We start from the raw sequence: 72,089 nt of genomic DNA, 5'->3' as shown, positions 1-72,089 counted from the left end.
ATTGCAAAAGATATACTTGCAGTTCCCGCTTCATCTGTTGCTTCCGAGTCTGCTTTTAGTGCAGGTAGAAGAGTGTTAGATGAAAAAAGATCTCGCTTAACTCCGGAAAGCATTCAAATTTGTGTTTGTAAGAAAGATTGGGATCAAGCTGAAAGAAGAACTCAAGGTTTAAAGGAAGACGAAGACGATGAAGATGATCCTGTGATGATATTGGAGTCGTCAACGGATGATGCAGCTTCCGGGGATGATGATGCAACAAACATGGGTGGCTAGAAAAGTCTAAATCAGGTACGCTAAGAACTACGTGGGCTTTGATTCTTTCGGGATACGTAGGCAACTTATTTTTCGAAAATTACAATTTAATTGCAAAATTAAATTTTAGTTTTCTAAAGATAGGTCCAAGCCCCCCCCCCCCCCAAATTTCAAAAGAAGTACAATATAAGAACTACGCTGGCTTTGATTCCTTATTTTATAATATAAGGATACGTAGGCATCTTAATTAAGAGCAAGCCATCAAATTGTTAATTTTGTAAAAATTAAAACACCACACAACCCACCCGACCCTAACCCACGAACCCACCCGACCCTAACCCACAAACCCACCCGACCCTAACCCACCTAACCCACAAACCCACCCGACCCTAACCCACTAACCCACCCGACCCTAACCCACCTAACCCACAAACCCACCCGACCCTAACCCACTAACCCACCCTTCGACCCACCCTAACTCACTAACCCACCTTGACCCGTCTAACCCACGAACCTAGCTCGACCCACCCATGACCCGTCTAACCCACAAACCCAGCTCGACCCACCCACGATCCGTCTAACCCACAAACCCAGCTCGACCCACCCACGACTCGTCTAACCCACGAACCTAACCCTGGTGTGTCCAACTTCTCCGACCCAACCCACGACCCGGCCCACCCTACCCTACGTGTGTCGTGTCGTGTGTCATGAAACCCCAACCCGCGACCCACCTAACCCTAACCCAGCTCGCACGACTCGCACGGTGGACACCTCTACCCATGACAACCTTAATTAATGACACAAAAAATAAAACAATAATGTGGTTTAATAATAAAACTACATTCATATATATTTGGTTCAACTTAATCATTTTTCGTTTGAAATCATGCATATTAACTCTTTTGTACAATTGAGCCACAATATCACTACAAATTGCTTTCTCTGTTTTTTATTAGTTGACATCTTTGATTTTGGGACACAAATTAAGGAGAGGTAAAAGGGAAGAACAAAATACAAAAATACACCTTATTTACCTACCCCACAATTCCACTAGCATGCCTATCCCTACCATTTCAACTGCCCTTTCCCCAAAGACTGTAAAACACCAGCCACCACCACCTTCACCACCTCCACTTTTATTTTACCCTTCCCTTTAATTCGCAACCACTAGACCCCATCATCGTTGACCCCTTTTTTCGCAAAGGAAAATTGAACCCAAGCCACAAATTAAAGTACTCAAACTACATCTTCCTTAAACTCGTGGTGTTGATGTTGGTGATGAGGGTTCCGATGTGTGGAATTGAAAGAGAATTTGATAACTGGGGGTTATAGTAGTGGTGGTGCGACGGAGGGAGGAGAGTGAAGGAGTTCACGGCTTCACGGTCGATTGGATTTTAATTAGAAGGCAAGGAGAAGAGGAGAGATAATGTCGGCGGCAAAGGTAGGATCCTTGCTGCCATTAATGTTACTTCGCCATTTTAGTTTTAAAAAGCTTCCATTTTTTCCTCGACCCCAAGCACCCAACTCCCTCACCAACCTAAACAATGTTTGAGAATGAGAAATTAGAGGAGCTTCATACTTGTTTGAGTTGGAGGTAGAAGAAGAGAGGCAACAATATGGGATGACGGTGGCTGTGAAGGAGGAGAGATAAAATGGAGTGGTATTGGCCTTGTGATTGAAAGGGAGGAGAGAGAATGCTAGCATCTGGTAAGGTGAAGGTGAAGGGAGGAGAGAGAATATAAGTGAGAGGGTATATTTGACATTTTACCACACAACACCTACCAAAAATAAAAACGTGTCAACTAATAATAAACTTCCCAAAGAAGAATACGTGTCAACTTAATAAAAACGGAGGTAGTACAAAATAGGGGTTAAGAGATTTAAACATATAATCTATCACACATATGCCCTTAGTCTTATTATTTAGCTAAGACCTCATAATAATATAAGTTAAAAGCATCATATTGACCGTGTTTGGTAAATAGCTAATTTGGACAAAGTTAGCTTATTTGACCAATATTAGATTTTTACTATCAAATTAAATAAGCTAATTTAAAGTGTTTGGTGGAAAGCTTATTTAAAGAGTTTATTCTACTAAATAAGATCTTTCATTAGCTTATTCAATATCTTAAGGTGAAATGACACTTATACCCCCATTTAATTTAAAATCTTATCTCATCTACCTGCCCCCATAATTAGCTTATTATTGGTCATTTCACATACTCAAACTTTAAACAATTAGCTAATTACCAAACATTTTTATACAATCAGCTAATAACAAAATAAAGTTAGTTAAATCAATTAATAAAATTAACTAGTCAAAATCAGTTAACACAATCAGTTTTAGCTTTTCACCAAGCACGACCATTATTTATACAATCTTATTATATTGGAACATAACTTATATAAACAATTCTCTAGTAAACTTAGTTTCACTTTAGTATAGTTAATTTGTCCAAACACATTCAAATTTATTAAAACCAATTTCAGATCACATGAAAATGTCAAAATAATTTGAACATAACAGTGTCACAAATAAAGTTTTTTAATATGCTTGAAAATTTTATACATAGCACTTGCTATATACTATAAGAAGTTAAAAATGAAAAACACAAATGAAATATAACATTGATTACATTGATTTGTATGTGATTTTGTCATGCATTTCTAAATTAATACTTTCTCTGTTCTTTTTTACTTGACTTGTTTCTTATATTATGTTTGTCAATACAAAACTTTAACATTTAATAACTTTAATTCTCCATAAGTAAAAATTATAAAAGCTATATATTATGATAGTACTTATTGAGACGAATTCAAAAAGATCCCATAAGAATATATTTTTCCTTACATATTATTCACAAAAGACGATCAAAGGATGGGTGGTGAATAGTGTAAAAGTCAAAGCGGATCAAGTAAAAAAGAACGCATAAAGTATCAAATTAGAAAATATATTAAACACCTCTTTCAAAAAAAAAAAAAATATATTAAACACCCATTATTAGCCCTGAGGGCTATATAAAGCTACCCTTCTCATATTGATTTATTTATATATTATACTCCATTCGTCCCTTATCTACTATCACGTGTCTCATTTTGGGGAAACCAAAATTACATGCCTATTTCTATTTAAAGAATGTACTTTTTGACAATATTTCCTCTTTTTGATGAGTTGTCATAATTTTATTTTATTTTTGGTACTAATTTTGACATCATTTTCCAACACTTTTGCTCTTCATCTCTTCAATAATTACCAACTATATTTTATTTCTCTCTATTTCTCCCTCTAACTTCACATGCATATTTGTATCTCCCAATTATGGGTTTTAAGGAATCTCTAAGTTCCTTAATTCCCTTGAAAAATGGAAAATAGGCTTGTAGATAAGAAAAGGAGGGAGTAAAATTTCTTTTTGGACCATGAGATCGTAGAACATTAAAATAATGGATAAAGACACATTGGAATCCATTAGCTAAACAACTTCTCAAACCAAAGAAGCCAAAAATAAAAGACCCACCACTATATTCTATTACAAACCTCTTCAATTCCCTCCCATTTCTCAATTTCTTATATCCCCCCCTCTTTCCCTTCTTTCTTCGATCCCATTTCACACGCACATAATTACACCAAATTACACTCTACTATGCACATGACATGACCTCCTCATTCTTCTAAAATCTCCCACCCTTCTTCTTCTCTTCTCATTCTCTTCTTTCCTCCTTCTCATGACACCTTTGTTAGGCCTCATCTTCATGGGTATTCTCACTTTTATCCCTCCCGACTCCGCCACCACCACCTCACGTACTAATAAGCCGAAGTCGAAGCCGAAACACGGCCGTAAATACAAACACCATAACAAAGAAGAAAAACAAGAGAATAAGAAGCAACAAACGCCAATAAAACAATCAACGAACCCGAAACCAAAGCAACCTTCATCATGGGACCAGATCAAGAACCTTCTTACTTGCAAGCAAGTAGAAGGTTCTAGAGTTCATGACCCTTCTAAAGGTAGTAGTGTATCCTCTTGTGGGTCTATGTGTAGTTTCCGTGACGTAGTTCATGGTAACACTAGGGTTGTTCATCGGCCCGATAACTCGTCCCCTGAAAGTAGCTCATTGGGTCAAGAGGCTCGGCTCCTGCACCGGGGTAAGACCGGTGCAGGGTCCATGTCGAGCCGGTCTTTATCGGGTTCGGTTAGATCGGGTTCGAGTGTGACAACTGCGCATTCCATATCGTCCAGAGGGATGCCATTGAGGAAGTTGTCCGGGTGTTATGAGTGCCATATGATTGTTGATCCTAGCAGGTTTGTTATTTATATAATCTATTATTAGTAATGAAGTCGGGTTTAATTAAGTTAGGACGAACAATAAAGAACCAAATTTAATTATGTTAGTCGTACTAGTAGAGTTGGTAAAATTATTAATGAAATTGAATTATCAGGTATCCAATAATTCCAAGGACAACTGTATGTGCATGCCCACACTGTGGAGAAGTTTTTCCAAAAATTGAAAGCTTGGAGCATCATCAAGCAGTTAGGCATGCAGGTAATTAATTTTCATGTTCTTTAATACAGAATATTCAGTAAAAATAAATTAAATTCGTAACAATAAATTTACTATACAGGCATTAAAAATTATCGGATTTTAGCTTAGTGTACAGAGTATTATAAATTTACTCATACTTTATAAATTACTTTTGAAGAAAGATAAATATTTAAGGTCGGTCGAAAAGTCAAGTATATATGCGAATTTTTTTGCCGGATATTTTGTAATCTGATACGAGTATAATAATAATAATTACCAATAAGGTTGTAGAATTAAATTGTAGAAATAAGTGTATATTAATGGAGCTTGGTCATTGGGCACTTAAGATTCAAATTTTAATTTTGGAAATGAATGAGATGTCAGAGCTTTAAAGAAGTAAGGTACTTTTATCAAAAACTAATTCAATGTCCTACCAAAAATAACACTGAAAGCAAAAACAATTTATTTTAGGACAAGAAAGCAGAAATGTAGTGTAAGTAGAAAAGGTGGTTGTTGAATAGTGATTTTTTAAAGGTCTTTTTAACTTTGATTGGCCAATTAGTAGTTCATCCATTTGTGCCATGCTAATACTACTAGTATCTGGTAACTGAATTTTTACAGTCAAATAAAACAGTCAAAAGTTTTGTGATAATTATGTCTCATAAAACTTGTACTTGTTTGTAGCTCTAGTTCATCATCTACACCACTAAAAAGACAAACTTTGTTTATTTGATGTGGCTTTTTAGGTTGTTCAGTATATTTAGCTGCCTAGTACTCCGTAATCGATTATACTAATCTAAATAAGATGTTACACTAGCTAGTAAACTCTGTTACATAATCGTTGATGATATAGAGTACGAGCTTAATAAAACTATGAAATCGTCGTTTTACCGTTCTAATAATAAAAATGTTACACTAAAACTAGAAGACTTTGTTACATAGTCGTTGTTGATGATATAGAGTACGAGCTTAAAAAGGATTCGTTGCAATTTAGTTTTTCTTTTTGGGTTCGAATTCTGAAAATGCAACAACAATATATAGATCTGGAGAGACTATACCCATTAGAAATGTCATTTGAATTGACTAGAATTCGAATTAATTGCAATCCTTGTAATTAAATAGGGTTTGAATATTTTATGTTGACCAAAGTCCAAAAGAGAAGTAGTGAGATTTGAGGATATATAAAATTGAGGGGGTGGTGGGGAGAAATAACGAGTTTAATAATTTTACCATGTCAAGATGCTAAATGTTTAATTATGCGAGTTTTTTGGACCACCTAGAAGCAATTTAATTCAAATAAGGAAGTAAATGATGAGAGTGAAAAGGCCCACCGACAACAAATAAAAACCAAAAAAATCGAATTCGATTCCAAGATGTGAAAAAATTAGATTACACAATTAAAGCACTAGTTCAATGTGGTACAAGCTCAATAAATGTCATATACTTTTGTTTTGAATAGAAATGTCATATACTTGATTGTTGTCAAACTAGCTAATTACTTTGTCACATTATTCTTTTAATTGGCTAATTATTTGTTAGAATTACTTATTTTAAACTGATATTCTGCTAGTAAATTTCAAATTATATAGAGGAAAAAAGCTAACAAACGTCTCGGAAGAGTTGAATAACGTAGCTAAAAGTAAAAATATTAAACTAAAATGGGCATTAATTAAAAGTAAAATAATGTAATGATATAAGCAATGTCTTTAAAAATTAAAGTGGGATGAACAAAAAAGATTAAACTAAAAATATACTATAAGCAAATTTCAAATTATGTAAAGGAAAAAGCTAACGAACGTGTCAGGAGAGTTGAATAAGGTAGCTAAAAGTAAAAATACTAGTATTAAACTAAAATGAGCATTAATCAAAAGTTGAATTATGTAATGATATAAGCAATGTCTTTAAAAATTAAAGTGGGATGAAAAAAAAATTGAAGAGATGAATATTATAATAATTACAAGTACTATTGTTATTATTGTTCAATTTTGTTTTTAAAATTTTATTATTATGGTGGATAGTGTCGGAGCTGGGTCCGGAGGATTCGGGTAGAAACATAGTGGAGATAATATTCAAGTCAAGCTGGCTAAAAAAGGATAACCCAATATGCAAGATCGAACGGATACTAAAGGTCCAAAACACACAAAGAACGATCCAACGGTTCGAAGATTGTAGAGATGCAGTGAAATTAAGAGCAAATAACAACACAAAGAAGAACCCAAGATGTGCCGCAGATGGGAATGAACTACTAAGATTTCATTGTACTGCTCTTACTTGTTCTCTTGGTGCACGTGGTTCTTCTAACCTTTGTGGCTCTGTCCCTGGTTGCGGCGTTTGTACCATCATTAGGTAATTTTCTTACTCTTTATTAAACGGAAATTTTGCAAAAAAACCACCTTTTATAAGTAATTTTTTGCAAGAAACCACCTTATAAATTTTTTATTACAATGACACACCTTAATCAAAATTTTTTTCCAATTACACACCTTAGGCTGGAAAAGAGGGTTTGACCCTATTTTCCGGCGTTGACCCGACCACGTGCCTCACACGTGACCTCTTAAAAACACCCAACTACACCACCCATCCAAACGCCACTGAAACCGCCTTACCCACCCCACCACCACCAGATCTACATTCACTTCTTACCCACCACCACCACCAGAGAGAGAGAGAGAGAGAGAGAGAGAGAGAGAGAGGTTTTGGTGGTGGTGGGGTGGGTAAGGTGGTTTTGGTGGTGTTCTGGTAGGTGGCGTAGTTGGAGAGTGATTTTAAGAGGTCACGTGCTTCGCACGTGGTCGGGTCAATATAGGGTCAAACCCTCTTTTCTGGCCAAATGTGTGTCATTGCAAAACAAAATTTGATTAAGGTGTGTCATTGCAAAAAAAATATTTGATTAAGGTATGTCATTGCAAAAAAAAAAAATTATAAGGTGATTTCTTGCAAAAATTTCTTTAAAAGATGGTTTTTCAAAATAATCTTAGTACAATTGATTTTTTCGCTACATTTTAATTACATGTGTCGACTTACAAAAGTGATTATTAATATTATTCATTGTTGATTTGTGTAAAAGTTGACATGTTGCAATTAATAAAAAAAATATATGGATTATGGAGTACTATAGGATTAAAATCAAATAATGTGTTTTAGTTTGTCTAATTGGATAAGCATTACATGGTTTCCAAAAAAAAAAAAAAAAAAAAAAAAAAAAAAAAAAATTGGATAAGCATTATTAGCAATAATCTCCTAGAAGACCATCCTATTACTTAAAGATCGATTTTAGCTATACATATTGCTTCTTCCATGCGAAACTTATCACATACCAATTGAGTGTTTAACTTATATAAGAAGTATTTAATTACTCAAGAAGTTAAGATAGTGTCAAAAGTAAAACCACCCCCCCCCCCCCTCCCCCTTTTTTTTGGCTATGTGATAACTAAGACAATTATATAGAAAACCTTCCTATTTTATTAAGTTAGTTGATATTGGAAATGTGTCAAAGTAACCCCTTTTTTAGGCCATGTGATAAGTAAGACAATTTTCTAGAAAACCTCCTTTTTTGTAAAGTTAGCTCGTTGATATTGGAATAAATAACCTCATTGGGTTTGACAATATTACTTGTAAGGAAATTTACTTGTTAATATAGCTTTATAGGACATGAATTCTACTTTGTAATAGATATTGAAAATTTATGAAAAATTAAAACCTATGTATCACTATATTATTTGGTGTAACAATTATACAAAATACTGGCAATAAAACATTAAGCGGTGGAAGTGTCACTACATTAGTTGTGATAAAGTTTTTATTTTAATTTGAATTATGTTTATAAATAAGAAGTGATTTTTCTAGACAATATTTATTGCTATCCGTCTGTCACGATAGTGTATCTTGAATGGTTGATGTTTATCTTTTAAAGAGTCTTACGGTGAACAATTCAGCACTACACTAATAAGATCCGAGTACTAGACGAGTACAAGAACAAAGGACAAACATTTAATTGTGCCAATTAATCTTGTTATCAACCCACTTCCCGTTTACATGAATAGTGCACATCTCAACTTAACTTTTCTTCATTTTTTTTGGCATTTTCTCCTCAACTTTTCGCAACTCACACCATCTAAAAACATGCAAATTATGGTCCAATCACAAAATCATTACCCCATTATTTTCTCTCTAATTAAATTAATATTTGTAGTATTAACTTGTTTTATTTGTGGGTGAACATTAGACATGGGTTCCAAGGAAACATGGGAGTGAGGACAACCGCAAGTAGTGGGAGGGCCCACGACTGCTTAGATTGTACGGATGGACGTAGGGCAATGCTTGTATGCCGAGTAATCGCTGGGAGGGTGAAGCGCAGCGCCAACGACGCGCCGGCGGAAGAGGAGATCATGTCCCTCGAGGGTCCATCGGGTAACGCCACCTCCTACGACTCGGTTGCCGGTTCCGCAGGAATCTACTCTAACCTCGAAGACTTGGTGGTGACTAACCCCAAGGCTATTCTTCCTTGCTTTGTAGTTATTTATAAAACCCTAACCACAGCCTAGCTAGTATTTGTAATTTTGGCTAACTTGCAAGAAGAAATTAACCGAGTGCCTTGTCACGTGCTGACTAGTTAAGTTGCAGACGTACTTGTAATGATCTTTTTGCATTTTCGTAATTAAATTAAAGTAATTCCCACCTTTAGTTTCAGTTAATCAAGTTACAGTTTTTCTTTGTTGTATATATTAATTGTACGTATAATGTATTTAAATTAAATTTTCATTTGTTTTGTTTATTTTGTTTTATCTACGTACCGTATGATTAGAGAATGGTTTAATTGAATTAGTTCAGCTGATCAACTAAATTAATGTGTGTAAGTTTGCCATATTCTTTGACAACAATCCAACAACTACAAAATAAGTAGATCTAAATTTGTTAGCTAGCTTCGGATAACTATATTATCAACCTTTAATATTTCAGTTATAATTGATATATAATAAACATCATCAAAGATCTACTTAAATGGATCAAATCTAAGTTAGCTAATTTAAGTACGTAATTAGCTACGCGAACTAATTTGTCCTTTTCTTAAAGTGACAAAAAGAACAGAACAATTAATTATTGATTAAGAAAGAGTAGCCATGTAATAGACAACTAAGCTACTCACTTTATTAAGACATGGAGCTTTGAGAATTCATTATGTGATGAGTTTTTGTTTTCTAACAAAACTTACAGTTTTTTAGGCAACTAGTTAAATTATCCAACTTTGTAATTATGTTTAAGCTTATTAATTTATAATAATCCAACCTAGCTAGTATGATTGTCGTTGTCTTAATACATCAGATGTAGTAGTACTACCACAATCATTATGTTAATTGTATGCATGACAAGCTGCTGTACATGACTTTTGGAATGAATCAAATTTCATAAAATCTATACTAATATATTAAAAAGTGTTTATAAAAACATCCATGTATCACATAGATTCTTTTAAATTACGCCACGTCACTTCACAAACACTTTATGATGCCACATCACCTACCCAACATCTCTTTATGCCACATCATCACTTCTTACAAAAATACAAGTTTAAGAGGATTTGAACACCCAACCAGTTATAACAAAGTTGGCTATTTTCCTATCTTAGCCCATTATCAAGCATGTTATAAATATGAAAAAGAAATATACATAAATGTAAAATACATGATTTAATTATTAAAAAAAATAATATCGATTTCAGATTTCAAAATCCTTAAAAAAATACCCCAATTACACGATTACAAAAGTAGCAACCCGGGGCAACGCCCGGGCTACTCACTAGTGAGAGATAAATGATAAATTAATTATATGTATTTAATACCTAAGATTGAAAATGAAACAAAGGTAGATAAAGCATGAAGCTATGTATTGCATAAATAGATAAACTCCTATGTACGTAGGTTCTTATGATATAGCAGATATATATACCGAAATGTGTCCACTAATTAATGTGCTTAAACAACATTCCTATGCTAGCTTGGTGGAGTTAGTGGAGAACTCACCTTGTGACTTTGAGGTCATAAGTTTGAGCCCCACCAACTACATTTGCTTGGGCGTAGGGGGCTTCCCTTACCTCCCCCCTCTATTCTCAAGCGTTGACCTGCGGAGCCAGTGGCGGACCCAATTAAGTGACATGGGGGGACAGCTGTCCCCCCATTTTTTAAAAAAAAAATTAAAAAAAAAGTGAAAAAAACAAAAAAAAAAAAAAAAAGCAAAACGCGACAGAACGAAGAACAGCACTCAGTCTACAGTCTTCACTCCTCCAATTCGCCATTGCCTCCACTAGTCCACTGAGATCGACCGTCGAGGCGTGCGTCGCTGCTCCACCAACCAGGCAACCACCGCCCTGCGTGCGTCGCTGCTCCTCAGTTCCTCACCAGTCTGCCAGTCACCACAGCACCACTTCGGCAAATCGGCAGTTCGGAAGCCACTTCACTAGCTGCGTGCGCCGCCTGCGCGCTGCCTATGCCGGTACGCCCTCATCGTCTGACCTTCGAGCCTCGGCCGTCTTCGCTTCATCAAATCCATCAATGGTATGTCTTGCTAACCCTAATTCGAAATTCCCAATTTGAAATCCCCAATTGTTAATCCTAATTTCCAGTTTTTTGTTGAATCATTGTTAATTTTAATTGCAATCTTTGTTGAATTTTTATTTTAATTGCAATTTTAATCTTAGGTTTTATTAGTATGCAATGATGTGAATTGTGGAAATTGATATATATTTTTCAATTTAATTAGGAAATGTCAAATGATTCACCTAATTCAAACAAATCCAAGCCTACTAGAAAACAACCCGATGTTCGACAATTCATGTTTAAAAGAAAGAAACTCCATGAAAATGAGTCCAATAACTCCCCTTCATTAAGCTCCCCTCAAAGTCAAGAAGATGATTTGAAATGGGTGGTTCAAGTACTTGTAATGTACCATTGGAGGAAAATTTGGTATACGATGTTGAACTTCTTCCTCATGATCCGGGAAAAAGTATAAACATAATGGATTACCCCCCAAATGAACGAAATGCAGTTAGGAGGGGTTATATTCTTAAAAAACCTTGCCAACCAAAAACACATGACTTTCCTCAAAGACAAGTGTCTGGTTTACGTCGCTTTAGTGTTCATTGGTTCAAGAAATGGGATTGGCTTGATTATAGTATTGAAAAAGATGCCGCATTTTGTTTTGTATGTTACTTGTTCAAGAATGAAGTTGATAGTTATTCGGGGGGTGATGCATTTGTTGATGGAGGGTTTAGGGCATGGAATAAACCGGAAAGATTTGAGAAGCATGTTGGTGGAATTAACAGTGCTCATAATCTTGCTTATGAGAAATATGTGAATTTAAGAGATGGAAAAAAAAAATCAATCTTGAATGTGTTTGACAATGCAAGTGAGGTGATTAAAAGTGAATATTTTATCCGCTTGAATGCATCTTTAACTTGTTTAAGATTTCTTTTGGGGCAAGGTTTGGCATTTCGTGGACATGATGAAAGCGGGGAGTCATATAATAGGGGTAATTTCCTTGAGCTTTTGAAATGGTTAGGAGAATAGGTTGAGGAAGTAAGACAACATACTCTTGAAAATGCACCTAAAAATTGTCAAATGATTTCTCCTTCTATTCAAAAGGACATTATTAATTGTTGTGCCAAAGAAACAACTAGGTGCATAATAGAAGAAGTTGGTGATGATTACTTTGCGATATTAGCCAATGAGTCAAGTGATGTGTCCCAAAAAGAACAACTAGCTCTTGTTTTACGATTTGTTAATAGAGATAGTGGAAAGGTAATGGAGCGATTTTTAGGCATTGTTCATGTTTGTAATACTACCGCTTTAACTCTTAAAGATGCAATCATGTCTTTACTTGTTGAACATTCATTGAGTCCATCTATGATAAGAGGGCAAGGGTACGATGGAGCTAGCAACATGAAAGGTGAAATAAATGGTCTTAGGACTTTGATTATGAATGATACTCCAAGTGCCTACTACATACATTGTTTTGCTCATCAACTTCAACTAACACTAGTTGTCGTTGCTAAAAAGAATGATAGTTGTGGTTGGCTTTTTGAGATACTTGCAAATTTATTGAATGTGGTTGGAGTTTCTTGCAAGAGAAGAGAAATGATTCGACAAGATCAAGCTCAAGAAGTTGCTCGAGCATTGGATGTAGCGGATATTGTGAGTGGATCGGGTTTAAATCAAGAACTTGGTTTGAAAAGGCCCGGGGATACTCGTTGGAGTTCTCATTACAAGTCTCTTTCAAACATCATTATCTTATTTCCTACAATTGTTAAGGTACTTGTACACATTGGGAAGCATGGTGTATCGGAAGATAAGTTCAAAGCTCAAATTTTTTTAGGACAATTAGAGTCATTTGACTTTGTTTTTATTGCTTACTTGATGTTGACTATTTTTGAATACACTAATGATTTGTGTGTTTCTTTGCAAAGAAAGGAGCAAGATATTGTAAATGCCATGGAACTTGTCACTTACACAAAAATGGTGTTGCAAAAAATGAGGGAGCAAGGATGGGATACTCTCTTAAACAAGGTAACTTCATTTTGTGCTAAACATGGTATTGTTGTTCCCACTATGTATTCTCCTTATGTTCCTCAAGGAAGATCAAGACGTTTTGTTGAAGAAGCAACAAATCAACATCATTTTCGGGTTTGAATTTTTTTAAGAGTGATTGATTTGCTTCTTCAAGAACTTGATGATCGATTTAATGAGAGGAATATGGAGATACTAATATGTATGGCTTGTTTAAGTCCTAAAGATAACTTCTCATCCTTTGATAAAGATAAGGTACTTAAACTTGCCTCTTTTTATCCCGAAGAATTTTCAAGCTTTGATTTGATGACTCTTGAATGTCAACTTGATATATTCATGGAGAATATGCTAAATGATGAAAGATTTCAAGGTTTAAATGACCTTAATTCTCTTTCTATGATGCTTGTTAAAACTAATAAGCATAAGACTTTTCCTCTTATTTATTTGCTTATCAAGTTGATGTTGATTCTTCTGGTTGCCACGGCAAGTGTTGAAAGAGTCTTTTCCGCAATAAGTTGCGAAATAGCATGGGTGATCAACTTATGAATGATTGTTTGGTCACTTTTATTGAGAAGGATGTCTTCTTAAGAGTTTCCGATGAAAAAATTGTTGATCGCTTCCAAAATATGAAGACTCGAAGGATGAAAGTGTAATTTTAATGTAATGTTTATGTAAATTTTTTTCATCATTTTGAATTGTATGACTAAGTATGTTTTTTATTTTCGAAATTTTAATACTAAGTATTAACCAATTTGTGTGTTTGAGTTTTTTTTTTTGTTTTTATTTTTTGTTAAGATTTTTGTAAGTTAAGCATTTTGTCCCCCCGAATTGAAAATCCTGGATCCGCCACTGTGCGGAGCTGGACTGTCTTAACCTGTGAGAGGTGCCGGTTCAATAGGGCCAGTGCTTAAACAACACTCCTATGCTTGTTTAGAGGCTTGGACACAACGCAACGTTGCGCTAGGGGTAACCTTACTACCTTAGTCCTTAGGCGCTTCAATCATTCCTAGCTAGGCATGATCCACAGCTTAGTTTGCGAGCTATGTCATGCCATATCAAAGGGCCTTTGAGTTAGGCATAGGATGGTAAAAAACCATCATGGATAGATCAAGAATGCCAAGCTTGGGAAAACCATTAGCCATACAAGATACAATTGTCGTTACATTAATTTTTTCTAAACCATCATCATTATTTACCTTCGCAATTATTTCATTAGAATAATCTAGGTATATATAAAACCTATGACAATTTAAAATTTGATGTAGATTTGAATGCAATTTAATTTGCTATTCATTGTTGATGGTTTTATATTAATTGGTTCGAGTCAAAACCAATTTTCATTATATTATCTTTTTTTTTTTTGAGGAATATATTATCTAATTTTGAGTAAAGGAATAATTCATTAATCGATCAGACGATCAAGTAGTTTCATTTGTGTAATCACGTACAACTCAAATTTTGTGAGTCTACTATAGGTCTCCAATATGCTATGTCTATCTTTATACATATAGCAATCTTCAATAGTATGGTATATCTTATTAGCTAGTAAGAACAGATGCTCTTATTTTTGCAACGGAAATAAGATTACTTGCTCTAATTTGAGTTATTTCTCTAATAGAATTAACACTTCCTAACAATTGCCAATTTGAGTTATTTCTCTAATAAATGACACGTTAGTTTTATAAGTTAAGGAAAAATAAATAATACATCAGCAGGTTCTGTGTGACTTTGTGTGGCTAGTCACATGGTGTTGAATAATAAGAGTTCTTATTACTGCATATGATGAGTAACCCCAGGTCATATGTACTGTTCATGATGGTAACCTTATTTTGTACATAAGATTAACTCTAATTTATTATACGAGTAACAATATCAATTCAATTAAAGAAGTAACCTCATTTAATTTGTTTATTGGAGTAATCAATCTTTTTTCGCTTTGAAAAGAAAAATTCTATTTGATGTTTGTGAGGGTAGTTTATTTTTTCATTGGAGTAACTTTCATTTATAAAGGTTACCTCATTATCAACCTCGTGACTTAATTTCATTAAATGTGAAGTAGTCACACTAATTAACCATATATAAGAGTTTGTCATATAGTTAAGTTGGAAAAATCTCCAAAACAAAAATTCGAAAATATAAAACATACCGAAGAATCAAAGATTTGTTTGACTTTGACAAGACAAACCTCCAATAGACAAGGCAGGTCTGTGATTCAGAAGATTATATTGTTAAATACAACATATACAAATCTATAATTGGGTTTAATAATGTTTGAATGCTGATAATTGGGGTTCACATGCCACAGTGCCTTCTAAAATAGATAGGCACATGAAGTATAATGTTAGCTTCTATTTGTTTGAATTTGACGAAAACTTCACTTCAATATTCAACTAATCCATGACTAAAGTTATTGATATATTCTCAATTTTTTTTTTTTTAAATAAAGATTGATTCATAAATAAAAAGTCATACAACATATATAAAGATATTTAAATCTATTAAATACATGACAATAGAATCAAATAAAAATATCCTTTCAACAGAGCTACGATTATTGTTGCAGATCGTACATTCTTCATACCCTCTTTCATATCGCTTTGATTTACATCCTTTTTCGGCGAGGGGGTTTATCAATCTGTTGTAGTCGTGAAGAAAGTTTTCGTTTGATTCATCTGATTGTAATCGAAGGATTAACCTTCTTTTCGATCACGCACAAATCTTTACCCATGAAACAACTTGTACCATACTAAACTCAGATTACAAAAACAAAACTAAAACAAAGCCCACCATAGGGGCACTTATCACTACAAGAAAATTACCTTTTCGTAGCGAATTTTCTAACCTTTGATATCGATTGTATTTGCTACAAAAAGTTTTCCCAACGAATGGTTATTTGATACAATATCCGCCGTTACCATAGCCGCCTTTAGTAGTGTTTTTCGATACTGCTAGGGTTGTTCTCAATAATCGATACTAAAATCTACATCCAATCATGGTGATTATTGTAGCGATTATAATCACTATAAATGTTGAACTCATTTTCTTAAAAAAAAATAATAAAAAAAAAAAATCAAACAAATGATCTACAAAAGATTTGAACATGCAACCTCAAGCACTAATAATTTTACCAATAAGTTATGACATATTTTATATATTATTTGTCAAACAATATTTGTATATCTAGCGTAGAAAGGCTTTTCGTATCAATTTTTGGGTTTTAGTGCCGATTGTAAATGATACGATCTTCAATAATTTTATAAATGTGCAAATAAGAGGGTGGATATGTATTATTATGTTTTTCGTATCGATTTTATATGGGATTACCATGGCGGTTGTAAAATGATATGATTTTCTCCACAATTTCACGAACATACATGCATATTGCAGCAAATGTACAATCATTGCAATATAATCCCTACAAAAAGACAATTTTCTTGTACATTAGTACATTCACACCCACTATAGGGGTACTTAGAATCTTCAAAGAGTGTACTTTTATTGAATTCAATAACAAAAACATAAAGAAACTAAAGGAAAAGGGTCAGAAATAGCTAAATTTCCGGAGAAATTTGGCTATTTCCGGCCTATGAAACACTTTTTTTTGAAGAACCATAGAGAAAGAAAAGAGAGGAAACTAATAAGGTTTTTTAGTTGGTATAGGCCATTATTGTCTACGAATTTAGTACTTCCTCTATTACCATAATATTATTGAATGATATGAAAACTGCAAATACTTAAAGAATGTGTAAAATCTATAGAAGATAACAAAAGCCATGTGCAGTGATTTTCCCGTGAAATTAAAATTGATAAGAGCGTAATACTATAAAGAAAAGTCCGTAAGTGTATATATTAGATATATATACAATGTCAAAGGAAAAATTAAAGAACTTGTAGAGAAACATTGCAATACTAGTATTACGACATGAAGCACGCACATAAAATAATTAAAGCGATTTAATAGTAGATGTAGTCGTCATATTTTAGATATTTATTTCATATGATAATACTTAGAAGTCTAAAACAAAAAAATACCATTGGTTAATCTTTCCAGTTAATATTTACTATAAATAATATGCTCGTATATAGTAAAATCCATGAATGTAATCGAGTTGGATCGTACTAATGATTAGAATCACATACAAGTAGATATTAGCCATATCCATGAAGAAGTTGGTTTAAGTTTCTCCAACAATTGTTAAGATAAGAAAAACAAAATAATAAGACCAGGTGAGATCTAGGGGACCATATTAGTTATGTCAACATTTGGAATTGAATTGAAAAGAAACTTCCTTAAACTTAAACTCTTGATTACAGTAACTAATTAACAGTAGTACTCGTAGTTAATTATCACGCGTTGACAGACTTGTCAGATTCATTAAATAAACAATTTACAATAAACATATTTGTATATGTTTAACACTGCAATAATAATTAATTCTGCGGTTTACTATCTAAAATTCCTCTGCTTCCGTGCTTCTCCTTGTATTGCTCATATTTTTTGAATTTCAAGTTTTTAAAAACAAAATTTTAAAATACTTTACCATCTTCATGCATGCGTAGATAAATTTGAAGGGTGTTAGCACTGAATTCAATGGTAGTATCATCATCTTATTTTGGAAAATTCTTTGCTTTTTTGTTTTAGGTTTCTAGGCCGAAGGTTCCAAATACAGATAATTACATTGAGAAGTTGATAAGATTAAGATAAAGATATCTTGATATGTACTCCATAATTGCACGAATTAAACTTGTTTGAAATAGTTGATCATGGTATTGTCCATTTCAAGAAAGTTTTAAATTAAAGTTACTTGTAGTACGGCTTGTATACTATGCCTTGGTGCAATTTCACTTTGAAGGTCCAAATTTCATTTTATCATAAATAATAAACCCTTGATCAAATTAGTGTTTATTGATTGAATATTTGAATTGTGTGATTGCTTATTGATTGTTCTGATTATGTGAAAGAGATTAAGAAATGCAAAATTCCTAGCTTGGTTGACCCATGCATTTTCCTTGCATTGGTCAGAAAATTGTAGCCAATCTTGTTTTAGTTGCCCTAGCTCCCTTACGTACATCTTAGTCCGGAATGAATTCATGTCACATGATTTAATTCAAAAACCTCTGTTATTTATGTGAACCTTACGGGGTTAGATAGTTAGTTTTGAACATATCAAAAGCCTATTTCCAATTAAATGAAGGAGATATAAACGATATACTAATACTTGGCTAAAAACAGAAAACTCTGATAAATAAATTCTAAGGTTTGTATCCCAAATGAGTTAAGTTTTGGGCTAAGCAAGTTTTGTTTGGGTTAAAAGGTTTGAGGTTGGGTTATTTTGAGTTTCTAAATGGATTTTCAACAATTTGGCTATATATACATTCCAATCATTGAGAGTTAATTGGGGAGACACGATTTGGTGTCTGTAGATATCGATAGCAAAGGCTAATTGGTTTAGAAAGGACACTTTAAGAGTATTCCAAATACATTTTGCATATATATCTCTCCAACAAAACGTTTGATCAAAAGTTATGGTTGTTTTAATATAAGCTGTCCATATCAATACGTCGTCATAGAATTGCCTACTATTGTTTTTATTTTATAATATTGAATTGTTAATAATTTGTTCTTCTTAAGTTGCAACGTGATGACTTTCACGTTTGTCAATGGATTATTCTAACTACCCTTTATAATTACAAATAAGTAAAAGGTATAAAAATTTGATATTTTGAAAATGTAAATTGAGACGAATGTAACATGCATCCCACGTGACTTTATTTTACCCAAGATATAAATCAATAAGGAAATTTGCAACCATTAATCCCAACTTTGCTCCGTCCGTCAATATTAATCCCAACTTCCATTTATTAATTATTAATCCCAACTTTGTACCTCTTTTAATTTTATCACCCCCAGATGACTTGAAACCGGATTAGAAGGTTAACAAATGTGAGTTGGGATATTTCCCCCCCTAATGATGCCACGTCAACTCTCCCTCCCAACTTCCCTCTTTACTATCTCTGCTACTCCCTCCTTCAATACTCTCTACAACAGAGTACACTCAAAAGAAAAAAAAAAGAAGGAAAAATCACGCCATAATTGTAGCTTCAACCAGAATTGTCCTTTGCCCTAACGTCACGATCATCCATTTTTGTCAAGGAGAAGCAACAGGCGGTATTTGGATAGCAAAGAACCTCCATTTTAGGTAAGTTTTCGAACCCTAAATTCCGCCTAAAATTTGCCTAATTTTGCAAGTTAATCTTGAACCCTAACCAATTAAACTCGAAATTGATGAATTTGTGTATGGGATTTCAATTTTTTTTGTTAATTATGGGTGTGTATTGTCGAATTTTTATATTATGTTGTGTGTGTTTTTTTTTTTTTTTTTTTTTTTTGTGTGGGTATTTGTTAATTGAGTTCGAACCCTAAATGCTTGGTTTATATTCACTGTTGATTGTAATATAGTTCCTGTGAAATTAGGTATAGGTGATGGTAAAATAAGCTTGAAAATGTGGCACAGAGGGGTGTTTAAATAGCTTGACAATTGGTGGGTTGTGTTATATGAATGGGCAAGGTAAAACCTTTTGTGTAGACTTTGATGAACTGTGCTCTTTTCATCTTGTGGAGTTGGTTTTAGTGCTAGATATGATGATCGAATTCAAGGCTTTTTTTTACTTAGTTCCCGAACATACTATGGTAGATGGTTTGAGGAAGGTTACTAATGATGATAGTATGAGGGAGATGATAGAGGTGATAGTGAAGTATAGGGATGTGGAGGTATATGCTTTACATGGTGATAATGACCCAATACCCTTCCTCTCTGAACTACAACCAGCTTCCTCAAATCAGACCCAACCCAAAACTATGAGACAAAAAAAAACTTCCAAATATAAAGAGGGGACCATTAGTTAGATCTAGTCCAAGAAAGAAAAGTCAGCCATTGACTATTGTTGAACCTTCCCAAAAAGCCTTTGAGAGCTCATCATTAAAGGCAAAAAAAGATGCTCCCACTGAAGTTGTTCCCACTCCACCAACCATTACCTTATCCAGCCAAAGTGTAAATAAAGTTAAATATGTAATAAACCCTAAAACCACATCTGAAACAACACAGCCCACACCCTCTTCCATTCGTACAGCTTCAAACACAAACAATGAGCCTACCAACAATTATGAGTGGGAAGATTCAAGACCTGATAGCCCTATTCCTATAAATGATCTGATACCAGATTACAGTTCTGAGAGTGACAAAGATGACCCTAGTTACAAACTAGAAGTTCACAAAGGGAAAGCAGTGAACACTTTTTTATAGGGAGGTGTATACAGATGATGAAAGTGTTGAGGCCAATGGTTTGGGTGGAGATGATGTAGATGCTAAAGAATTAGAAGGTTTGGAGGATTTAGAAGTAGAGTTGGATAAAGAGAGGGAGGAGATTTTTGATGATGAGCTTCAATACCAGTCTGAAAGTGAGGATGAGATTCTATCTAGGCAAAGTGTTAGAGATACAACAACTAAGCTTGTTGACATTGCAAAACAAATTCAAAGAGAAGCAGCAAAGTGCCTGAGCAAAGAGGAGGCGGATGAAACAGGAGAGGGTACAAATGCAAAAGTTGGTGAGGGTACATATGCTTTAGTTGGTGAGAAATCTTGTCCTCAAAGTGATTATGAACAAAGTGATGAAGACATCCATACACCACCTGACAGTGGTGAAGAGGATTTAAATCCTCGAAGGAAAAGGAGGCTAAGGCTTTTAGTTTCTACACACACAGACTTTGGTACATTCAAGTGGAAAGTAGGCCAGAGATTTGCAAATAGGAATGATTTTAGGAATGCAGTGACTAGATATGGGATTTTACAAGGTAGGAATGTGTATTTCAGAGTGAGTGACAATCACAGGCAACAAAGATTAGGGGTTAAATTCCTTGAGAGTTATCCTTTGTATGTTTATGGTTCATGGGACAGTAGGAGAGCATGTATTGTTGTTAAGACTATGACGGGTGTACACACTTTCCAGAGGGAATATGAAGAGGAACATACAACTTAAAACAACTTGGGTAGCAGCATAGTTCCTTGAGGTATTCAAGCCTCATTGGCTTGTAAAGGAAATTCAAGAGTGTGTAAGGAAAGCTTTTAAGATGTTGTTGAGTAGAGACTTTGCTTATAAAGTCAAATACAAGGCTCACAAGATGTTGCATGGTTCTATGCATGACCATTACAACAAGCTTGGAGGTTACATGGCTGCATTGCAGAGTAGCAACCCTAGTACTCATTTAGAGCTTGTTACTAACATAGAGAACCAACCACCAATTTTCCAGAGGTTGTTCATATGCTTTGAAGGGTTGAGAACTAAATGGATGGAATGATGTAGGAAGGTACTAGTAGTAGATGCTTGTTTCCTGAAGACTTTTTTGGGAGGTCAGCTGTGGGAAGGGACAACAATGATCAAATGTTCCTAGTTTGCCGGGCAATTGTTAAAGGAGAGAATAACTCTTCCTAGAAGTGGTTCTTCAGACAAGTTCAAGCATGCGTTGATCTTAAGGAGGGCGAAGGCATGACAATCATATCATATGAGCATCAGGTTAGAATTGGCATTTTTTTTTACTTTGCACATTTCTTTAAAATTGGACATGGCCTGAAAAACTTATACTTATGTGTTGCCTTGTAGAGTATGTTGCATGGTTTTTCAATTGTGTTCCCTAATGCAGAGCACAGGCACTATGCAAGACACATTTTTGCTCATTGGCACAAGCAGTACAGGGGTGATGAATTGAAGTTGTTGTTTTAGAAAATTGCTAAATCTTATAACATGGCTGATTACAATGAGGCCCTAGATGAACTTGCAACAGTTATCATAGATGCTACCAACGATTTCAAAGCCCATAATCCACAAGATTTTTTGTAGGGCTTTCCTGAACCCTGCCATCAATACAAATGCCATTACAAGTAACATTGCTGAGACATTTAATGGCTACATCATATAAGCCAGAACCAAACACTTGTTGTACATGTTAGAAGATATAAGATCAGCATTGATGTAGAGACTTTTTGTGAAGAGGCAAGCAATGATGAAAGCAACAACAATCATTGAAAGGAATGGTGTCCTTCCAACAAGTGTATTATTCCGATAGAGGGTTCAGAATTATTAAAAAACTAGTTCTTCAGTAAGGTCAAGTGATCGAAATGCCTAGGTGGAGGACGCTTCCGATCAGTAATATTAATGTACAATTAATATTACAGCTTAATCTTGACTAAACCCTTCGGGTCGAACCCAATCGAACAACCGATCCGAGACGACGAATTAATCCAAAGGATTTGATGAGTCATCAGAGTTTTACGAACAAAGATGTCGGATATCGAGCTTAGAGCGTCGAGCTGAGCGTTGCAAGTCGAGTCGAATTTAGAAGTCGACGAGACGCAAAATCAATAAAGTTACAAGTTTGAGTTAGGTCGTAGCCTCGCATTGGCCTAGCTATTCGATGGCTAGGCTATCTCGAGCTAGCATGTGCATCGCAATGCTAGCCGCAAGCCTAGCATGCTAGGCCCATGCATACTGGCTAGCCACCGCAAGCATCGCAGCCTTGCATGTGTGCTAGCATGCCATGTGCCCAACCATCGCAAGGCTAGGCCTTGCTAGCATGCTAGGCGCTGGCGCAGTGCATGGCCTAGCACTGCTCGCAAGCATCACAGCCATTGCAGGCTTTCTGGCGTGCCAGTGCCTAGCTGCCGCAGCCACGCACCATGCGTGCTAGCTTTGCCAGGCATCGCTACGCACCATGCGTGCTGTGCCTTGCATAGCAACGCCCAGCACCACGCACCAAGCAGCAGCGAGGCATTGCGTGCTTGCTGGCCTTGTGTTGGCTGGCTACGCATGCATGTTGGCTGTGTGCGTGTGTGGGCGTGTGCCTCGCATAGAAGCGCCCAACACCACGCACCAAGCAGCAGCGAAGCATTGCGTGCTGGTTGGCCTTGTGCTTGCTAGCTGCGCATGCATGCGGGCTGTGTGAGTGTGTGCTGGTTGGCTGGCGAAGCTGCCCAGCCTTGGTGCTAGGCGCCAGCTGGCTGCCTTGGTAGCCAAGGCAGGCTGCCAGCTAGCCACTTGGATGGGGAGAGCCGGTTTTGCTTGTGGGGACCAAGGGTTGGAGCTTTGCCTTGGGGAGCAAGGCTGTGGTCCCCCCCTTTGGAAATGGTCCTTACCTAATCTCTCATCCTCCTTGTGCCACTTGTAACTTATTGATTGAATTGCAATTTTAATTTTGTTTTAATAAAATGGGAAAATTGCAAATCTCCCACATTGATTGTGAATGGAAAATCAAGGTTCATTTCCCTATAAATACCAAGATTTTGGGATTTGGGAAGAATATTTGAGTGGAACTAAAAAGGCATCTCCTTAGAAAAGTGAGAAAACCTTAAGTTCGTAAAACTCTAGTTTTTATTGGTCGGGTCCCGACTAACCTTCGGGACTTGGAATGTTCGAGTCGGGTTCGTGGGTACGAGCCGTTGGAGACCTTCGCATTTGCGGGGTTCAAGTTTTGAAGTAAGAGCTCGAGATTCGAGCAAAGCACGCGCCAAGGGTATGAATGTCTTTTCCTTCACTCTCTTAATTGTTGTTTAATTTGTGATTGAATGCTTAGTCGCTTTAATTAGTGTGCGGGTCTTGGGCGGGTTTCTCTTCTGCGTAGAGTCGGACTCTAAGAAACCCAACAATCATATGTCCAAAGATTTAAGCTAAATTGGACATTGAGAAGCAAAAGATAGCTGAATGTGAGGTTTTGCCTTCTTCTGACCACCTTTTCAATGTGAGCTACTATTTAGATCAATTGGTGGTATTTGGAAACCAGAAGCTGCACTTGTAAGAAATGGGACATGCTTGGCATCCCATGTCTCCATGCAGTAGCATCAATTTACTTCTTAGGCAAAGAAGCTGATGAGTAATTTGTTGATGAATGTTATTACAAGGCAACCTATCTCAAAGCTTATGCAGGTAGTTTAAACTTTGCTAATCCTGAACCCTAAATGATTTTTGTATTGTAATATTTGTTAGGGAAATTTGCCCAAAATAACACGAACTTTGGCCGGTTCGCCAATAATAACACCACCTTTGAGTTATTCCAAAATAACACCAACTTTGGGGGGTGTCTTCCAAAAATGGTACAAAAAAAATGGTAACCGGATTTAGGAGGTAATATTGCTGACGTGTGTTATGTCTTTGCCAGGTTGTGCGTTGCTTCCCCTTAACCATCCAACGTGTTCTTTCTTCTTCTTTATAACCGTTAGAAAAAAATGCCAAGCCCTTTATTCTTCCTTCTTCTTCATTCTCTGTTGTTCCTCTCTCAGTAGTCGTTGCTCCATCTTCTTCCTCTGTTTCTTTGTTTTCCTCTCTCTTAATTTGTTGCTCCTTCTTCATCTTCAAGTTCTTTGTTTTCCTCTGCTCTTCATCTCTCTTTAATCGTTCGTGTTGTATCAATTTTAGTGCTCTTAAAAAATTAATCAATGGCTACAAGAAGGTCAATTTCGAACCAATCATGTTCATCCTCTAGCATAAAAAGGATGGGTAATTCGAAAATTCGTTGCAATTGTGGGAATGAAGCTTTGATTAAAACTGTGAGAAAAGGCCCTAATTTGGGGATGAAGTTCTACGGCTGCCCTATGTGGCCAGTAAGTTGTGATTGATTGTCCTATGTTTATTGCATCTTTTTTTGTTTATTGCATCTTTTTTTGTTTATTGTAATTTGGGGATATGTAATTGTAATTACCCTAATTTGGTGTTGTTTATTGTTCATATTTACTGGATGCAGGACACTCAATGTGATTTTTTCAAGTGGGTGAATGAGCAGGCTGAGATGGAAGATTATGAAGTGAAGTTGTTGGAAAAGGAAACCGTAATTGGTGAGTTACAGGTTGAACAAAAAATCGCACATGAGAAAATAAAGAAATTGCAATTAAAGAAAGGAAAATTGGAGGAAGACATCATAGGGTTGAAGAATGAAATAGTTGTAATGAAGATTGATTTAATGAAGTGTGGTAGGAATGAAAAAACGTTGTACTTAGCATTGTTGTTTTCTTGGTTGTTGTTTGGTGTTGTAATCTTCCTTTATTGATTAAGGAAGAAATGAGGATGTATGTTGAATGTTTTATGTGGAAATAAAAAGCAATCAGTGTAATTGATTAATGGATGCTTAATTGAATGTTTAATGAGTAATGTTTGCTGTTGTATTTTGTACTTAATTGATTTTCATCATAATTGCAATAGCAGTGTACAATTGACATACCAGAGCTAGATCAAAAGACCACAAATTTCCCAAATTATTTGCACAAAATGAAAAACAAACAAAACCAGAGCAATGTTAAAAGACCACAAATTATTTGCACAAATTGAAAAACACAACCACAGCAATATCAAAAGACAAAGGCAGAACTGTTATAATGCCTGCAAATGTTTCAATAATGCATGCAACTGTTTCCAAAATACCTGCAACTGTTTCCAATACTTAATTACATAAGATCTCTAACATTGTTTAACAACTAAATTGTTTGACAAATTACACACTTAGACCAAAAGCATACTTAGTAAGTACAAAAGAAATGGGGCACATAAGATCTTCACTTGATCACTGCTGCATCTGGGAGATAGATCTTGTGTTTGGTCTGGTACTTGGTGCCTGCCACACAAATTACAAAGTTATTGGCTTATTTTCCAAAAAAAAAAAACAAAGCAAACACAAAAATGAAAGGGGGAGTACTAATTCTTACTGTAACAATTGGGCTTCCATCATCAGCAAACATTATCCCAATTCCTGATGGTTGTGCTCTTCCCCTTCCCCTTCCTCTTCCCCTACTTGTAGTTGTAGACCCTCTACCAGCCGAGCTTCTTCCTCTGGTGCTGCTTTGACTGACACTTCTAGCACCTTGACCTCCAAGTATCATTCTTCCACCCCTGCCTAGTTGAGTTGGCTGTGCAGTAGCAGTATGGTGGGCAAATTGTGTTGCAGGAGTTGAAGATGATGCAGTCTGTGTCAGGGTGGGTGTTGGGGTTGCTTGTGTAGATGGGGCATGTGAGGTTACATCAGTAGATGGGGCAGTCTTTCTTGGTCTTCCCTTGGGTCTTTTGGGTGCTGGTTCATCAGGGACAACAGAATCCTTGTCTTTGCAGCCTCTCTTGTTATGACCCTTCTTCTTGCATATGCTACAAGTCATTTCTACTCCTGCCCTACTCAATGACCCTGGCTTCTTAGGATTCTCAAGAGGGTGCTTAATTCTGTTCTTTCTTGGCCTACCAGGACCTATCTTGATAGGAGGGGGGTCCAAATTGCATGGACATCTTGGCCAATACCTCTCACCTTCACATGGAGGTATACAACCACTGTAGGCCTTCTTATAAGTCTCAACTTTGTAACATTCATCAACAAATACCTCAGGTTCTTGGTTCACAAAATAAATGCAAGCTATGGCATGACAGCAAGGAATGCCTACCATATTCCATTTTCTACAACTACAAGTTCTAGCAACTAAATCTACATTCAACTGATCCAAATAATACCTAACATTAAACTGACTCACAGAAGAAGGCAAGACTTCACAATCAGCAGCTTTCTCTTTCTCCTTTTCTAACCTAGCTTGTATCCTAGGGCATAGCAAAGAGGTCCATTTTTCCATCTCATGTCTTTTTTTTACTAACCTCTGCATCAATGCAACTCTAATTTCCTCTAACATGTAAATTATGTGTTTAGTCCTAGCATTAATGATATAAGCATTAAATGTTTCAGCCATATTGTTAGTAATGGCCTCAGATTTGATGTCTTCCTGTAAGAATGCCCTACAGAAGAACTGAGGATTGTACCTTGTTATTGCAAGGGCAGCCTCTTCATCAATCTGTCTCAACTCATCCATTGCTTCATTGAAATCAGCCTGGTTATAGGCCTTTGCTATCTTCCAAAACAAAAGCTTCATCTCATCTCCCTTGTAGGTTCTGTGCCAGAGGGCAAAAATATGCCTTGCACAGTGCCTATGTTCAGCCTTAGGAAGAACAACACTTACAGCATGTAAGATAGCCTGTGTACCAAAAAAAAGAACCAGTTAATGTCAATCATCATCAATCATCATCATTAAATGAGATAACATATTACACAAATTAATGACTTATACCTGATGCTCATCTGAAATAATAGCTATCCCTTCTCCTTGTCCAAGATCTAGGCAATTCTTTAAGTGGTTAAAGAACCATTCCCAAGACAGATTGTTCTCCCCTTCCACAACAGCCCAACAAATGGGGAACATCTGTTCATTGGGATCCCTGGAAACAGCAGTTAATATCTGACCCCCAAGAAATGTCTTCAAAAATGCAGCATCCACACTTATCACTCTCCTACACCCTGCTGTCCACCCTTGCTTAACTCCATCAAAGCAAGTGAACATCCTACTAAACATTGGGGTAGAACTCTGAGGTTGTGGAGCAACTACCAAGTCCAACACTGTTTCAAGACTTGCTTCCTTCAATGCCTTCAAGTACCTCTCCACCTTCATATAATGCTCTTTCATAGAGCCATGTAACATCTTGTGTGCATGGTATTTTACTTTGTAAGCAAAATCTCTACTGACAATCATTCTGTAAGACCTCCTTACAGTGTCTACAATCTCCTTAGCTGGCCAATGTGGCCTAGCTTTGAACACATCAAGCAACTGCCTAGCCACCCAACTGGACTTCAACTGCCTGTTACTATTCATGTTCCTATGGCATGTGTGATTTCCAACTACTCTCTTCACTAGCCAAGTTGCATCTCTAGAATGCACAGAAAAATATAAATAAAATGGACATTCACCAACACATTTCACTCCCAACCTTTGTCTGTTTTTCCAGCTCACACTATACTTTAGATCTCTACCCTGTAATACAGCATACTTAGTGACAGCATCCTTAATGTCACTGGCATTAGCAAACCTCTGACCAACCTTCCAATGAAACTTACTGAAATCAGTTTCATGGCTCACTAACTCTCCCTTTTTCCCTTCTAATTCATCACTACTACCAGGTGGTGTATCAATGTCATTATCTTCATCACAGTCACATAGGTTTACATCCCTTGCAACCTCTTCATGAACTGAGTTCTCCCTCTCTTCATCAACTTCAAACTCCCTCTCCTCATCAACTGCCTTTTCCTTCTCCTTCTCCTTACAAACTTTTTCTTGCAATCCCTTCACTATCTCAAGTAACTTTGTATTAACCCTCTTTACTCTATCCCTTGCTTCAATAATCTCATCATCAATGTCATCAGATTCATCTTCAAAGAAATCAGTTTGTTCTAGATCTTCACCTTCACCTTCTAGATCTATGTCAGATAGACTAAAATCACCTTCCTTCTCTTTCTCTATGCTCTCATCTACCTCAAACTGAAAATCATCTTCATCATCATCTTCAAACTCCCCACCCTCACAAAACTTCTGATACTCATGATCATATAATGGATCACTGTCATCACTAGACTCATCATCAGCAACTAATTCATTCCATTTCAAAGGGCTCTCTGGTCTGTCATCCTCCCACTCAAATTCATCATTGAAATCTGTGTTAACATCAGGCAACTCACCAGTAGAAACAAACTCTAAGGATGGGAATTGAGAAAGATGAAGAGACTGGTTTTGAGTGAAGGGTTGAGTTTCTGAAGTGATTTTCAAGGGGGGTTGAGTCTGTTTTTTTGTTTTTTTTTGGGGAAGGTCAGATGCTTTTTCTGGTAAAGTTATAGATGCTTTTTTGGGTGATGTGGTAGATGCTTTTATAGGTGAAGTGGAAGCATCTTCTTCAGTCAATGAGGGTTTCACCACCTGTGTTTGTGGTCCCTTCCTTGTGGTCAATTTTTTTCTTTTGTTCAGTTTGGGTGGGGGTTTCTCAAGTACCTTGCCTGTTGTTTTGGATATGGTAACTTTGGGGTCAGCATTCAACAAAGTACTTTTCTGACTTGTGTTGCCCACATCAACTTCCACAACTTCAGCATTTGAACCTTCTCCCACTTCTCTCTCAAACTGAACTGCATACACAACAATACTCCTATTTACAACAGCTAACTTACCCATCTCTAACACCTCAGCATCCCCTTGAATTACTCTCAAACCTTTCTCAATATTTAACCCAGGCATTTGGTAAAACAAAGCATCCACATGACCAAGCCCACACTTACTACCATAATCCCTTAAGTCCCAGTAACAAAGTTCATCTGGGTCAACATCAAAGTTAATATAACTCCCACCCTTATACACCATTTCACCATTACGAACATGCTTAAATTGACCCCCATACCAGAATCGAACAGTCACATTATCAAAAACATGAGTATTTGCAGCAGACCCTAGAATTAAACAACTCAATTAGACTACAAACAAACACTCAAGTAATTAACCCTAATTCAGCAATTAACAAGAAAATTTATCGAGTGAACAACATAATTCACCATACAAATCAACCTAATTATTAAACCTACTTTAACAATTACCAGCATAATTAAACATACGAACATCCATATTCAAATTAGAACACATAAAATCCACCCAACAATCATAATTCAAACAAAACAAAGAAATTAAAAAAACACGAACCTTTCTTCTTCGTCTTTCTGGGCATTTTGGGAACCAAAGATCGCAACTTTTTCACTCTTCTCTTCACTTCACTTCAATGCAATTTTCTTTGGGAGCAGTAGAATTTCGGAATTGAGTTCTGATTATTTCAAAGGGAAATGACGAAATGAGGAATTGAATATGCTCTGAGATCCTCTGATAAAATGGTTCGAAGACGAAGAAAGAGAGTGAAATATGGAGGGAAATGAATTAAAGAGGGAGACAGGAGTTAGGTGTGCAAAATTTAATTACACGTTCGATGGTTAAGGGGAAGCAACGCACAACCTGGCAAAGACATAACACACGTCAGCAATATTACCTCCTAAATCCGGTTACCATTTTTTTTGTACCATTTTTGGAAGACACCCCCCAAAGTTGGTGTTATTTTGGAATAACTCAAAGGTGGTGTTATTATTGGCGAACCGGCCAAAGTTCGTGTTATTTTGGGCAAATTTCCCTATTTGTTATGGTTTGAACTATGCTGTTTGGTAAATCTTAACCTTTGTATCTTTATTTGGATTAGAGTCCATCCCCCCCCCCCTTGTGAAGGGGAAAGGCATTGGCCTAAGGTCTCCTGCCCAATTGACCCACCTCCAATTAAAATTAGACCTAGGAAACCTGGAAAAAATAGGATCAAAGACCCTTTTAAGAACCCCAAGAAGGCAAGAACCATTACAAAGAATAGGATTGAAATGACTTGTTCTTTGTGCCACACAAAAGGCTATAACAAAAGAAAGTGTCCTAACAAGGACACTATCCAAGCCCCTCCTCCTCCTCCTAAAAAGCCTAGAGGATATGCTCTAGATGCTCAGGCTACACAATCTGCTCAAGCTGTACCATCTTCAAGCCAACATGTAGACACTAGCCACCATTCCCTAACTGCAGAGTTTAACATTATTGGTAGAGGAGTAAGAATGATTAACAGGGGCAGGGGATCAAGAGGTGGAATAGGTTCAAGAGGTGGAAGGAGAGGAGTTGAAGGGTCTAGTTCTAGAAGAGGCAAAGGTAATGAAGATGTTGGACCATTAACTAGAGGTACTACAAGAGGGAGGGCCATTCAAAGGGGCAGAGGCAGAGGGAGGAACTAGATGCCTGTTGGTGTAGGTGTACTATTTGCACCTAATGGCTCAGCAATAACAAGTGTAAGTACATTAAACTTGTTCTTTGTTTAACTAATTAACAACAAATGACAACTACTGTATGCTTATGTCATGAACCTATTTGCAGACATCAGGTAATCTCAGTGCACCAAGATTAGGCCTAACAGGAGCAGCTGCAAGACCAGGGCACATATCAGCTATGGCTTGGTTCCAGATGAGTCAATCAAGCCAAACTTCAACCTTGCATTAGCCAACTCAATAGTGAATCTCTGACAAAGTCAATGTTTATGAATGAACTATGTTTTTAAAGTCATCATTTAGGTTACATTGTTGTGTTAAGTTAATCTTTTGCAAATAATGATTATGTAATGTATTTAGCACAATGACAGTGGTTATGAATTGTATTAAGTACAATATAATGACTATCTATGAATTGCAACTAAGTGCTGTCAAAAGTCAATTATGGAGAAATTGATATTCAAAATATCTTTCATTGATTCATCATCTACATACATTAGATTAAGTGGCCAAGATACAAAATCTATCAAATCTTATGCCCTAAATACAACCACCTAAACTACCATCATCAATAAAACATCACTTTCATGCTTTCAAATACAGTAAAAACATTGCAAAGAAAATCCATGACACAAACAGTGCAAGTGAGAAGTTTTTTTTCATTCCTTGCAGCCTTCATTAGTTCAATTCAAGTGTGAGAGAGTTCCATTTTTGTATCGTTCAACTCCTCCATCTTCATGTCCAATTTCTTCTCTACAACCTTCAATTTGTCCTTCATGAAATCACTAGACAAAAAAGGTAATTTGGCACCGGTTCAAACCTCCCCTCTCTAAGGCACCGGTTTTGAACCGTTGGGGATTTGAGGGATGCCAAATCCCCAAAAATTTGGCACCGGTTAACCGGTGCTAACTACATGCTTTGGCACCTCCATTTCCTTCTCAACAAGTAGATTCTCTTTTTCAAAGACCTTGAATCGCAGATCATCATCATCTCCACTGCTTACATTAACCCACCGAAAAAACTGCAATTACCCACCTGCATATATAAAACCCCCAATTCAATTAAACTAAAAAACCCTAGTTCCTATGATTCAATGGCACAATTTTAATTAAATGGGAATTTAAACTCATCGGCCACTTAGGGCACCCATAAAACTTCATCCCCGCATTATCACCAATTTTCGCGGTTCGAACCACTGCATCAACCCCACATCTGCACTTCAATCTTGAAGACACCCAACCAACTGCCCTTGACGAAGAAGAGCCACTTGACCTCGACCCCATTTGTCTCCTACTTGACATTGCGCGAAAATGGTGATACTCGTTGATGGAAGCACAGTGCAAATTGTTGCTTAACAGAGAAAAAGGAGAGAGTAATGGTGATAGGGGTTCTTGTTTAGGGAGAGAGAAGGAAAGTCAAAGATTTTAAAATTAAATCAACAACAATATAACCGTTGGGGATGCCACGTAGGATTGCTACAGGTTACAACAGGTCACTTAACTGACTGAGGGTGATAAAAATAAAAGGGGTACAAGGTTGGGATTAATGAAAAATAAATGGAAGTTGGGATGAATATTGGCAGACGGAGCAAAATTGGGATTAATAATGGTGGCAATTTTTCAATGAATAAAGGGGGTCAAGCAGTGCAATTTTTCAAACGTTAGTTGCATCTAAGAGAGCGGATGAAGTATTAATATAAGTACACCATCCGCTCCTTATTTTTTAAGTTTTGAATCTTATACTTTAACTATAAATTTCACTATTATAATCATGAAAACATATCATGTTTCATGTGCAATCTTATAAATGTATTTTTTAAATTTTTTTTTTTAGAATTCTTACTCGCTCATATCATATTGAATATATATGTGGTCATAGATATGCACTAGATACCATGAAATTACCACAATAAACATAACAAATAGAGAGAGTAGTTGCATACACTAATAATTATTGGAATCTATTAACCTGGTAGGGCACGTGCCCTACTAGGCTACCACAAAAAAAGGTTTAAATTAGTTTATTTTTAGTTGAATAAACATAAATTGTACAATTGTAAGTAAGATTACTTGTAGCCTAGTGGTTAGAGCATTGATTTTTTCATCAAAGGTCTTGTGTTCAATTCTCTTGCCTAACATTCAACATTTTTTTTCTTTCTTTATTTTTTTTTTCTAGTTTGATTGTAACTTTTTTAATATTTATTTTAACATATGCACATTCAAATTATTAGTTATAATTGATACTTTGGATCATGTTATTTGATACGAATTGACTAATGTGTTTGATACGAATTAAATTGAAATCTTTTTGACGGAATTTTTCCGTCGAAAAAAGCTGTTTTCTAGTAGTGGAAAAAGATTTTAAAAAGTGGGTATGTCATTGCTTAAAGCCTTGAATAGGACGGGATAATATTTGATGGATTTTGGAATACTGCGTAAAATAAATTTAAATTTTGATATAAAGAACAATCGTGGTACATAGTTGTGTCTTATTTTTTTTAATCAAAAAGTTTAAGTAGACATATTTTTGGGGCTTGATAAGAAGATTTTCGAACAGTATGATACTTTACCATTATAAAAATCCTGGCTCCCCACTGCCACTAATACACCTATATTCAAACTCTTGTTTTGACATTTATTTATAATAGTCAAACTATTTCAAGTAATTAAAAATGAAGAGACAAATCCCTTTTATCATTTTTGTTCTTCTCACAAATTTTTTGTCTATCCTACAAAAGATTTTAAATAGGTTGAACAAAAACGGTTGATCAAAGTATCAGAGGGGAAGTATTTATATTAATAACCAATATGATCATAGGAAACATTGTGTGTATGTGCATTGTTTTGTGCTTTCAAAGTTTCAATGGGAAATAATTATGTCTGCGCTCGATATAGCAGAAAAAGCCGGTTGCAAAATATTAAGAAAACGACAAGATACATGGATTTGTTACATCTTTTATTCGGTAGCTCGCCCTTCTATGCAATATAGAGCACAAATACAGATTCTGTGTTGTATCATTATGGTTTTTAGCTCACAAAACAACATAAGAAATCACAACCAGCGCAAAAGTTTGATTTTCAGTTATGTTATATAGACTTCTCTTACGTATGAAGAGCTTTTAACGAGACAGATAATTCGATTAATCATTCAAGAACATCCCCCCTCTCTAACAACCATAAAATGTCATCTATTGCCAACGATTATGTAGGGTACAATGAATACGATTTTGATTGAGCCGAGTAAAAATCAGGTGAAAGTATAAGAATAGCGACCTTAGTTTGTTACAAAATACTTGAATTTAGCTCAGTGTAAATAATCAGATGAACTTATTTAAATATGTCATTTGTGTTATGTTAAGTAAAGTTAAATTGCATTCTAAGAACAAGTGAGTTTGATAATATTTTTGTATTTGTTTAAGTATGATTAACATAGTTTTAGCAATTATTTGATGTTACCCTCATCCTTGAAAAATCTTTCGGTTAGGATTTGACATGCACATTAAAGAAATTAAGTAGGGTGAAGCAAGTGTGGGAAAGAAATTAAAGTTTTTTCGTGGACTTTTAAAAAAGGAATACAACAAGATTATTTGTGGATATTTTATAAAGAAATACAAATTGTTGTGATTTTAGGTAAGTACCTTTCCGTTTCTTAATATTTATGTTTGAGTTTTTCCCACAAATTTGAGTACTAATTAAGAAAAAATATTTTATTACATACCATTTAAATATTATTTATATAATCTTAATCAAGGGAAACTGATATCAACTGAATAATCATGGTCAATTTATTTTTTATTTTTTTTATCTATTTAGAATTGGAATATTCAAATGGAACAAACATAAAGAAATAAATACAACACTATGAAGTATCACATATTCTTATATGTGGTTGTAGGCCACACCGTGTGATATGACTAACTGACTCTACAATAGATATATCAATTTACAGTTAGACAAACCTAATTCTAGGATATATGTGGATGATCAACTAATTTAATTGTTTTATGTCTTGAAGGGTAGTACTTAAGACTTGGGATCAAATCTCATCTAAATCATTTGCTCTAATAGCTCTCTTAACTCGCGAGCACACACATACAAATAATAAAAAAATAAATGTAAATAAAAAATCTAGTATATATTCTCATTTGTTGATTATTAGAGCTCTATATGAGCAAGCTATTACATAATACTAAAAGCGAAACTAAGAATAACACTTGGCGACGTATTATTAAAAAATTTCCCTCCAAATTTACTTTCTTACAACAAGAAAAAGTCATTGTTACAGAAAAAGAATATTTGTATCTAATTTATGACTTTCATTTTACATAAAATATAAAGTAAACTTCTTAAAATATCAAATTGCCTATTACAACAATTTAATTAAACTTCTTAAAAAATCAAACTGCCTATTATAACAATTTAATTATTTTCTCTTGCATGTTTTTTTTAATTGTTTTATTTTATTTTATTATTTAATACTTTTTTCATACTTTTTAATACTTATTGGTTAATTAATTATAGTTTATACTTTCTCTTATAAATTTTTTTTCATTATAATTATTTAACAACCGTGCATTGCACGGGATTTAACCTAGTTAAGCTATATATATACACCAATTATAAAATATAATTTAACCTTTTCCTGTAAAAATTTTCCTTTGATTAGTAATTTTCCTTTAAAAATTATAAAATATAAAATATAATTAATACATGTCATCTTATTAATTTTCCTTTGATTATTGATAGAAGTCTTGATTTATTACCTAATTTAATTTGATTAGTACGATGTTTTTTACTAAGAAAATTAAAGAAAAAGATGAGTGTTATTGATGACTCAATTGTCCCCTTTGCATTCACTTGGCATCAATTTAGGGTACAAGGCTATTACTTTGAGACTTAGCAACGCAATCACTTACTTTCCGTTCACCTACACTTGTAATGTTTCCTTATCATACTAATTCGGTTGGCTAAAATTGCAACCTATGATTTCCTTTGTCAATCTATAAATAGACTTGTTCTAGGTATTAATTTCCATTTTTAGAATTATTTTTTTTCTAATAATGTTGCTTTACACCTTGGAGCATATAACTATCCTTTTATTTGTTGAACTATGTAAAGCTTATAATTAAATTTTCATCCTAAAATTTAAGCCATGTTTGCTAAAAGAGCTACCTACTTCCAGCAAAATCATAATGCTTGTTTCCTAGCTACGTAGTATTATGTGGAATTTTTGTGTTAGTGGTCCTTTTCTAGTCAAAATCATCCGCTTCAGCTTTCAATAACCTATGCTAAGCTTATACACTTATTTTCGAATGTCAATACGTATATGAGTACATGACTACAAATGAAACATACTTAATTTAAGCATATTTTTAGTTGCTAAAAATCTCTACCTATAATCCGTTGTACTTTTTATTTTTTATTTCTACTACCTGTTTCTTTTATTATTCTTGTATTCCCAATGAAATAAATTAATATGGAGAATTTTGCCCTTCTTTAATGTTTTTATTGATTTCTCAAGATTCTCAACCAATTTCTACTGGTTAAAAAAAATAAAAGAAAATAATAATAATAGAGGTATAAACAAATTAATTATTATAAGTAGTGTATACGGAGTACAACTTTTCTTTTTAGAATGTTTCAAGAATATTATTACCAATTGTATTTTTCCATTTTTCCTATGATTTTTTACTCTATCTACCCGTTTTGTTTTTTTTGATTAATAAACTTTATGGGAAAAAAATTTGAACTTAGCCATGTTTGGTGTTTTTGAAAAGGTCCAATTTTTTATAGTCTCCAGTTCTAAGTGATGTCTTCCAAAACACAATTATCTAATACTTAAGGTAACCAACTAATTCAATTAACTGAGTCACATATTAATGAAAATAAAATCTAAGGCCAAAAAATGTGCCATATGGCATAGTTTGGGGACTATTTTGAAGAAAAAGCCAAGTGAAATTAAAGTCAAGACTTTTTATTTAAAAAGAGTGATCAAAGTTATTAAGGACTGATAGCATATAATAAACCATATGGTTGATTTGCGGCATTGGAACTCAAGGACAAACTATCATTAAGTCACTAATAACATCTACCCTAGAAAAATGCGGAAGGTCACTTCTACACCAAGGTCCATCACAAATGATGGATATGTACATTTCTTAGTAAACATTGCTTAAACTTAAAGATGATTAAATGACCAAAATCCATATAAAATATGCTTAATTAGTTAAGAAAGACGAGAGAAACCCAAAAATGATTATAGTCACATGCATATAACATAGTTAGGCGGGCAAACCATGCTTTTCTTTTCCTTTTCAATCATCTACATCAAGTCTAAACAAAATTAGACTCATGCTTTTTTACGTAGCATTTTTATTTATAAATACCAACATTCACATATTCTTAGGACATTCATAATAGCACTACACTTCCCGAGCCTTGTTACAAGAGATTGAAAAAAAAGATGGTTTTTTGAAATAATAATTAGAGAGATATTTATAGAGTTCTAATGTATAGGCATCACAAGCAAAAATCTAAATCTTCCCAACTTAATAATAATAATAATAATTTCTCGGCTATGAAGATCTTCAACCGATTTCGGAAGGTTTTTATGAGGTTGATGTTCTCTTTTCCTTCAAAAACCGGCGTTGCTCCAGGTTCATCCGAGGGGTTTATGTCTCGAAGGCAATCTTGTGATCGCCCCGAACCTCCAAAGACTTCATGTAGCTCTTCATATTATTCTCCCAACTCTCATTATTCGGAGGCTATTGCGGATTGCATTGAGTTCTTTAATAAATCTTCACAAGAAGGATGTTTGAATGAAAGAAATTTGGATGTGGTTGTTTGATGAAGTCATGCATTCAAGTCATGATTTGCATTTCAAATATGATAATGTTAGTCATAATGCAATCGAGATCTCTCCGCTGTTATTAATTCAAATAAATGTAGATGAGTTTGATGCTTGAGCTTTGTTTTGGCTTAAAATTTTACTGTAAATATAAGAAATCAAAGTTTTCTTTTCGAAGAGATTGAGCTTAGTATATTTTAAAGACTTAGATTAGGTTTACTCTAGTGTATTATGTTTGTTCATTATTAGATTATTGCATTGATCATTTCAAGGCCTCCAAATGAGCAAAATGGACTAATGAACAAATACGGATACAAGTTAGCTTACTTGCTGTTATTAAGATAAAAACCCGTAATTTTCATAACAATCATAAGGTTGGTGTTAGGGACGACTGAGCATTGGAAAATCCGATATATGAAAAACAGGAGAATATAAGGACACTAGCTAAATTATAAGGGGTGAGTAATGCATATACAACTCTCATTTTCTACACAATTAGATGACAAAGGAGTAGTACTATGTACAAAGAGGAATAGTGGATTATTATAAACATAGGTGGATAATATACAAGGAGGGTATGTATGAATTCTATGAAGGCTTGTGTATGGTTTTCTTTAAAATGCTCCCAGTTTGTCCACATAGAAATGTTCTAGAACTGTCACGAGCTATATATTCAATAGTGCATCTTATGTGTGGCTAACCACACCATGTGTCCGCTTGTAAAAAACAAAGTAAAACCTCTAATCTAATACTAACAGAGTAACCCTTGTAATACTGACGAGTAACCCTTATAACACCAATCGAGTAACCCCTATAGAACTGACGAAGTAACCCCTATAACACTAATGAAATTACCCCATGATGGTTGGACACAGGGTGTGGCCAGTCACATATAAGAATTTGTAATAGACAGATTAAATAATTCTTTGTTCTCCAATATTAATATCAATTTGTCACTACAATGTTCAAGGAGCTTGCATGGTACAAGATCATAGATAAACCTAAGGAAATCAAGCTATCATTAATCTTGCTTGACTTATGAGAAATCTTCTAGAATATATACACTCCCCCGATACATTGGGCTAGGAACATTTGGGCCACACTTAACAATCTAGGTGGTATATATAAGGTCAGGTAAGGTGGGTTGTGGGATGGATCGAGGTGACATAGAACTAGCACGGGTGTTAGGGTGAGCCGGGTCCTAGGCTAGGTCGGAGTAGGTTAACTCGTTAAGGGTGTGTCCATGAGTTGGGTAGGTAGTGAATTTTGGTGGGTCGAGTTGTGTAAGAGTGGGTTTGAAGGGTCATATGGATTTGGCGAATGAAGTGGGTGGGGTGGGTTTGATTTTTACTAGGGGTGAGCGTGGATTGAATATCCGATCCAAAACTGTGTTTTGGTTTGGATAACGGTATCCGAAACTGGGTTTCGGTTTGAATATCCGTATTCAAAAATAGGTTTTCGGTTTGGATATTCGTATCAAAAAATTCCTATATATATTATCTGAAAGGAATGGTGTCCTTCGAACAAGTGTATTAATCCGATAGAGGGTTCAAAATTCATTAGGGAAGCTAATTATTAAGTGAAGTCAAGTGATCGGAATGTCTAGCTGGAGGCCACTTTCGACTAGTAAGATTAATATAATTAATCTTACAGCTTGCTCTTGACTGAACCATGCGGGTCACACCCAATCGTGTAACCAAACTAAGTTGACGAATTAATCTGAATGGTTAAATACGCCGATGGATATTACGAACTCAGACGTTGGATTCCGAGCTTAAAGCGTCGAAGCCAAAACGTTAAGCGTCGAGTTGATTCTAGGAATCGACGAGATGAGAAAATAATTTAAACAACGCGTCGCTAGGAAAAACCCTAAGTCGTAGCTTCACAATGGCCTAGCAAAGTGCTAGCCATGCGAGGGCTAGACCGAGAGGGCTGCCTAGCAATGGCTAGCATTAGGCAGCCGAGGGCCGTATGCGCATGCTAGCAGCAACAACCTTAGCATGGCCCAGCTCGCTGCTAGCTATGTATATATGTAGCGTGACATGCTGGGCCTTATGCGTTGCTGGCTAGAACGGGCTGCCAGCAAGGCCTGCTAGTCTTGGGCGTCGAGGCTGCCAGCAAGGCATAGCCTTGGTCCCCAAGGCTAGCTGGCCGGTCAGCTGCCCAAGATGCTCAAAGTTGGTGAGACTTGCCTAAAAAGCTTTGCTTGCTCTCCAAGGCCTTCTTGTGGTCCTCCCACTTACCCTTAGTGTGTGAGTGACAAGTGTTGTGTAATTAGTAATCATGCAATTTAATTTAATTTGGAATTAAATTAAATGCTATTTTTCTCACTTTATCACAAGTCCCACATTGAAATATTCATGAGGGATTAGAGATGTCTTGCCTATTAATACCAACCTTAGGAGTTGGGAAAATAACTTGAGTAGAACTCGAGAAAGGCATCTCCAATATAAACTATGAGAAAATCTGGAGTTCGTAAAACTCATATTTTGGTTTGCGGTCTTGTCTAAGCTACGAGACCCAACCTAGTTTAGGCACGAGGGTGTGCAAAGCGGGAGGATCACGCAAGTGCGGGTCTATGGTTTTCGGCATCAAGGGTCGTGTTCGTGTACATGGTGAAGCACGCGTCGAGGATAAGATAGTCTTTCTCTCTTTATGTGCTTATTGCTTTATTTATTATATGCACGTTGGTCGTATTAATTTATACATGTGGTCCGGGGCGGGGTTTGGTTCCGCACGATGTTCGGAACACCGTAAAACCCCACTGCGGTATCACAAGCCTCTTGTATTTAATTTTTACGACTATAAATATATTAAGGGGATTTAAAAATCTGGATTAGCAACCTAATTAGATTAGGGTTTCAGTTTTATTGGATAAAATCAGATTAATGCTTGATTATGCTGACGAATCCAGATTTTGACTAAAAACTAGTGAATTGTAGGTGGAAACAACATTCTAAATCAAACTTTACTTACAAAGTGGTTAAAAAATGGTTTCCAGTGGCCAAAATCCACCCATAAATGTGTTTTTCGAGGGTTTTTTTCGCTTGGAACGAGAAAATTTTAAATTTTTTGATTTATATAATTATGGGATATAATGATTGATTATGTGAGTGATTATGGATTTAATCTACTGAAATTAAACCTCTCTTTATGCATGAATTTGGAAATTTATGGATGCTTGATTTGGTGTGCTCAATTTTTCACATAAACTTGGTTTTGCTTAATTATGCAATTAGATTGCCCTAAGTGACTTGGTTTATGTTGAATGTGATTAATGACCTCTAAAATAGTTAAAGACTGAATCTTTATTGGATGATGGATTTGGATCTTGACTAACTAAAACCCTAAATGAACAAACTTTGAATTTTAATGATTTTTGAAAATTGATTTGAGATTCATGTTGTTCATGTTTATGTTTAAATGTAGTTCTTCATTGGATGATTGGAATATTTCAAACATGTTTGAGTTCTAATTGAATAAATTATTTTTATTGGATGGTTAATTATTTATTTTATTATTTTGTCAAAGTCATAATTAATTTAATCATTGGATGAGTTAATTTAATTATATTGCATGCCCTAAAAATATTGATTGATTCAAAATGACCAAAAATTATTAAAGAATGGTTCTTGGAAATAATTTTGATTTTTACACACAAGTTGATTAAATAAGTTGGACTAGAGATTAATCCAAAATTGCTCAATATTTAATTCAAAATTGGATTTGGAATTGAATATAGTCACACAAATTTTTCGGGATTAAAATCTCGAGGCTTGCACTAAAAATGAGGCTTGGAGCCTTAATTGCACACCCTCGGCTACCAGGGGATGCTCACGCAACCCACATGAATGCCGCTGCCGAGGCTATATATGTGTGGTGTGTGTCAGTATGGGGCAGCAAGGCATGTGATGCTAGCAAGGCAATACGGAGTGCTTGGCGTGGGGTTGCTAGACAGCGCCCAGTGCCAGCACAACACACACATACACACTGCTAGGCTGCTGGGCAACACAAGCGCCATGTGAGTGTGCGTGTGCGTGCGGGGCTGCTAGAAGCACCCTACACTAGCCCGTATGGCTGGCTGCGAGGCAGCACCAGCAGCACAGCAAGCACGCATGGTATGTGCGGCTATGCGTGTACCATGTTTGTGCTTGCGGCAAGCGCTAGTAAGTGCTAGTGCGAGTGGCTCAAGGCCACTCATGGACATTGAGCACTCGGTTTTGATTAAAACGAGGTGCGACCTTAGTTTTTTTTTTCATTCACATGATCGCATAATTTTGATCAAATTGACTTAATACGCTCAATTAAATTCAATTAGATGGATGCAGGTTTTAGTCGGAGCGTCTTTAATCGGTTTTTGGACTGTCTAAAGCATTTTGTATGCTTTTAATTGCGTTAGTTCACATAATTGGTTAATAACTCGACTATTTTTAATTAGGGATGTTAATCGGATTAACAACCTAAGTAGTGCACGTGTGTTTGATACATGGTTTTGTATTAATGCTCATATTACGTATAAAATCTGCATGGGCCATTCTCATTAGAAGTGAATGGGTGAACGGAATATTATAAATGTTCTTATGCAGGTTTATACAAAAGTGACTAATATGGCCCGACTAGGATAGAAAATATGGACTACGTTCAGTTATGTATTTTAATTTTGTAAATCTAAATACGGACTGTGTGTCGTTAAGTATTTTTGTACTTAGTTTATTTAGGTTACTCCTAGTTTCTTGTACTTTCATGCTTAATGGTGAAGTCAAGAAGACGACATATCTTTGAAGACAAAGCCAAAATGTGCCAAGATGACCTTAAAGATTGAAGATTGGATGCTTCAAGATAATAATCAAGGGGTCATGCTAGTTCACTATGCATTTATATATATCTATTTATATTGCTCATATATCTTGATATTTAGATGCATGCTTTTATCATTTCTCATGTTGAATGATTAATTAAGTCCACTTAAATAAAACCAACATAAAAACCCTAAGTCCCATGGAATATTGAGTCAAAAATTGTCATTCCAAAATGACACTTACCAAAACTTCGAAAGTCGTTGATGGGTTCTGCCAAAGCAAGGCATCATCACTTTCTTAGGGAAGTAAGATATGTTGATGGGTTTTCCAAAGCAAGGCATCACATACACATCAGTTTTGGTTACGCTCAATAATATCAGTAAGGAGTCCTTAGATGTTGTGGCAAACGGGATAAATCACAAGAAGGCATTAGATATGATTACTTATCAACCAAGAGTAGTTTGAAACTATTAGCAATCGGATTATTTACCTTAAAATAATAAGTGTTAAGACAAGCCAAAGCATGCTTAGTTACTTATTGATTTTGAGGGTCTTGGAATTGTTTTATTCAAGCATATGGGACAAATTCAATTTGAATAAAACGTTAATAAGTTGATTGAAATTGCTAGTTTGCATGAAATTCAAAGCTTATTGAGTTATCTTAATAAATGGTTATACTTTGCACATATATTTGTAGAATTCTAAATCGTATTATAACATTTCCAATGATTGGTAAAAGGAAATGGTTTGAGAATTGTTCTCAAAGAAAGAAAAGACATTTCTAAATTAATATACAAACTCTCATAAATGACTTTTATGGCCAAGTCCGAAAGGACGGTTGGACATCATGTATTCAAAATACTAGGTAGCTTTGATAAACATGAAGTGTTGAGTTGAAAACTCAATTTGTCAACGGTTGACAACCAACTTATCTTTTCGCTTCTTATACTAATGAGTAGGACTCATTGATGTAGTTATTCAAGTACAAATAAAAGGATAAGATGAAACTTTGTTTTACGACGCATTAGATGCTCAATTATGCCTAACAAAGTATAAAAGTCAAAACACTTAAGAAGTGGTTCTTAAAGTTATGAGATGATGTATGATAAGAAATATAGAAAACGAGGAACAAAAGAAAAGGAATTCAAGATTCCAATTCTACCAAAGAGTTCATGTTATTGTAGCTAACTTAGCAACTTATCTTCACAAGTATTTGATACTGCTTGAGTGTTCCATTTTCAAAGTGACCTCAATACCATTGAAGTTAAGCTAAGTTATTAACTTACGAGCTTAGAATGAAGCAAGTGGTGCCACATCAGCTGTAAGGTCATCTGCTTTGTTTAAAGACCTTTTAAAGCTAAGGCTGGAACAAATAATGTTATTTTGTTCCATAATCAGCAAACGTTCGGTATACACACAGAAAGACTCATATTCAAAATAAAAGAACAATAGTTGTTGGTTTTATTTGAATGGCATGGTTATTTAGACATGAGTCAAGGATGCTTGATTATAAACAAAAATTTCCCTAACATAAACTCACAAGGTTCAAGTCATGGACATGATTTATGTTCCGACTATCTTTAGCAATGTCACATCAACGAGAACATACTCAAGGCTCTATTAGATAGACACTTAAAAGTTGACCGATACAGACTCGTTCTAAGGAAATCAAGTCTTGTTGAAACCGACAAAGAAAGGAGCTATTGTGCTTGGTATAGACAATTGAGTCCGAAAGCTAAAGAGGATTCCATTACTTCAACGCTTTCACAAGAATTTGAAAGAATATGACTATATTCACCAAATGTGAAACAAAATAGATCTTGAGTAGCTCATAAGTTCTGTGAGGTATAGAATTGACTTGGCAAGATATCAAAACGTCTAGATTAGATCGAGCGATGCTTTCTTGAGCCAAGAGTGATCATCCATAGGTTATGAAATTGGAATTTCATAATCAGCTCCACAAAGAATATAGGATGTCTTGACGGAGATCTCAAAGCCATTTGGAAATGACTCGAACGATGATGGATCACATCTCTTCCTGTAACGTTCTTAAAGATATGCACCAATGACTAATATTACACTAAAAAAAATTGTTGAAGCTAAGAAAGGACACCATATTCAGTTATGTATAGAAATAGTTTCTAGCGTCTTTTCAAGTATATATCTAGGGCTCTTAGCCTCAGTGGGAGCTCATTGGCTCAGTGGGAGCTAAGTGGCTCAATAAGGGCCAAGGTATCTCAAGTGGGAGCTAACTGTTTGTTTCGCAACGAACTTTTAACCAAAGACAATATACATGTCTCTTTGTAAGCATTCAAGTGAGACTAGGGGCATTACTTCCACAACCAAATTGAGAACATAGTACTTGTTGATATAAGTGGTTTCGATCTGGAAAAGAAACACATTTTCTAAACGAAAAGTGGGAGGAAAATGAACTTGATGACAATCGAGACGAGGAACAAACAAAAACTGAATCTCGGAAGACTTTAGAAGGGCTTCATGAGAATGATTGATCATGAATATTCAAAGGACTTTACAAGTGCCTTAAGAGAATTCATTACTCACAAAACTTTAGAAGGGTTGGAGTAAGATCAAAATAGTCAAAGGGCTTTGGAAGCACCTTGAAAAATCAGTGTTTGATGCAATTACCCCGTATAGGTATAGAATTCACCAAAAGCTTGGATTGAATTCTATAAAGTTTCTATTAAGTTAAAACAGACCTAAGACTTCCAAGCATATTATTTACTATTAGATAGTAAGGGAATAGTGTCTTGTAAGATAGCTACGACAAATCCAAATTCCAAAAAATGGTTAGAGGTCAGAAAATCCGAAATAGACTCCATGTTTGGAAATTGATTAATTTGCATGAAGGGTAAAGACCCATTAATCACAAATAAGTTTTCAAGGAGAATACAAACAAATATGGAAATGCATATGCATACATAGCTAGATTAGTTGAAAAGGTTACAATTAAATTCATGGTGTTGATTTTAATAAAACCTATTCACTAATCGGAATGCTTAAGTCTTTTCGTGATTATTTTAGCAACAAATAGTGCATATTAAATATGGCAAAATAGATATCAAAACTGCCTTCCTAAAATGGAATTTTGGTAGAGACTATGGATATAGTCTAAGGGTTTTGTTAATCTAAATAATGCTAGATTTGAAAACAAGCTTAAGAAATCCATTGGTGGATAGAGGGAAGCATGTAGGACTTGGGATGTGTTTTCTCATATAGTTAATAAAAGGTTTGGCTTATTGAGAAACATAGAAATTCTTTTAGATAAGAAGTTTAGTGGGATCAAGAGTTAATTTTACAAGGTCTAACAAGAAGTTTACGAACTCTATTTTATAATGACTATCAATGCTAAATGCTTAGATTTGAAAGTATTTTTCAATAATGGACAAAGCTAAGGTGATACTTAGTACATAGTGGGAATTAAGATCTATTGGATAGACTTAATGAAATGTTTGAACGAGTAAAGGAATTTACCGTATCAAACATTGTAGGACTTGAAATGGCTTTCGACCCATATTTATAAGACTAAGTAAATTTTTAAACTAAGTAGAAGCTAGGCAAGTACTAAGTCAAACGTGAAAGTTTCTAGTAGAGACTTACAACCGTATCATATAGCAAACAGTTTAGCGAGACTTAGTGAAACTAGATGAGTTGAAAGTCACGTGAGTGGGATTAAATAGGGAATAGTTCTACAATTGAATCCATCATGTATGCTACGATATGGAATCGTCACATAACTTGCATGCTTAGAGCATGAAAATATAAAATACCAATCGAATCAAATCTAAGTAATGGATCGTTAGATTATGATCGAGAACATCCAATGTACTTGGTTAAGTAAGAGGATGAGTTCTTGATGCATGAAATAAATATAATTTGAGTTTTGATGTTGCAAACACAAACCTTAGCAAGGATTAGATCCTTAATAAGGAAGCCATTTATAATCACGAGCTTAGATGCGTCGTGGCTTGAAAATGGCAACATGGACTTACGTTTATGTGTAATGTGTGGAAATTTATGGTAAATTTCATGATCACAAATGATTAGGGTATCCCAAATCATTGTGAACTGGTTGAAGTAAAATCCAAGCAAAGCATCATTCACTAGGCGAAAATTGCTAATCAGCACCGAATCAAAACTCCCATTTCGCACCGGTTTTGAACCGGTTCTGATTTGAGGGATGCCAAATCCCAAGACTTTTCGCACCGGTTCAAAAACGGTGCGAAAACTTATTTTTCGCACCGGTGCGAAAACTTATTTTTCGCACCGGTGCGAAAAGTCCCCAAAAATATTAAAAAAAAAACTTTTGGCACCGGTTCTTGCTTTGAACCGGTGCGAAAAGTGGCCAAAAAAATTTTTAAAAAAACTTTTAGCACCGATTTTGTTCCAAAATCGGTGCCAAAAATGCCCCAAAAAAATAAAAAAAAAAGATTTTTTTTTTTTTTGCATTTTTTTTCCACTTAAATTGACATATAAACACTAACATATATATAAAGTTACATATTTTCATTAAAAATGGACAAGACAGCATTGTAAGTGGCTGCAAGGGCTCAAGAACAGCATACTGTTTTAGTAACTGTTATTTTTCTTCTGTTTGGCTACTGTTCTGTGTTGCTGTCCTATTCCTAGTCTGATTTCCGGCAGGAGCTGTCCTGGTTTTGTGCTGGTGGCTGCTGTGTTGTTGTGTGTTCAGGCTGACAGGTTGCTCTGCTATTTGCTGGTCATGGGCTGCTATTTATGTTCTGCTACGCTGTTGTGCCTCTGTCCTGTTCAGGCTGGTTGAGCGTATGTTCTGCTTCTGTGGCTGTGTTTCTGCTCTGTTCAGGCTGGCTAGGTGATTGGTTTTGCTTCTGCTTAGGTTGTCTTGTGCTGGTGGCTGCTGTGTTGTTGTGTGTTCAGGCTGACCTGCTGCTCTGCTGTTTGTTGTGCTGCTGCACTGTTGTGCCTCTGTCCTGTTCAGGCTGGCTTGGCATCTGTTTGCTTCTGTGGCTGTGTCTCTGTTATGTTCAGGCTGGCTGGGTGACTGGTTTGAGTTCTTGAGCTGCTGTGTTTCTGTTCTGCTCTGGTTAAGGTCTGCTGGGTGTTTGCTGCTCTACTGTAGTGTTGTGTTGCTTGCTGGTTTGGCTGCTCTGGGTCAGGTTGTTGTATTTGCTGGGTTCTATTGCGGTTGTTGTGGTGCTGTGCTGGTGGCGCTCTGCTATTTCTAGAGATCACTTATGGGAAAAAAAACTCAGGCTTTGCTAATGCACTTTGACAAAATCCAATTCTGTTCAAAGCCACAGATTAAAGTATATAATTCTCATCTTCAATATATTGTACTAAGTAACTCACTAGCATTATCATTATACATAATAACTAGATCTTTACATATTAGTGAAGAGAATAGGGCCTAAGCAATCAACAAGCATACACATGCAAACACCAGTTTGAATTTGCAAAACCAAACATAAGTTCCTTCAATGAGCGTATGTAAGTCTAGGAGATACAACATGTTTCTGCTAATGTGTGCATGTACGTTCCATCATCAATAAACATATAAAGAGGTGCATGTACATGCATATGTAAGTCTAGAAGACACATTTTCCAACTCCACACCTTGAAGACTACAACAACTAAGAATGGAAGAATTGCACCCATGACCAATGTAAGCCTTCACCCATACATCTTTTAGTTCAGAATTAATCGCTCTAATCACACTCAAAGCCCCACCTAATCACCACATAATGTCACGAAGATATATGACAAACTCCAACTCCTCCCAAAGGACATGATGGAAGTTATTGTCAAATGGTCTACACAGCCTACACAAGTGCTTTTTTTTTCCTTTTCGTTTTTCGCTACAACAAAAATTATATTATAACTGCATATAGAACAAAGTACAAAAGAGGGCAACGCGGCTGCATATAAGATAAATGTGTCGGTTCTGCTCTAGCCACATAGTCTATGAAGTAGCCATTATTGCATTTCTCCAGCAACCTCTTTACCTTTCCCCACCAAACCCCACAAAATGGAAATTTCATTTTTTTCTAGGAGATATACAAGATCTCAAGATTCTCAACAGCTTTTACATTAGCAATGTATAGTAGTATTAGCCTAATAGGCAATGTTGCATTTGATTTAGTGATTATAAACAAGACTTTAGGAATCTTGACCTCCCTAGTCCTTGCCTAAGTGGGAATCTCAACAGCTGTTGTAGTTATGACAACTTTTTGTACAGATTTATACTTAGCTAAAAAACATAGATCATACAGGCTGCTATCATACATAGATAACCACTCCAGGCTTGATTTGTAGACAATCAACAACATGTGTAACATAGATTATACAGGCTGCTATCTAGCCTATTTAGCTAAGAAACAGAGGAAGAAAGCTAATTGTTGGTTCTATTTTTAAATGTTTCAGACAAGTAACCTTATGTCAATTAACTATTATCCTTCTAGGCTTCTAGATTAAACAACTAAAAAGGAAAGTGGAGTTCCCATTCAAACCTTGTTTACAGGCCCAATGCATATATACCGAGTGTTCTCATCTTCATAGTGTATGTGCTCCATGACAGTGGAAAGCGCCTTTTCTCTTAACTTTTTCCCAGGCCATCGCATCAAAATAGGTTCCACAACCTTGTGAAGGGATGCCCAAAGTATATCCTGTACTAAGGGTGGGGATAGTACAGATCTTCCTGTAGATGAAATCAAAAGATTTTGAGTTTGGATGCCAGCATACAAATACCCGAAGGGACAGAGTTACAGTAGAGAGATGAAACTCTTCAAGTGCCAATCCATGCATACAATTCTCCATTAGCATTAAGGAAGGAAAAAAAGCATATTCAAAAGCCTCAATGAATGCAATTAAACATTGATTAACTGTGCTATTTCAGTTCTTTCCTTTTTCTTTTCTTATATTGCTTTCACTTTTCTTATGAGAAATTCTAATAAATTCTAACAAAAGTTGAAAGCAAGAATATGTTCTCATGCACATCACTAAACAAAACAGAAAACAATTACAGTACAAGTGAGCATCCGCATAACATCCTCAGAGTGGTCTAAGATGAAAATTCCTGTTGATAGGATATATGCATTGTGCTTCAAACTTCATTTTATTCAAATGCATACCTTATTGAATGTGGGCAAAAATATTTCTACCTACAAAAGTTCAAAATGATGAAGCACTAGTAAAACTAAAATAAGTAGATTAACGATCAGTAGAGATAATGGAGATATATAAGAGTTAAGAAAGATCTTTGCAAGACTACAACCCTCTTTATTACCATCCACTTCAGTCCATCTTCCATTATGTGAGGATTTATTAGTATATTTTTAAGTGCATCACATATATGCTTACTGATCATGACGGAAACAGAAGTTACCTATTTGCACCAATCCATGTAGCCAAATCTTTCTCAATCTATTCATCTCTTACTTTCCCAAAAAGTTCTATTAAGGCCTCTCTGTTCTCCTTCTCATCCCATGCGTCAATAATAACTGGCTTCAGCTTAGGCCAGTTCTCGAGTATGCCTTCAATAGTGAGCCCCTCTGCAACCTTGTTAATGAGGGACGATAAAATCATGTTAGATTAAACTAATAGTACCCCAACAATAACAACTCGAACATCAACTCCAAAAACTGATTTCATCCTAATTTCATCGAATTACCACTAAAAACTGATTTCATCCAATCTTAATTACATAATATTTCAAATAAATAAAATTTAAATTCAAACTAAAAATTAAATTGCTTACTCATTTGATTTGAATACAAAAATCCCTAAAATCCAACATATTAACTTCGATAATACAACAATGAAACCCCAAAATCTAAAATAAATTCAATTATCTAATTAAAATTCAAAAACCCTAAAATTAAAAAAATTAATTAAACAATTCCCCACCCAGCCCGACAGCCACTCCCCAGCTCAGCCCCGACAGCCACCCCCTCCCTCTGCACCACCACCGAAACCACCCTCCTTCCAGAGCCATATGAGCGCAGTAGACCCCCCGCCCCAGCCCCTGAAACCCCTACCCCTGAAACCATTCCCCCACCCCCATAGTTTGTGAATTCGTGTTTTCCTATAAAATAAAATAAATAAACTACAATTCACAAATTAGCAAGCAAAATTGACTCAATTATCAAACTAGACTCCAAAAATTATGTTAAATTATTCGACTTTCTATAACCAATAGTTCAATTATCCAACTTCGAATAACCCTAAATTGAGTATATACTGACAATTAAATACACGATAAACACTAGATTATCAAAATTAATATTAGATGATTAAGGAAAAAGAAGCATCTAACCTTAGTTACTGCTTCAATGAAGGAGAGAAAGCTCAAAGGCCCCTTCAATGGAGAATTTCGAGTACGCTTAAATGGAGGAGAGAGAGAGGAAGGAGTATAGCGAGAAACACTTAAATGGAGGAGAGAGAGAGGAAGGAGTACAACGAGAAAGATATAAAGGAGTACAAAGAGAGGAAGGAGTACAGCATGATTCGTTTTAATGGAGGAGAGAGAGGAGAGCATATGAGGAGATAGAAGAGAGAGAATGGAAATGAAAAAAGAACGGGAAAGAGAATGAAATAGGGAAAGAAGAAGAAGGGCAAGCCGATTTTTTTTTTAATTTTGCACTAGTTTTAATTGGTGCTAAATCACTATTTCGCACCGGTTTGGGCTGAACCGATGCGAAATCCCTTTCTCCCCTTTTTTTTTATTTTTTTTCTTTTTTAATTCGCACCGGTTCAAACCGGAGCGAAAAAGATGATTTTGCACCGGTTTATTAGGAACCGTTGCGAAAAGTCTTTTTCCCAATCCCGCCCATTTCTTTTCCCACCGGTTTTCAAGAACCGGTGCGAAAAGTGCGGTGCCTATTTCATTTTTTCTACAAGTGATTGGACTTGTAATACCCCGTATTTTCTAATTAATTAATTTCTAAAAAGGGTATTTTAGTAAATTATTTTATATTTGAATTTTGGAGCCAAAATGAAATTTGGATTTTGGCGCCAAAAACATTTTCAAAACTCAATTATTATTTTGAATTTTGGATAAGATTTATTATCCATTTAATTTATTTTAATAAAAACCGAATTATATATATATATATATATATATATATATATATATATATTTCGGATATTTTAATTAACAAAATTATATTTATTAATTAGTATTTAAAAGGGCCGAAAATCCTAACGAATTAGATAATAATTTTGGATTTCTAAGTGTGGAAAATCTGATTTTTCTTAGTTAATTAAGTTAGTTTTAAGTTGATATTTTCTAATTAATTATTTTCTAAGAAATATACTATTTACACAATCATTTTTAATCCTTAAAATCTAGCAAAATATTTCCTAAAACTAAGCAATGACGTCCAAAAATATGAGAATGGATAGGCTTAATATTTTCAGCCACCTAATGCATATTTTGGTTTAATTATTTTGGTAGTTTTGTTATTTAATTATCTTCCTTCAATTCCTTATTTGTTTAATTCCTTTTTCCCATCTCACAAAGATTTGATCATGGAATTTATTTGCCTTAAATATTCCTTGATTATTCTCCAAGCAAGCTCACTTGCCATCTTTTATTATATGATCAAACTACTTGCCTTATTTTCTTATTCCTTAATCACCATAAACTAAACCTTCCTTAATTCTTAAACTCTCTTTTCCAAGTAATGCCTTAAACCAAAATTGTAGAATAGTGTAATTCTCCTTGATTGGAGACTTCTCATTCATTTAATATATACAGGTATCTACAAACCTAATTATGAAAGTCCTAAATTAAAAAAAAATATATCTTTAAGAATATTAACAAGATAATATTACTCTAATATCTATTACAACCCCGCAGTCGAAGCGGGAGGAGGTCGAATGCTTAGACTGTCTCTGAAGTCTAAAAATAGTTGTGTGGCAAACCTTTTGTGAAAATATCTGCGTACTGATATGAAGAAGGAACATGTACGACCTTGATGTGACAAAGGGCGACCTTGTCGCGTACAAAATGAATGTCCATCTCAATGTGCTTGGTACGTTGGTGTTGTACCAGATTGCAAGATAAGTATACGGTAGACACATTATCACAATAAACTAAGGATGCCATATCGGATAGGACAATGTAGCTCGATAAGAAGATTTCGGAGCCAACAAATTTTGGCAACGACATTAGCGACACCTCTATATTCTGATTCGACACTGGATCAGGACAAAGTAGCTTGTCGTTTTGCAGACCATGAGACAATATTATCACCCAAATAAACACAATACTCTGGAGTGGAGCGCCATGTGTCCGGGCAGCCGCCCCAATCGGCATCTGTGTAAGAAATAAGTCTCGTAGGAGCACAACGGTATAAATGTAGGCCATGATCCAAAGTTCCTTTGATATACCTGATAATACACTTGAGAGCGTTAAAATGAGGTTCCTTAGGAGCATGCATGAATAAATAAACCTGTTGAACGACATAAGAAATGTAAGGTCTAGTGAAATTGAGGTACTGGAGTGCACCTACAAGGCTCCTATAAAGAAACGGATCCCCCATTGGCTTGCCATTGTGCAGCCCAAGTTTCGACTTAGTGTCGACAGGTGTAACAACCGGTTTGCAATTGTCCATCTTTTCCCTGTGAATAATTTCCTCTACATACATACTCTGACCGAGAAACATAGAATGCTTTGTTCGGCTTACGAAAATTCCCAAAAAACAACTCAGCTTTCCCAAGTCAGACATGGAGAATTTGGACTTAAGAAGAGCAATAATATCACACTTGAGTTTTTCTGAGGAAGCTGTAAGAAAAATATCATCAACATAAAGGAAGAGGTATGCAACATTAGCACCATGTAGAAAAATAAAGAGGAAATTACCACTTTTTCTACATACGAAACCAATCTGCAAGACATAATTAGCAAACCGTTGATACCAAGCTTAAGGGGCCTATTTAAGACCATAGAGATATTTGCACAACCGCCAAACATAAGCGGGAGCATTAGGATTTACAAATCCCGGAGGTAAATGCATAAAAACGGTCTCTTTGAGGTAACCATGAAGGAATGCATTTTTGACATCTAACTGATGAATAGGCCAATCTCTGCCCATAACAATGCTCAATACAGTACCAATAGGCGTCGGTTTCACCATGGGACTATAGGTCTCATCACAATCAACACCAACCTATTGAGGCTTGCCATTCACATCAAGTCTCACCTTGTGTCTCTCAAAATCACCATTTTCCCTGTACTTGTGTTTAAACAACAACATGCATCGAATAATATTCACCCCCTCCAATCTTGAAACAAGATCTTAAGTATGTTGTTTAGTAAGAGCATTAAATTCCTCATTCATGGAAATATTCCAATTATGGTCAAGTATGGCTAATTTTGGATTTTTAGATAAGGGAGAAATAGCTTGAACCGTAATATTAGCTTGATATTTAGGGTTCGGCCTGAAAATCTCGCTCTTGGCACGAGTAGCCATAGAGTGGGAATGTTTGATAATAGGCCGAGAGTGAGGAGAGCGAACCAGACTTGGGTGTGGGAGTGACCCGAATTGGATTGAGGGAGATTGGGGTGAAGTAGGAGAGTGAGGGAATTTTGTTGCTTTTGTTGTGTGTTCTATGTGGCATTTGAAGTAGATGGGCCAGCATTTTGAGTGAGTTGTAGGAACATGGGGTTTATGGCAGTAGCATTAGAGGAGTCCAAGAAATCATAATAAGGGCCGTCTCCGGCAATTTGGTGGCCCTGTTTTAACTATAAAAATTGGGGACTTAAATATTTGAATTACTATTTTTAAAAGGTTAAAAATATTATTATTATAAAATGACTTTTTTTTAGTTCAATACTACAAATGGAATCATTCATATCAACGTTGCTATTTAAATTATTTTCCATTAAATGTTCTTTTACAATGAACTTATCAGGCGCTCTCTTTGAGATTGAGTCAAGTCTTCAATTCCTTTTTTTTTCCTTATGTTTTTCACAACCACAATCATATTTCCTAATTTAGGAGGCATAATTAAAAAACAACAATTTATAATTGAGAAATAACAAAATTATGCAAAAATTAAAATATCAAGGAAAAAAAAAATACAACCTGTTATTTGATTAACCTCTGCACTCCAGACACCATAGATCCACTTAACAAGAACAATTTTTTCCAATAATGTTTTTTCCACTTTTTGAAATGAGTAAAATTGAAAAAAACCTGAAGATTGTAATTTTTGTGGGTATTGCTTGATCTTAAAATTGATATAAATAAATGAAAATTTGGTCGTTGATATCAATTGAATCGACATCAGAATTGATTCCGATAAAGAATGAATTGCTCCTTCAATTTTGCCTAAAAAATAGTGGAAGAATTAAATGAATTGGAGTTAATAAGGCAAATTAGCCGTTTAGGAGAGATAATTACTGAGGTAATTTAATTTTGTTTTGGAAATTTAAAGGCAAAGTCAAATATTTAAGATGAATTTTTGGGTTTTAGTTTGGAAATGGTGGTCTTTTAGTTTTACGGGGAAGAAGGTGGAATAGGTGAGGTTGAGAATTTTTTTTTCTTCTAATGAGTTAGCGTTTTTTTTTTTAAATTAGGGACCTTGGTCTTTGGGGGCCCTATTCAGTGTGTGAGGAAGAACTTGTCCAAAGCCGCGCCTGATCGTAATCTATTTCTCTAAATTGTTGGAGATTTGAGAATGGGAAAATGTCTTCAACAAAAGTCACATGACATGAAATAATTGTTTTGTTGGAGGACAAATCATCGCACTAATAACCCCAATGATTAGAAGGAAAACCCAAAAATACAAACGGTGTAGACCTAGGAGCAAGCTTATGGGGTGCAATGACACTAATATCTGGGTAGCAAAGACATCCAAAAGTGCGAAGATGATCATTGGTGGGTACTCTACGATATAGAATTTCGGTTGAAATCTTGTTTGGTATGGTTGTAGTAGGCAAGATGTTGAGAATGTACGCAACCATATGTATTGAATAAACCCAAAACGAAAAAGAAGAGAAGCATGGAAGAGAGTAGTACGAGACATATTGTTAATAGTGCGAATAATCCTTTCGGCTTTGCCGTTTTGGGAAGAAGTGTTTGGGCAAGAAAATCGAAAGACCATGCCATTAGTCGCACAAAAATTGTGAAATGGGGATTTATTAAATTCACGACTATTGTCACATTGAAAGGTATATCCCTTTGAAATTGAGTTTTAACATATGCTCGAAAATTAAGAAAAATACCATAGACTTGTGATTTATTTTTGATAGGAAACACCCAAGTAAAATAAGAGAAATCATCAAGCAATACTAAATAGTATTTATGACCCAATTTGCTAGAAATAGGAGGCGTCCATAAATCCGCATGAACAATATCAAACGGTGAAAAAGTGGCAGATAGAAGTAGATGGCTTAAAAAGAAGCTTACATGTTTTCCCAAAGGACAAGAATAGCAAAAATGAGAACTATTTCTCTTATTACAACGAATTAAATTGTTTTTCCTAAGAAAATCTAAAATAGGTTCGTTAGGGTGGCCAAGTCTATGATGCCAAGTTGAAGGAGAAATTGCAGCGAGAGATAGATGACTATTGCCATATGTCGCGGAAGAATGAGGAAATGGATATAAGTCCCCCACACTATTACACCTCGCTAGAGTTGTCCCCAAATAAAGGTCCTTCACAGAAAAACCGAGAGGGTCAAACTCAATAGACACAAAATTGTCACAAGTAAATTTTCTAACAAAAATTAAATTGTTAATTATATTAGGAACATAAAGGACATTTTTTGAGATGAAAAGGTGGATTAAGTGTAGGGCTACTAGAATTGCCATATACTACAAGAAATCCCATTTTTGGCTACAACTCTTTAGCAATGACTTAGTTATTGTTGCTAATATTAATTTTAACAACGACATTGTCGTTGCAATATATTCATTTTCATTTCCAAAACTTCAAGCGCGGGCCTTGTCAAATTTTGACTGTTTTCCACAACGATAAGTGTCGTTGCAAAATATATCCTAATTTTTTACAAACGACCAATTGTTGCAAATCTTTCTAATAATTATTGGTAACAACTTTTATCGTTGCTAAATATACCACTTTTAATTGTAACGACAGTGTTGTTGCTGATATTAAAGACTAGAAATCAAAAAAGTAAAAAAATAATAATAATAAATTGACAAACAAAAGAAATGTTGTACTGCGTATTTTACTTTCCCAAACCCAGAACCTTCTTCTTCCCCGCCTAACCCTTATTTCATCCCGCCAATTCGCCACCCTAAATTTTCGCCACTCCAAAATTCAAAGCATCTACAAAATTATCCAAAACAACTACAAATTAAGCTTACTCAAATTATCTATTATTTCACCTCAAAAAAATTATACATTCTAAATGAATTACTTCTTAGCCAAATTGCTTGAATCGTTTGTTGCGATATAATTTTGGGAGTTAGTGTTTGTCTAAAATTAAGGAAATTCTTGTGGGTATGGATTTTGACATTAGCTAGCTGTGATGATTTATTCTGGGTACTACTCTAATAGCAAGTAACAAGAGGTTAGTTCTTTCTTCTAATTTTTTATTTTGTATCTGTATAAAAAGTTAATTTTTTTCATATAATGTTAAATTTACATCTTTTATTTGACAATTACGGTGAAAAAAGAAATTTGCTCTTTTTTTAATTTTTTTGTGGAAAAAACTTAAGCTATTTGCTTGTAAATATGAGTTTAGGGGTAAACTATGGAGGAGTTGAATGTGGTCTCTATCATTTTTTTGGGATATAATTTTGAGTATAAATTACATGTTACTATTATAATTTACATCTGTGGATACTATTCTTATAGTTTTGAAATAATTTATTAGATGTCTTGCATGTATTTAGTTCATTGAACATTTTTTAAATTTAGGACTAGGTTCGATCTAGTACTACTACAGTTTAGAAAAGGTGGGTTGATTATATGACTGTCATATTTGAAAGCAATGTCAAAAGCAACTTTCTATTTAATTATTGTTTGTAAAATTAATAGATTACTTGTTTACTATATGAAATGATAATTTCTATTAGTTTTGATGGCTTTATTGTATTTTTTTTTTTTTTGCAAATAATTTATGTGCAATATTTGCTTGGAGGTTGAAGTGTAGAACTAAGCCCATGTATGTCTGGTTATTGTTGTAATTAAAGTTTCTTTTAATTATTATATTTTAACTGTGTATGTATATCTTTAAAATGAACTCACATATTCAATATTTTTGGGATAAACTATAGAAAAGTAGTATTTTACAATGTTAGAAAATAGCAAATTCGTCCATGTATCTAAAAAAGTGTCATTCACTAGATTTGACAGTAATTCAACTTAACCAAGATGAAAACTATTTTATATAAAATAGGTCACTTTAACAAGTTTTCTTGTTTGATTTTACATTACATTCTTTTCCTTTACAGAGACACATAATTAGTAGCTAGCTGATAGAAAATCAAAGTAACCAAAGGAGAAAACTTTTTGAGTTATAGCAGGCTACCTGGATGTTTTCTTGTTGGTAATACTCTTATCTTATCTAAAAGTTTTTTTTTTGTTTTTAGTATTCATATGGTTCAAGTAAAAGTTGTGATTGTTTTCTATATTTTAAATTAAGGCATGTTAGTATAATTAGGATTGTTTGTCATTCAAATGGATACTTATGCTATGTTTGTATGATTGTACATCGTATTAGTTTTTATTTTATTTTTTGCTGGAAATTATATGTATGCTAACATTCAACATTTTAGAATTTTTTTTTTATCTTATTTTTATTAATGTGAATTTAGGGAATGGCTATTGATAAGGAATTGATGAAAATAAATGATCGTTCACTTGTCGAGTACATAGAGGGTGTTGATAATTTCTTCAACTTTGCCTTTTCTTATAACATGGAGGATGAGAATACCGCCACTATTAGGTGTCCTTGTGACAATTGTCGTAATTTAGTGTTTTAAAAAAGGTGTGATGTGAGGTTTGATTTACTAAAGTCAGGAATGTATGAGTATTACACAATATGGGACCTTCATGGTGAAAAGGTAAGTCATTCTCCTAGTGGTTACATTAGTGGTATGGAAGATGGAGATGGAAATGGAATGGAAAGTGATGATAGTGGAGTTCATATGTTAGAAGATGCATTTGGGGTACCTGGTATGTAGGGGGATCATATGAATGACTATGATTTTAATGAAGAACCAACTGGAGATGCAGCAATGTTTTACCATCTTTTGAAAGAATTTGAAGAGCCACCGACATCTAATGGCACAACAATGTTAAAGTTGTCTTATATAGTAAAGCTGCTGCATTTGAAGGTTTTAAATAACTAGAGTGATAGCTCTTTTGATAGTTTGCTGAAATTGCAAGGGGAAGCATTGGGAGCTGCCTTCCTGATTCATATTATGAGGCAAAGGAATTGATTTCCAATTTGGGTCTTGAGTGTGTGAAGATTGATGCTTGTAAAAATGATTGTATTCTTTATTGGAAACAAAATGCACATTTAGATAAGTGTCCTACTTGTTGCTTACCCAGATACAAGAATGTTCCTGAAGGTGCTTGTAATGGAACGAAAGTGCCACACAAGGTGCTACCACACTTTCCATTGAAATCCAGATTACAAAGGTTATATATGTCAAGAAAGACCGCTAAAGATATGCGATGGCATAAAGAAGAAAGGGTGGATGATGAGGTAATGAGGCATCCAGCTGATTCTGCTGCATGGAAATCATTTGATGAGGAGTATACTTCATTCTCCAGAGATGCACGCAATGTTAGACTTGGATTAACTTGTGATGGTTTCCTGCCTTTTGATAATTCTCAACATAGCATTTGGCTCGTTGTTCTTATTCCTTACAACTTACCTCCTTGGATATGTAAGAAGCCTCATTCTTTCATCTTATCTCTACTCATGCCAGGACCCACGAGTCCTGGAAGAAATATTGATGGTTATCTTCAACCTTTAATTGAAGAGCTGAAGGACCTTTGGGAGTTTGGAGTTGAAACTTATGACGCTTATTCTAAGCAACATTTAAATATGCATGCCATTGTTTTATGGACTATTAGTGACTTTCCTGCGTATGCTGATTTGTCGGGTTGGTCTACTAAAGGTCACTATGCTTGCTCATCCTGCCTTAAGGAAACCAAGCGCACTTCCTTGATGAGTAAAGGTTGTTATATGTGTCATTGTCGTTGGCTGCATATTAATCATAAATGGAGAAAGGATGCTAAATCATTATTTGATAACAAAAAAGAAAAAGGGCATGCACCTGTTCCGTTAACTGGTGATGAAATTTTAAGTTGTTTTAATCGATTTGAGCAAGCAACATTTGGTAAGGTTGCTGGACAAAAAAGAAAATGGGATGCTTTAAATATCTTGTATGGTTGGCACAAAAAAAGCATTTTTTTCCAACTACCGTACTCGAGAAAATTGCAAATTCGACACAACTTAGATGTCATGCATATCGAAAAAAAATGTGTCTGATAATATTTTAGGCACTTTGATGAATATCAGAGGTAAGACAAAAGACACGGTAAAGGCTTGAATTGATTTGATGAAAATGGGTATTCGAGATGAGCTCCACCCTAGTTTGGATGGAGATAAAGTACGAGTTCCTGTAGCATCCTACACACTAAATACAACTGCCAAAGCTGCAATCTGTGAGATGTTTGCTGGAATTATGTCACCTGATGGTTTCTTATCAAATATCTCACGTTGTGTCAGGGACAATGGAAAGAAAATATCTGGCATGAAGAGTCATGACCATGTTTTTATTGAGCAACTTCTTCCTCTTGCAACTCGTGGATTCCTGCCAAAGGAAGTTTATGAGCCTTTAGTTGAGCTTAGCTCTTTTTTTTTTGAAACCTTTGCTCAAAAAACATAACAATAAAGGAATTGGACACCCTCGAAGCACAAATTCCTTACACATTGTTTAAGCTCCAGATGATTTTCCCTCCTGCTTTTTACGATGTGATGGTGCATTTGGTGGTTCACTTAGCTGCTGAAGCAAAGATCGAAGGGCCTGTCCGGTATCGATGGATATACCCAGTTGAGAGGTAGGACATCTATTTGATTTTTCAAAAAAAAAATTCTTTCTTTATATAGACTCAATTTTTATCTCTAATTATAATTGCAGATATCTTGGAAATTTAAAGAAGTACATTCAAAACAGAGCACAACCAGAGGGTTGCATTGCAGAAGGCTATCTTCAGATGAGTGTCTAACATTTTGCTCAAGATATATGAGTGATATTGACACTAAATTCAATAGGAAAGGTAGGAATGATGATGACACTTTAAATGATGTTACTTTGAGAAACAAGTTAGATATTTTTAGACCCCTTGGTCATGCACTCGGAGAAGGGGCACCACGACATCTTAGCTTTGAAGAATGTGATCAAATCCATTTGTACAATCTTCTAAACTGCGATGAGCTTATTGATTTTGTTAAGTAAGTTTTGAAAATAGTCATTTTAAATCTGTAAGTTTTTAGATGTGATTATTTACATTACATTATTTTTTTTTCCAGCGAACACAAATTAATGTTGGAGAGAGAAAATCCAAGAAATGTGGAACGACGACACAAGATGCTATTTGCAACTTGGATTCATGATCGTGTAAGTTTTCATTTATAGAGAATATACTTTAATTTTTCATATCTAATAATGATAATTTTTAACCTGGTGGTCTTATTTTTTTCAAATAGGTGCGTAAACTCTATGAAGAAGGGAATATTGATGAAGACATGTATAATTTAGTTTGTTTTCCTTCTAGAGTTGTGAGGCGCTATGCAGCTTATATAGTTAATGGTTTTTGGTTTCATACACATGATAGGTGTGAGAATAGGAAAACTCAGAATAGTGGAGTCATGGTACGGGGAGATGATATTTCAGACAAAGAATATTATGGTGTGTTAAAAGACATCTTTGAGGTTTCGTATCCAGGTGGGAATCGTACGTTTGTTTTTTAATGTGCATGGTTTGATGTACAACACCTTGGTAAAGGATACAAAGTGGATGATAATGGACTGATAAGTGTAAATTAAAGGGGTTCTTTGAAAACAAATGAAGTGTACGTTTTAGAATCACAAGTTGAACAAGTATTCTACGTACAAGATCCGAAAAATGAGGATTGGCAGTTTGTTATTAAAACCCAGCCTAGAGATCTTTATGATATGCCAAACAATGATAAGAATGACCAAGGTGGTGTAGATGTGGACGCATATCAGTAGGTTGATGTAAATCAAGTTGAATGCCAAAGCTTCAGGACTGAGAATGATAGCTTTCTAATAAATTCATTAGCAACAAATACTTTTGTAGTTGAGATAGAACCTAGTGTTGTAAAGTTAGTTAGAAAAGTGATTGAGGAAATTGGTGAAGATGATGACTTTATCAATGATGGTGACATTGAAGTTTTAGAAGATACAAGTGAAAGGAAGAGTTTAGTTCGGAGTCATCACAAGAGTAAAATTGAATATGTTATTTCTCTCTCTCTCTCTCTCTCTCTCTCTCTCTCTCTCTCTCTCTCTCTTTTCAGTGTATGGAATTTTCTTTTTTGTCGTATATATGTTAATATTATACTTACGTAATGTGTTTACCGCTATAAGTTTATAGATTTCAATATTACTTGATGGATGGAGTTTTGTATAGAATATCTTCTAAACTAATGTTATTACGTGTTTATGCAAAAACAAGAAATTATAAAGAATGGTTGGGAGAGGTGGAGGAATGAATGTGTGCAATCGAAAACAGGATGGAAAAGGTAAAAGGTTTACTCTGAAATTGTACTATCCTTAGGTTTGATGCATAATTTTTTTCATTGTTTTCTTTTTCATTATTCTAATGTCATTGACTGTAAATTAAGCAGGAAGTAATCTTTACTCAAATGTGGTTGGAGAACATGTGGGATCCTCAAATCTGGTACAAAATGGTGGCAATTATAATGTACCAAGAAGGTCTATAAGCTCTTCAAATCAGGTTCAAAGTATGGGGAATTGTGATTTACCTAACCATAATGTCTTGGGATCCTTAAATCATTTAGAGCATTGTCAAATACATGATGATAACATGATTTCCAATGAAAATCAATTTCAAAATGAGTCAGAGAGGTGTATTTCACCACATGTTGGAGGTATAATTCAAAAATTGTTGTTGTGCTATTATCTTTTCATGTCTTATCAACAACTTTATTTTCAAATATAGCTGGTACGTCAAGCAAAAGGAAAAGAACGACCAATTTAGCAGGAAGGATGAACATGAATTTGGAAGCAACGAATGCTTTGGATCCACCTATTAGAAGGGACGAAGAAAATAGAGGAGTCGGTGAAAATGCTAATCGCCGGCAAGTAGGAAATAATGGTTTGATACACTCGGTTATTAATAGAGAAACTACACGAGATGGTAAAAGTAAGAAAAATATATTATTGTTGTGAGAAAGTTTTCATTTGTTTAGATTTCTTACTAGCTACAAATAATGTTTGTGTCGCAAAGATTTTAAGTAAAAATCAATTGGTATAAACGAAAAGTAAACTTAAAAATGCAGTAATCTGACATCTGACAAAATATTTTGAATGGAAAATGTGATCTGGATTGCAAAACATGTTAATAGCGACGAGCAAGGTGAAGCAAAGAGGCTGAAAGGGAAAGTACAAAAGTTATGTAGTGGATATGAAAATCAAAGGGAAAAAATCCAGATGATATTGACTAGGCTATTGGTGAAAATGGTCGTCTTTTTGTGAATGAGTGTGGTTGTGTTGTGAGGACAAGGGCTCCATTGAATGTAAAGAGTTGGAAAGAAGCTTTTGGACTAGCTGGTGATATGATGTGGAAGAAAATTGAGGTAATTTTGTTCTTTATTAAACCGTATTATGTATGAACAAAGACCTTGTCTTATTATTTCATTTCTTATAATTAGTTTATATTTTTTTAGGAAAAGTTTCAAGTTAAAGAAGGTAGTTCCTATATTAAGATGCAAGCTTTTGCCATTGAAACTATGCAACGTCTTTATAGGTTATGGAAATCTCGATTGCACTACTATTATAAGAATGGAGGTTGTGGACAAAATGATGAGGAGCGCTTAAAAATCATCCACTAGATTTACCTCAAAATTAGAGGAAACATTGTGTGGAACGATTTAGCTCTCAACTTTTTAAGTAAAAACTATACTGTGTCATATAAAAAAAATTTATATTATTTTTTCGCTTCATCTTAATTGTAATGAACATGTAGGAAATGAGTGAAAGAAATTCAAGAAATATCTAACCTTACCACTAATAATATAAGAATTTATTTACTAAATCCCAAATCTTAGTTAAACTGAAGTATTTTTATTTTAGACTTGTGAAAACAATGGTGTAAAACTATCAGCTGATGTGATTTGGCTTTTTGAGCACACAAAAAAAAAGGAAGGCCAACTTCAGTGGGCTGATGATTCTCGCTCCAAGGAAATTTATGTAAGTGCAATTTGAAAGAGTTATTTACAACATGTATTAGTTGGTATTTGCTGCAAATATATTGCTTTTATGATACCATTCTTGAAACCAACAACAAATCTTATTAATAATTATTTTCACTTCAGCAATTGATGCACATTTTAGGATCAATTAAAAGTTGCAGTTGCTACTCATGAAGACTCGATGACACAAGAGGTGATTCTTTTGGATGTTTTGAAACCCAGATGTGGTTACTTTTGTGGGAAAGGTACAGCCTTACGTGGTTATAGTAAGGGAACTAGAAAAAAACTTGAGCTGCAAAAGAAGATTCAAGAGCAAGATGAAAGGATAAAAAAGTTAGAAGAGACTCAAGAACAAACAAAAAAACAGCTACAAGGGACAGTTGAAGCAACATCAAGGCAACTAGAACAACAAAAGCTTGATATGCAACCTGCAATGGATGCAATGAAGGAAGAATTATAGCGAGAATTTTTAAACAAAGGTACATGCTAAAATCTATTTCATAAAAGATGTCATTGACTATTTACTTGGAAATAATTATCTGTTTTACAAAATTTTTACCTGACGATAAAAATTAATTTAACTTTGATTTCAAGGTACTGTTTTTTTCCCCTTATTGTCCTTAGATTTTGTAAATTCTTTTAAAATCCATCACATTGCATGAGATAAGGATATTTGAAATAGCACATGATTAATCTTAAATATCTCTTTATAATCTTATTATGTATTATGAAATATGTAGTATTATTTAAATAATATGATACTGCTTTATACCCTAACACATGCACTTGTGCACTTGTAGGTTATTGATGTAGATGAGTATATAGTAGGAGAATGCTTTTGGAGAAAGTGATGGTAAATGGTAGAATGTGTTAGCTTGGATATATTCATATGATAATGTAATATTTTGTGATGAAGGTGGATGCACCTTTTTGGGATGATGATTGATATAACTATTTAGGATAATGCTTAGTTTTATTTTGGATATGAAAAATCTGAAGAATGGATGCAATATTTTAAGAAAATCTTAACGATGAATGTAATATTTTGGATATGACTATTGGAAATATATATGCTAACATTTTTGAGGTAATTTTCGGATGGTATGATTAAATTAATGCTTTATCATTTTACAAGATTTATATGAATTATTACAAATTTAATAATTTATACATTTATTGAAAAATATTGTTTGGGCAACGATTTTTGTCGTTGCTGTAAATGCATATGATCATAGCAGTATAGTGAGCAACAACAAATGTTGTTGTGAAAAAACTATGCATTTATAGCAACGACAATTATCGTTTTAGTAAATGAGAATACTTGTATCATGAAATGCAACGTATGGCAATGACATTATTTTCGCAACAAAAAAAGTCGTGTAAAATAAAATTTTTGCAACGACAAAAATTGTTGTCATATTTTTTTGCAATGCCCAGACGCGCAACGACCATGCAACGACAAAAGTCGTTGCTAAGTGATTTTTTGCAACAAGTGTTTTTTAGCAACGACATTTTTTGTTGCCAATAATGGGTTTTCTTGTAGTTTGGATATTTTACCCGAATACGTTTGCCATCACCAACTAAAATATATTGAGGAATGCTCAAATTAAATAGTTTGGATACTTTACTCGAATCACAAGTCATGTGAAAAGTCGCCCTGGTATCCATATACCATCCGCTTTCGAGAGGTTGCAACCTCGTGGAACTGTACACTTGGCCCAACTCTGTTGGTGACATAAGATGGCCATAACCAGACTACATCAGGCTAGCATAGTAGGCCTGTTGGTTGAGGGCAGGGGCCCAACATAGATTACTGAGGTCGCTGTTGGGCCGGACCTATTGGGAAAGGACAAGGCGGTGAGGCCTAGTTGCCTTGCAGCTGTGGTGGCCAAGCGGACTGGGCTCCCCACTGAGGGGCCTGCTGCTGTTGGGCCTACCAAGGTGGCCCAGTCTCTTGTTGTTGCTGCTGCTGATTATTTTTGTTGTTCTCTCCGCCCCTACCAAGACCTTTGGGCTTGTTGTTGTTCCCACGCCCGCGGCCCCGACCTCGACCACCACCCGCTGCGCTGCTGGTCTGTCGCCGGCCGGTGATGATGATGGCAAGGGCAGGGCCTGCGAGGTCTGAGCCACGAGAGCCTGCTGGGCCGACTCTTCTTGTTTCTTTTGAGGAGTCTCCTCCAAGAGAAACATGGACCTTGCTTTGTTGAAGCTCGGAGTGGGTTCATATTGAGAGACAATGGCAGCAACTATATCATATTCACCCTTGGTGAGGCCGGCAATGAGTTGCATAACCGTCTTACGATTAGATACCGGGCAATCAACGTTAGCTAACAGATCCGCAAATAGCTAAATTTGTTTACAATAATCAAACATGTTTGCATAGTGTTTGAGTTTGGTGTTCGCGAACTGTTTCTCCAAATACGCTGCCATAGTATGCTTATTATCATGAAACAACTCCTCAAGTCGGATTGGGTCCATAATTCTCGAGCCGTGGCACCCTGTTTCATGATGGTGTCAACAAGGTCTTTGGAGATGGTTCCATAGATCCATTGCTTCACAATCGTATCCAATCTCTTCCATGCATGTGCATCATCAATCTCCGTCGGTCGAGAAACGATAACAACAATATGATTGAGAACATTGAAAGCACATGCCTGAATTGGAAACAATTCAACCCACATAGCATATTGCGCACTCCTCTTGATCAAGGGCAACACTAATAAGATTTTTGATGTTGGAAACGGAAAAGGCTTGTTGGAAGGTGTTGGAGGGAAGAGGATGAGGTAGAGGGGGGGGAGTATCGCCGCCTGCCATGGAAATAGTGGCTGGTGGTTTGAATTACTTATCATGTTTAAAAGCTTGTTGAATTAAATAAAAGGTTTTGATCTTGAAAGGAAGAGTTATCGAGTTTTGAAAACTTATTAACATGAGATTTAATTCCCAAGTATTTTTAAAAGGTTGATTTTGAAAGTATGTTGAATTAAATAAAAAAGAGTTTTGAATTATTTTATTATAAAGGTTAATTTTATTCAACGGGAGAAATTTTATAAGGATTTATCGAATTATTATTAAAGCTTTATAAGCGTGATTATATTAGTCCCACTATGCGGATTTGGTTAGTAAGACTATGGACTTTGTATGACCTAGTCTTTGCTCAAGGATAGCCTTTCTACATAAAGAAACTAACTTGGGGGGGGGGGGGGTTCACACTTAGGAGAGGAATTGAGTTTTAAAAAGGAATTGATTTTTATCACTCGAATTATTATTCAAATTATTATTGAGCTATTGGAATTATTTTGAGAATCTTGAGTATTGGTTTTGAATTATGAGGTTTGAGTTATTGAAATAAATATTGGAATTTCATGATTGGTTTAAAAAGCATGTTTGCTAATAAATTGAGTTTACTTATCTTGCACTTATCGTACTTAGCATATTTTGCTAATCTGTATTTTGTATTTGTTTTGGTTCACCCTGTTTACCTTAATGGTAAGCAGTGTTGACTATTTTCAGGTGGAGTCATGAATTAGCATATAGGAGTCGCGGGATTTGCTTCACCTAGTTTAGGAATGCTGGTTTTGTCTTTATTTTGAGTACTTATAACAATGGTTATTACTATTTTATACAAGTAAGTATTAATAAAAGAAGAGTTGATTTTCTGCTGCAAGTTTATTTGTTATTGAGTTAAGTATTTTGACTAGCCTTGCGTAATCACGCAGCGGTAATATGCCTAAGTCTATATCTGCGGTATAATTATACGAATTATACTAGATTTGGTGGTGTTACAAGTGGTATCAGTTTACCAGGTCTTAAAAAACATTAAAATTGGGAAAAACAAAATTGTGGGTGGACATTAATTAAGAGGGCATATAGGAATAGAGTTTCGCATTTGTGTGTGATGGTCAAAAGCATTATTTTTAAATAAAAACTATTTTCTGATTTGGAAAGATGATTGAGAAAAGGATTCTCGTGTACAATTCTCTGTCTAGGTAAGACTCGCCTCGACGTTGTAGGTAACTTTCCTAGGAGACGCGTGCTTGACCGTCTAATATCATTATTCAAGTACAGTATTATTATTTTCGAAAACAAAAAGAATTGAAACTATTTCAAAGCTTGAGTTGGTGTGATTGCTTGTGCATTAAGTTTGTGTTATAACACCTTAGTCTATGGTCAAGAGGTCCGAATTTTTTTTGAGTTTATTGCTTATGGTTAGGTGATCTTAAGTTATACTTGGTATATTATTAAGTTATGTATTGCTTTATGCAAATGGAATTTATGAATTGAGTTGCTTATGTGAAATACCATTGAATTGATAATTAATATGTGTAAACAAGATAAAAATGATTGATAATTTGAGGAAGTAATTCTTTGATTTGTATTATTTGAAAGACGATGGGAGGTCCGAAATTTTGGTGTTTTAATGCTCATAGTTGAGTCATCTTAAGTTATATTTGTTTATTTACACGTATTACTTCATGCAAATGGAATTCATTGAGTTTTGATTTTAACTGTTCATGTCGAATAGTATTCATATGTTTATTAAAGTGATTTATTTATATAGGCGTTGGATGAATTCAGAAAGAAATTCTTTAATGTTTATTACTTGAAAGATGAAGGGATTAGTACGTATTAATGATTTTGTGACTAGAATAACTACCTTTGTTCAGTCTCTTTATGAGAAGTCTGACCTTGAAGTGTTTACTCAACCACCATGGCTAGTTTTATTATCTCTAGCCCATTCACCTAAAGTTAAAAAAAAGGTATGAACCTTTCTTTGAGAATGAGAAGCACCATCATGAGGGAAAGTGGCGAGCAACCTTGACTCGGTTCAAAAGTAATTTTTTTACTACCTTAATTGTGACTATGAACCTAGGAGGAGAGTTGTGGAACCACCAAAGTTGGGGAGAACCAAACCTTGATATAACTTCACCAACTTCATTACTTGAACTCCCAACTACCCTTTTGTTCATCCAAGACTACTTCACAAGGAGTTTGTTTCCTCCATTGATGAATCCATACCACCATTTGAAAGGCATAAGAATTATCCTTCTCCTACTCCAAGTTATGAGACTCCAACCTATGGGCCTCATTCAAAGCGCGTCTACTTACTACTTAAGCATGTGTGAATATGCTTGACACTCATAGGAAGTGGGAATTGACATAATATGCTTAGGGACAAGTAAAGTAGTGAGCCGCCAACAAGTTTTTAAGGAACTTGTAAAGCGTTCACGGATCATTTAAGGCAACCACGATTAAGGGACAACAATAGGCAACAACAATTGACCCGTGAAGGTTACACCACATTCAAAATCCATGAGATTACTAACTCCATATGGTTCAGAACCACAAAAGGAGGATTGGGGATGATGGTACGAAGTGAGTCATGGAAACACATTCGCTCGTTTTGGCCTCTACTCAATTCTTATTGTGAAAAGTGTTCCCTGCAATCTCAAAGGCACACAAAACAAAGATTCAATTTGCTCTAAACTAAATTAAGCTAAATTGGCTGACTGTTAATGCAACATATAATTCTAAATATCATGATCACTTCAATTTACAACAAGATTAAAAAGGAACCTAAATCGGTCGTCCAAATTATTTATTAAGCGTTATATTCAATTACATATTCCCTTTGACATGCAATATGGTTATCAACAATAACAATAGAATAACAATAACATTGGAAGCAATTTAATCATAAATCTAAGAAACTAATATATGACAAACATGAAAAAAATCATTAGAAATATAACAGAGAAAAGGAACATGATTCTTTACTTTGATTGCGTTTGCTTGCAACTATAAAACAATAAACACGTTAGTAACTTCAAGAAAAATAAATAATAAAATGGAAATTAATTCAAATGAAAGTAAAGCTGATTTGGGGCCTAAACCTCAAACATTTCTACCTTTCACGCCTTGGTTTAAGTATAGAATTTCGGGTAAAGAACGGAATCCGGGGAGTGCTTAGGGGATGAATTGTGAGAATAGGGAAGGAAAATATTTAGGCTAGAGCATAACAGAGAAAGAATAGGTTTAAGGCTTAGAATGTGTGTGTGAGAGATGACAATGTCTGTTGGTGCCCTGAAACTGTGAAATCAGCCTCGTATTTATAGAGGAAATGTAAGGAGGGAGGTCCAAAACCCTAGAAATGAGGCGACGCAGCAGAATAAAGCGTCGTGGCATGGCATATCTGTCGTGGTACGATATAGTTTGCCGTGGTACGACACTTTTGCCGTGGCACGGTAGATTTATCGTAGTGTGGCAGTAAATTTATCATTTATGAAAGTCAAAACGAGTAAAAAGATAAAACTGGGTAAAGAGAATTGCTCTGGCGGGGCAGAAATTGCCGTAACGCGGCAATTGTGGTTCTGGAAAATTCTCTTAAATTCATTTTTATCTTATTTTCTTTAAAAGCATGTGACGATTGGGTGCCGTTTAAGCTATTCTGGGCTCATTTTAGGTTTAGGGTTTTATAATATTTATTAATCGGGCTCAATTAATAAATAAATGTAATGGATTAAGATGGTTTGGGTTAAAATGAGGGATTGAATAATGCTTGACTAAATACTTGGACTTAAATATGGACTGATTTGTAGAATATGTTTGATTGAAAAAGGAAAGCACTCTCGAGATTAAATACTCGATTTGACCAATAATGGCGGTGAAAGGTTGTTCATCATCGGGTTTAGTTTTGGGGAGACATTTTTAGATGTCTACAAAAGCCCCCACTTTTACTGTGTTTGTAGAAATGTAAGTTTCAAAAACGATAGTCAAAGTAGTCAATTGGGACGGATATTGATTTAAGATGTTCTGTGATCCTAAATCACTTTGTATATGCCGATACCTGCAGACAAGTATTAGTTCCACAGATAAAAGTGTAAAGGATAGAAGTGCTTATCTGACACTGTCCATCGGCACCAAATACGTTTGGTAGCTTTCTGCGCCTCGAGAAATCTACCGGATATTAAACGGATAGTCTTCCACACCTCAAGAATCCTATTGTGAATCATTGCCTCCGAAGAGAAGGGATGTTCAATTGTCTCCAAGCAAAAGCTGTGGATGATGATAATAGCGCCTTCAAGTCATGTGCATGTGACTATATAGGCGTTGCTCGATACCTTCAAGCCATGTGTATCTAGCTGTATAGGTATTGGTGGAGAAGAGGGTACAATATTGTTCGATTGTCCCCGAATAGAGGCTGTTTGCTCGATTGTCCCCGAACAGAAACTGATAATATGATTGCTCGATTATCCCCGAACAGAGGCTATTTGCTCGATTGTCCCCGAACATAAGTTTTTTGCTCGATTGTCCCGGAACAGAGGCTGATGTGATTGTTCAATTGTTCCTGAATAGATGCTGATAATATGATTGCTCGATTTTCCCCGAACAGAGGCTGATAAAATGTTGGTTCGATTGTTCTCGAATAGAGGCTGATAATATGATCGTTCGATTGTCCCCGAACGGAGGCTGATAAAATGATTGTTTGATTGTCCCCAAATAGAGGTTGTACCTGAGACCTGCAAAATGGAATTTGCCAAAGGACTCGTATAGACGGTGATCGACTCAAGCCTGAACCAACTGACTCGACCAAGCCTGATTTGACACCACATGACATGTTTATGACTTGTGATTGTGTGTGTATGTGTTTAAATTGGTGTGTGTTGACAGACACAGACAAATGCAAAAATTTCCGTCATTTTTTGTCATGAGTGGAAGGTATCGTCTCTATCCCGAAAAAGAAAGATGTGAAAAATGAAGGTTTGAAAAAAGTTTTCGAACTCCCCCCCCCCCAACAAAATTAATTTCAGAAAATTAAGTTTTTTAACTTCCCCAAAAGAAAATTAATGAAAAATGAGAAGAAGATTTGAGCTTCCTCGTCGAGTATGATAGAGCGAAGGGAGGTGAATCGCATGGATTGAATCGCTCGTGTTGAGAATTATGTATGTATGATGAATGTTC

General features: G+C 35.2%; 4 protein-coding genes and 1 long non-coding RNA gene across 11 annotated transcripts; 4 read left to right on the top strand and 1 right to left on the bottom strand.

Annotated features, from left to right (window-relative positions):
- The first annotated feature begins 3,660 nt into the window (after positions 1-3,660).
- Positions 3,661-9,547, top strand: LOC110686370. The gene is made up of 4 exons (XM_021862968.1): positions 3,661-4,553; positions 4,691-4,794; positions 6,792-7,119; positions 8,999-9,547. Exons 1-4 carry the CDS (start codon positions 3,976-3,978, stop codon positions 9,315-9,317), a joined length of 1,329 nt encoding a protein of 442 aa, XP_021718660.1. The 5' UTR covers positions 3,661-3,975; the 3' UTR covers positions 9,318-9,547.
- A 2,839-nt stretch (positions 9,548-12,386) lies between these two features.
- LOC110686461 (zinc finger MYM-type protein 1-like) lies at positions 12,387-13,454 on the top strand. The gene has a single exon (XM_021863085.1). It carries the CDS (start codon positions 12,387-12,389, stop codon positions 13,452-13,454), a length of 1,068 nt encoding a protein of 355 aa, XP_021718777.1.
- An 11,335-nt stretch (positions 13,455-24,789) lies between these two features.
- LOC110686369 lies at positions 24,790-25,436 on the top strand. The gene is made up of 2 exons (XM_021862967.1): positions 24,790-24,979; positions 25,120-25,436. Exons 1-2 carry the CDS (start codon positions 24,815-24,817, stop codon positions 25,420-25,422), a joined length of 468 nt encoding a protein of 155 aa, XP_021718659.1. The 5' UTR covers positions 24,790-24,814; the 3' UTR covers positions 25,423-25,436.
- Positions 25,437-25,927: 491 nt separating this feature from the next.
- Positions 25,928-30,377, bottom strand: LOC110686460. Its single transcript, XM_021863084.1, has 4 exons — positions 29,909-30,377; positions 27,467-29,661; positions 26,075-27,373; positions 25,928-25,983 (listed from the first exon to the last, which is right to left on the bottom strand). The coding sequence occupies exons 1-4, from the start codon at positions 29,931-29,933 to the stop codon at positions 25,933-25,935; spliced, it is 3,570 nt and encodes a 1,189-aa protein (XP_021718776.1). The 5' UTR covers positions 29,934-30,377; the 3' UTR covers positions 25,928-25,932.
- A 26,511-nt stretch (positions 30,378-56,888) lies between these two features.
- LOC110686368 lies at positions 56,889-65,212 on the top strand. 7 transcript variants are annotated; one of them, XR_002504178.1, is made up of 9 exons: positions 56,889-57,225; positions 58,112-60,734; positions 60,815-61,128; positions 61,207-61,294; positions 61,384-62,438; positions 62,544-62,653; positions 62,879-63,515; positions 64,254-64,609; positions 64,931-65,212. It is a non-coding gene; the product is annotated as an uncharacterized LOC110686368 (long non-coding RNA). The 7 variants fall into 7 exon arrangements; XR_002504176.1 differs by having other exon boundaries at positions 62,544-62,807; XR_002504177.1 differs by having other exon boundaries at positions 62,544-63,082; positions 63,285-63,515.
- The last annotated feature ends 6,877 nt before the right edge of the window (positions 65,213-72,089 follow it).

The sequence above is a fragment of the Chenopodium quinoa genome, unplaced genomic scaffold, assembly GCF_001683475.1.
Source record: "Chenopodium quinoa cultivar QQ74 unplaced genomic scaffold, ASM168347v1, whole genome shotgun sequence".
NCBI lineage: Eukaryota > Viridiplantae > Streptophyta > Magnoliopsida > Caryophyllales > Amaranthaceae > Chenopodium > Chenopodium quinoa.
This window is presented reverse-complemented; position numbering and strand designations above follow the sequence as displayed.

What these genes read in the sequence shown, in the direction of transcription:
- LOC110686461 (XM_021863085.1), top strand. Translation starts at nt 12,387, where the DNA reads ATGATTTCTCCTTCTATTCAAAAGGACATTATTAATTGTTGTGCCAAA.
- LOC110686460 (XM_021863084.1), bottom strand. Translation starts at nt 29,933, where the DNA reads ATGCCCAGAAAGACGAAGAAGAAAG. An exon ending in TTATTTCAGATGAGCATCAG is followed by an intron (nt 27,374 to 27,466) that starts GTATAAGTCATT and finishes TTTGGTACACAG; the next exon opens with GCTATCTTACATGCTGTAAG. An exon ending in ATGGAAGCCCAATTGTTACA is followed by an intron (nt 25,984 to 26,074) that starts GTAAGAATTAGT and finishes TTTGTGTGGCAG; the next exon opens with GCACCAAGTACCAGACCAAA.
- LOC110686370 (XM_021862968.1), top strand. Translation starts at nt 3,976, where the DNA reads ATGACACCTTTGTTAGGCCTCATCTTCATGGGTATTCTCACTTTTATC. An exon ending in ATGATTGTTGATCCTAGCAG is followed by an intron (nt 4,554 to 4,690) that starts GTTTGTTATTTA and finishes TTGAATTATCAG; the next exon opens with GTATCCAATAATTCCAAGGA. An exon ending in TCAAGCAGTTAGGCATGCAG is followed by an intron (nt 4,795 to 6,791) that starts GTAATTAATTTT and finishes TATGGTGGATAG; the next exon opens with TGTCGGAGCTGGGTCCGGAG.
- LOC110686369 (XM_021862967.1), top strand. Translation starts at nt 24,815, where the DNA reads ATGGCTACAAGAAGGTCAATTTCGAACCAATCATGTTCATCCTCTAGC. An exon ending in ACGGCTGCCCTATGTGGCCA is followed by an intron (nt 24,980 to 25,119) that starts GTAAGTTGTGAT and finishes TACTGGATGCAG; the next exon opens with GACACTCAATGTGATTTTTT.